Source organism: Anarrhichthys ocellatus, unplaced genomic scaffold, assembly GCF_004355925.1.
Source record: "Anarrhichthys ocellatus isolate YVR2014 unplaced genomic scaffold, GSC_Weel_1.0 scaffold7, whole genome shotgun sequence".
In the NCBI taxonomy this organism is placed as follows: domain Eukaryota; kingdom Metazoa; phylum Chordata; class Actinopteri; order Perciformes; family Anarhichadidae; genus Anarrhichthys; species Anarrhichthys ocellatus.
Window position 1 is genome coordinate 1,852,279 of NW_022280037.1, and position 56,651 is coordinate 1,908,929.

At 42.7% G+C, this 56,651-nt stretch overlaps 7 protein-coding genes across 13 annotated transcripts in view; 4 read left to right on the plus strand and 3 right to left on the minus strand.

The window, feature by feature from the left end:
• The first annotated feature begins 1,970 nt into the window (after positions 1–1,970).
• On the plus strand, positions 1,971–5,316 carry ankrd63 (ankyrin repeat domain 63). The gene has a single exon (XM_031847658.1). The coding sequence runs from the start codon at positions 2,076–2,078 to the stop codon at positions 3,684–3,686; it is 1,611 nt and encodes a 536-aa protein (XP_031703518.1). The 5' UTR covers positions 1,971–2,075; the 3' UTR covers positions 3,687–5,316.
• pak6 (p21 (RAC1) activated kinase 6) lies at positions 3,754–19,989 on the minus strand. Its single transcript, XM_031847657.1, has 9 exons — positions 19,509–19,989; positions 11,682–11,929; positions 9,633–10,298; positions 8,547–9,080; positions 7,618–7,751; positions 6,520–6,646; positions 6,315–6,440; positions 6,047–6,181; positions 3,754–5,713 (listed from the first exon to the last, which is right to left on the minus strand). The coding sequence occupies exons 2-9, from the start codon at positions 11,883–11,885 to the stop codon at positions 5,546–5,548; spliced, it is 2,094 nt and encodes a 697-aa protein (XP_031703517.1). The 5' UTR covers positions 11,886–11,929; positions 19,509–19,989; the 3' UTR covers positions 3,754–5,545.
• Positions 19,990–23,931: 3,942 nt separating this feature from the next.
• bub1bb (BUB1 mitotic checkpoint serine/threonine kinase Bb) lies at positions 23,932–28,045 on the minus strand. The gene is made up of 9 exons (XM_031848170.1): positions 27,686–28,045; positions 26,111–26,278; positions 25,937–25,996; positions 25,701–25,845; positions 25,411–25,607; positions 25,169–25,323; positions 24,891–25,084; positions 24,704–24,804; positions 23,932–24,282 (listed from the first exon to the last, which is right to left on the minus strand). Exons 2-9 carry the CDS (start codon positions 26,251–26,253, stop codon positions 24,003–24,005), a joined length of 1,275 nt encoding a protein of 424 aa, XP_031704030.1. The 5' UTR covers positions 26,254–26,278; positions 27,686–28,045; the 3' UTR covers positions 23,932–24,002.
• Positions 27,751–30,985, plus strand: zfyve19 (zinc finger, FYVE domain containing 19). Its single transcript, XM_031848169.1, has 11 exons — positions 27,751–28,089; positions 28,207–28,328; positions 28,434–28,487; positions 28,572–28,738; positions 28,844–28,986; positions 29,134–29,239; positions 29,402–29,620; positions 29,773–29,849; positions 30,045–30,146; positions 30,242–30,405; positions 30,641–30,985. Exons 1-11 carry the CDS (start codon positions 28,036–28,038, stop codon positions 30,717–30,719), a joined length of 1,287 nt encoding a protein of 428 aa, XP_031704029.1. The 5' UTR covers positions 27,751–28,035; the 3' UTR covers positions 30,720–30,985.
• Positions 30,986–32,445: 1,460 nt separating this feature from the next.
• Positions 32,446–39,016, minus strand: ppp1r14d (protein phosphatase 1 regulatory inhibitor subunit 14D). Its single transcript, XM_031847847.1, has 4 exons — positions 38,595–39,016; positions 33,381–33,461; positions 33,013–33,045; positions 32,446–32,884 (listed from the first exon to the last, which is right to left on the minus strand). Exons 1-4 carry the CDS (start codon positions 38,772–38,774, stop codon positions 32,816–32,818), a joined length of 363 nt encoding a protein of 120 aa, XP_031703707.1. The 5' UTR covers positions 38,775–39,016; the 3' UTR covers positions 32,446–32,815.
• Positions 39,017–41,437: 2,421 nt separating this feature from the next.
• On the plus strand, positions 41,438–48,381 carry spint1a (serine peptidase inhibitor, Kunitz type 1 a). Of its 3 annotated transcripts, XM_031846968.1 has the most exons (10): positions 41,439–42,332; positions 42,766–42,923; positions 43,137–43,278; positions 44,791–44,958; positions 45,152–45,193; positions 45,301–45,429; positions 45,564–45,614; positions 45,778–45,948; positions 47,047–47,097; positions 47,343–48,381. In XM_031846968.1, exons 1-10 carry the CDS (start codon positions 41,927–41,929, stop codon positions 47,525–47,527), a joined length of 1,503 nt encoding a protein of 500 aa, XP_031702828.1. In that variant the 5' UTR covers positions 41,439–41,926; the 3' UTR covers positions 47,528–48,381. The 3 variants fall into 3 exon arrangements, with proteins under 3 accessions (XP_031702829.1, XP_031702828.1, XP_031702830.1); XM_031846969.1 differs by lacking the exon at positions 45,564–45,614 and having other exon boundaries at positions 41,438–42,332; XM_031846970.1 differs by lacking the exons at positions 45,301–45,429; positions 45,564–45,614.
• A 1,600-nt stretch (positions 48,382–49,981) lies between these two features.
• Positions 49,982–56,651, plus strand: part of LOC116383593 (pleckstrin homology domain-containing family G member 3) — a 31,981-nt gene continuing 25,311 nt past the window's right edge. For 3 of the 5 annotated variants that reach the window (XM_031847550.1, XM_031847552.1, XM_031847554.1), the window contains exon 1: positions 49,982–50,174. In XM_031847550.1, coding sequence (XP_031703410.1) covers positions 50,021–50,174 — 154 coding nt within the window. In that variant the 5' untranslated portion in view covers positions 49,982–50,020. The other 2 variants (XM_031847555.1, XM_031847551.1) reach the window with 2 other exon arrangements.

The following is a 56,651-nucleotide window of genomic DNA, read 5'->3' on the forward strand; positions in this document are numbered from 1 at the left end:
CAGAATATGACATTATCGATATGCATCCATGGACCCATCTCTGTGTAAAAGGTACAGCTATAGCGGTGGTAGTGGTTGTACGTTTAGGCATCATTTGAATAGCTCAGCATACATAAAACTTTATTGCTGGGCAATAATAGACCATGACCTTCTATTATCCAGCAGTATAATGCACCAGGTGTCCATCACTGCAAGATTATTCCGAGAACATGAATTTTAGTTCAGTTTACTCTGACAGCTTTCACACAATATTCCAACCCAGGTAAATACCTTTTGGGATGATGAGGAATGAGAGGGTTGCTGCAGAAAAACAGTAGACTGTAAACAAGTGCTATACATATAATAATCGATTTATAAGCCACACAAAGATGGTGCGGCTCTAAGGATGGCGATGTTGGTCTGTTGGTCGGTCGGACCGTTTTCGTCCCGACTGAAATATCTCAACAACTATTAGATGGACTGCCAAGATATTTTGTTTGAACATTCATGATCCTAAGAGGATGAATCCTAATGACTCTAGTGTTTCCTGAATTTTCCTCTGGCGCCACCATGAGGTTCACACTTTTGAGACATGAACATGGATTGCCATGAAATTTGGCACAGGCATTCAGTGCCTTTAGCGTGCTATAACAGGCTGAATGAAGATGGGCAAAGATGGTAAACATTAAGCCATCTTGACACCATGTTAGCATTGTTAATGTCTGACGTTAGCTTTTAGCTCAAAGTGACACTTCACATCAGTCCGGCCTCACAGAGCTGCCAACAGAGCTGTAGACTCTTAATCTTGTTTAATCACAAACAGAGCTTTATGTTCCATTCATCTCATAGGTCTACTTCTATTATTTATTCATTTTTACCATTGTATTATCTGGATTGAGGTACGACTTCCTTCCTATGGATATATATACTGTATATATATATATATATATATGCTTTGAAGGCAGAGAATTAATCCTGAGCACATAACAGCTGTGGATCCAGGCATTGTGAAGCTAAATCTAGAGTGGCATCTCTGGCATTATAAGAATTTAAGCCTATTGTGAAGTAGCCATTATATGACCTTATTATAAAAAGATGTGGCTGAGATATTTCTTTATGATGAAAAAGATATGTCAGTACAGAATAGCCCAGAATAGACTGTAAGACACCCAGGAGGAAGTGTCGTTCTGTTGATGAATATCAGCCATGTTTAGATGACTGAATGACTCTCGGTGCTGCATAAAGGTTGATGAAGCCGGATGGTGAACAGTGTGAAAGGTTGAACCCCGGCAATGTTTCTCTCACCTCTACTGTTTGGCACAGTTTTAGCCCTGCTGAGATTTATATTAGCAATTAAAATGAAATTCTTGTGGAGGAGAAACAGCTGTCAAAAGGGGTCCTTTTTTGCACACAAAGCCTTGGCAAAAGATGCAATAAACAACTTGAATTTGCACTGGATTATGATTTGTGGTTGAAGCAAAATGCAAGCAGAACCACAGGGTGGAGGATGGATGCTGCATTTAATAAGAGGCATATTGGCAAGAAAAAAAATCAAAATGTTAATTTTCCTTCTAACCTTTCGTGAGAGTCCTGATAACAGTATTGTCTTGAAATGGGACTCAACACAATGCCCTGTTCATAGGTTTCCTAAAATGCTGTCATTTTCTATATTGGATTATTATCATTATTACAATCTTAGCAGCAGGAATTTGTTAATTAAGCTAATTTGCATCAAAGAAAAGCAAAAGTGGGGCATCTGAGTTAACCTTTCAGACCTCACAGAAAAGCAAAGGCCATTTTTTCTCTTTGAGTAATTATTCTGTTCAAATAGCATACATGTCTCTCCAGGCAGAGCGTGCTCGGGCTGAATGGATGCTGCCACTGCATAATGGTCCTCAGACATTTGTTTCCTAGGCAACGTGGGGAGGGCATGTGGAGAGGGAGGTATAAAAACACTGGCAGCTCCTCTCTGAGTCTTACTCTGAGGTAAATGCACTCACTGTCAACACGGAGAATCTCTGAGAACTTGCTGCACACTTTCTCTCCAGATTTGTCACCTTCTGTCTTGGCTCAGCTCCGCAAGTAGCTGTTCAAGAATGATGCGGCCGAAAGATTTACGCCAGGGCTCTGGCACCAAGACCTTCCTTGATGCCATGCACGGTGGTAAAGTTCACCTTGCACGCTTCATCCTGGACGCTTTGGACGGACGGATCATCAACTCTAAGACAGAAAACAACCGCACCCCGCTCATGTTCGCGGTTTGCCTGCAAGACCCCGGTACCAGGGCCAAGTTCACCCGGCTTCTACTGGAGAAAGGTGCTGATGTTAACTGCCAGGATGAGGACGGTCGGACTGCCCTGAGCCATGCCTGTGAGATGGGTTACCTGGACATGGTCAAGCTTCTAGTGCAGTTCAATGCTGACCCAGAAGTCTTTGATGCCTGGGGTAACAGCGCTCTGATGTATGCTGCCTTTTCTGGGCACAACCAGGTTCTGGAGTTCCTGGTCCGGGCTTTCAAAAGACTGGGACTGAGGCTGGACAGAACCAATAATGCTGGTCATTCCGCCATCGAGGTGGCCAAATTTTTTGGACACAACCAGTGTGTGCAGATTCTGAACTTTCCTTGCAGGAGGAGTGTTGCCACAGATGATCCACCTGCTGATTCAGGTACCATCGGTGAAGGAGAGTGCCGGCTGCCTAACAGGCTCCCAAGGCATGTTCTGGAGAGGTTCTCCAAGCAGCTGAGTAACAATGAAGACCAACTGCCTGGGGTATTTCAGAGACAGCTGAAGATTGGAGACAGCCGTGGGCTTTGGAACCGCTTCAGATGCCCCAGGAGCCAGTCTCAAGACGACAACCATCGCCACAGCTGGGCTCTGCCTCCTCAGATAGAGAAAAGCAAGATTGAGGAGGATCACAGCAATCTCTTCACTGCCAAACAACTGCAGAACTGCCAGCTTAGAGAGCCAAAACCTAAAACACTGAACTCTCTGCTTGAGCCAAGCCAGAAAGATGTCAGCCGAGACACTGGACTCCAGGAGCAAACACCAGTAAGTTTTCCTCTCTGGGGAAAAGCAAAGTCATTTAACCTGGACCTTCTGAGCAGCAGAAAGCAGTCCTATCAGGGTGATGTATGCGACATCAACCTGTCAGCCAGCAAATTAAAGAGAGGATCGCTACAGGATGAGAGATGCCTGATAGACAAGATGGAATGTCAAGGGAACACCCGGGGCCTGACAAATGATGCTGACAAAAAGGTCTCAGCGCCAAAACCTCTTTTAAACGGCAAGAGTCAGCCCGTGAGAGCACTCGATGAGACTGTCAAATCACAGAGAGAAGAGACTAATGACATAGCTACATCAAGCAGAAGAGAGCAGCAGAAGAGGGGAAGCTTTGGCTCGACCGGCAGACACAACAAATTGCTGTTTGCCAGAGAGGAGATGGAGACCGGGAAGATCCCAAACCGTACGCCGGGGTTCATGGGCCTTGGGACCAGACTGCTGCGTCGATTTACCGCACCAGAGTTCATGAGGTTGGTGATAGACTGTTCGGCTGGCTCCTCAAACGGTCGAGGGCGGATTTCCCGCTCTGAAACTTTCCCTCTCTCTCACACACACCAGCAGGTCAACAGCCAGCCAAGCGTTGACAGCATCAGTGGTGTGAAGTGTGAGTTTGAAAGCTGCTCATCTCAGTCCGCCCTCGATTAGAATAACACAATGTCTGGCTAATAGGGACATTTTTACAGCGCTCAAAAATTCTGACAACACAGTTTGATTGCTTGGTGATATGTTTTATTAATTCAGAGGAAATACTAATCTTTTGCTTATGTTGCAGTTCATTCATTTTTTCAGTGTTTATCAATAAAATCAAGAGGTTTTAAAGCTAAGTGTTCAATTGCATACATACAATTTTGCTAATCTATATTTTAAATAATTTATAAATTAAGAGATCATCAGTCTGTGAGTCACTGAAAATTATTATTTTTGTTTCACATATGTATATATATATGATTTATATTGTCTGGAATTAAATGTATTTGATATTGCTTATGTGTTTATAAGAAATAGTGTATGTATTTTGCTTAAACATATTCACTGATTGTGTACTGTAGGATTCAAGCTGAATACCTAATAAATACTTGAAAACACCAGTGTTCATGCATGCGTATGTATGTGTGTGAGTGAGTGTGAGTGATGGAAAATGCAGGATAATATGAATTCCGAATCAATATGCATCATTTATTGATTTATACAAAATTAAAATGTGTAATTCTCTTTTTCATGTATGATCCACAGAGATAGAAATACATGAAACACGTCAACATGTATCCGTGTCAGAATACAAAGACTATGTGCAAAGTGTCTCTCAGCAGGTGAACGTCCTGCAGCATCACATGCCAGGCCTGTGTGCTTTATCTAGGCAAACAAATGCAAATACAGTCATACACATCTTCTGGAGGAGCAACACACACGTCTTGTGATTTTTAAAAAGTCCGTCACAATACAAAGAGGGTTGTATCAGAAGCAAACACTGAGATGTCCCCTCACACACATCCATGTGCTCATGTGCTCACACACACACATGCACACATACATACAACTGTACACTCACATTTCAGTAAAGAAAAGTAGAATTTTAAATTCATCTCATATAATTTACTGCAGTAGATCAGCAGGTACAATGACCTAATATTCAGTATTTGTATTTACATTATTAATTTATCTGCGTATGTTTCAAGTCCATACTTAATAATGAAACCTTATTTGCAATTCACATCATACAAACAACCCACGACACCTTTTGGAAATAAAGAATAAATATGAAAAAGAGAAATATGGTACTGGTGATGTTCCAATAGCCCAATAGTAGCAGCTGGGCTTTCATCTACCCATTTATTATGCTAATAACGGAGAATTGTCTTTCACGTCCCAGTTTGGTACATATTCAAGCATTCACATCAGGCCAGGTGTGCCTCCATTTGGCCAAGCAAATAGTCTACCGTCAGTGTTTGTAGAGTGTACTGACCAGGTTGTTGTCATGTTTCCACAACAGAGAGTGTGAGTGTGCAGAGGTAACTTCATTCTTCCTTAATAATGTCACAATGAGCTACTGTGGTGTGGAGCCTAACAGCTTCATAAGCTTTACACTGCTAGCAATAATGCCCACTATGAACACTAGAAAGGATCTTTAGAGTAGTGCATGTTCATTACATATAGTTACATGGAATATTGATTTTTGCTCTCAGCTGATATGCACCATGTTGTGTTGCGTTGAATCCCACTGAATGTAACAGTAAGCTAATCAATATTCGGTTGAGAGGTGAGGAACTGCATGCTGCCTTTATCTCACTCCTAAAGTGCTTCTCTCATGCCTGAGACCATGCGGTGTCTGTCAACCAAACTTGCCATCCTGCCACCATCACTCTGGCAGCAACATGCTGTCTGGGTCTACTTTCCCTGGAGCTGATCTCCCGTTGGCTAGGGTGCTAGAGTTGGACCCCGGTGCTGGTCCTCGCCTGTTCAGGTCAGACTGAAGGTGGGTGTTGGGTAGCGGGAGCCCCACGGGGTCAGCAACGGGACATGCGCTTGCGGTACTGCTCCACCAGTGGAACCAGGCACTGAGGTGAGCCGCTCTGCAGCAGGAAGGGGTGCTCCAGCAAGTCAGTGGCGGTGGCCCGCTCAAAGGGGTCCCGAGTCAGCATACGGTCCAGGAAGTCCTTTAGAACGGGGGAGATCTGGACCAGAGAGCAATAGGTACATATACTTCAACACCAATGAATTGCTGCGGTCGTTATTTATTACAATAATTAAACTACTGGCTCTGTGAGACTGTGCTTAGGTACAGCGATATGCTACCATGCTCACAATGAAAATGTGAGCGTCATATCAGATATTGTTGTTGATAATGTTGTATCACGATAATGTTTAGCAGGTCCACAGTCCTAATTTGGTATATCAGCATGCTAACATTTGCTTATTAGCGCTAAACCCAGTGTACAGTGTACAAGCACAGCTGAGGATGACGGGAATATTACTAGTTTTGCAGGTATGTCTGTCTGTTCTTGTACCTGGCTGACATTTCGCACAGTAGGAGCCAGCTCATCCCTCAATCTCTTCATAGCTGCTACAGGGGTTTCACTGAAGTACGGGGGCTCTCCATCCACCATCTCCACCACCATGATACCCATCGACCAAACATCCACCTGGTGCAGGATCACACATGTAAATTATGTTACAGATCTTACAGCAGAGATTGCCTCTCTTGGCATTTACGCCACATGACAGAGATCACCGTTGTTATTCAGCATGAGTGCATTTGAATGTGGGCCTCCTCACCTCAGTGCCATATGGTGATTTGGAGATGACCTCGGGAGCCATCCAATAGGGTGTTCCCACTAAAGATTTCCTTTTAGGGATGTCCTTGCTGATCTGAGCACAGAAGCCAAAGTCTGACAGCTTGACCTGGGGGGAACAAGAGAAAGACCTTACAATCAAGATAGCGAAAAACAGAAAAGAAAGAAAGAGTAACAAAATATCTTACCCTTCCGTCTAATGTGAGTAGTATAGAATCGCTCTTGATGTCTCTGTGGATGACTCCCTGTGAATGCAGATAGGCCAGGGCTTGCAGAACAGCTTCACACACTGTGGCAATCTGCTCTTCACTCAGCCTGCAGGATAACGCACACACAAACAGATTTTACATTAACATTTCACACTTTCCCATTAAGAGTTCAAATCAACAGCTGAGAAAGTTGAAACCCATGAATCACCTTGCATTAAGGGCAACGATAAAGAGGGGAAGGTTCAAAACAACAACTCCCACACAGCAGAATGTCCAACAAAACATGCTCATTCTCAAACGGCAAGCAAGGTCCTGTGCCCACTGAAAACACAAGGTGTGATTTACCTAACAGAGTGCTGTATACTTCCTGCTGTAATTTAAGCAGTAAGTCTTCTTCTTTTATTTAGGGAGACTTTAATGAGTCTAAATAGATAATTTGACACCAGACTGTGTCCAGGAAAAACAGAGGTAAAATACTCCTTATTCTTGATTGTCCTGTCAATATACTGATTATCTTTGACAAACGGTGGCTGTGACAGTTGGCTCATTTTATATGTCATCTTGCTTGAGAGACATTTTTTCATCCCTTTTAAGTCAAGCGATCTAACCCTGCTGTCATCCCATGGAGATCGTGCCAGCCATCTGTTAATAACATAAAATACATTGACGGCACAAAGAAAATCCGGCCTGACAAAATTCTACTCCCTTCTCCTGGTCGATATGTTTTCCTTTTTCTTTGATGCATGCACTACTGGAAAATGTGACGGCATCAAGGAATCAAATCCTCAACCACAATTGACTTTCCACATGGCATCTTAACATGCATGTATTCGATTATGTCATTGAATTATTACTTTTCCTAAGAGGAAAGCAGCAGACATCGGGTGAGAGAGAGGGATGAGTGACAATCTTTTTGAGTCTTGGTGCTGCTAGTATCAACACTGATCACTCAGCAGTCGATACCACACTACCCCCTTGTGGTTGATTTAGTTACCAAAAGATGATATCACAACCAAACAGAAATGCACCAGTGCAGCTTTCTTAAGATGGACCAAGATGATCTCTTGGTGCCTTTACCTAGTTTCAGACACAATGTTGGTCAGTGCTCCACCTTGCAGGTACTCCATGATAACCCACAGCTCCTCCTCCACCAGGGCTGACTTAAACATCTCCACCACATTTCTGTGCTGATAGTCCCTCATGATGACCACCTGCAACAAGAAAAACATTCACTATAGTACCAACATCTTTAGAGACATAGTTAGTGTAGACCTTTTATAAAGTTAGGAGACAAAGCTGGTCAAAAATATCCTGACTTTTACTCTTTAGTATTGATCAGGCTCTAATTCGGTTTGGCAAACACCCACATCTTTCAATTTCTCCGAGCCTAAGCCGAGATATCCCAGATAGCATAATCAGGGGTTATTTTCACAAACGTTAGCTCCCTCCAGAGCCACAGAAGACATTTTACAACTGTACAAGCTAAGCAGTAGACGGGCAAACTAAAGTGTGTAAATGTGTAAAATCAATGGAGTACCCCTCAAAGCATTTATGGAAAAGTCTGGTTTATTTCAACCTGACACACTTCCAATAATGTGGCTATTATGACTCAATGGGTCATGCTAACTGGCACTTGCCATCTGTGTTGTAGAGATTTAGGGGGAGAAAAAGCCAACATCAATGCTCCAGGTGGAGACGAGCATTTCAAAAGTTGAATACTGAAATCATGTTTAATGGAAAAGCTGTAGGAGAATCACACAGCTTGTTTCGAGATATGTTGTTCTTGCAAGTCCTTGTTTACAACGAAGGTGGCGAGTGCGAAGTAAGCATGAGCCATAGAGCCACGCTGAGTTGAAATAAACTTAAATTATCCCTTACATGCTAGACCACAAAGAATAGCAAACCTGAATCCTCAAATGTGTTGCTGTAACCTTGAATGCATTGTTTGTTGGAGATTTGTGCAGTTTGTTTTTGGGAATCACTTTGTACGTATTTGAATATTGTACCTCATTAAAGAGCAACTCTCTCCTCTGCTGCCGCCGCAAGTCCATCATCTTCACCGCCACCTGCCTGCCGCTGTGCTTCTCTGTAGCGATACACACTACCCCAGTTGAGCCCTCCCCAATCTTCACAAAGTTTTCCAGGTAGGACCGTGGATCACCCTTGTCTACCACCATCTGCAGGGCCGCCTTAAACTGTTCATGGGTCACCTTTGGTGGGTCTGGTGGTGGTCTGGGTGAAGGATGTTGTGGGGGCCTGAAAGCAGGGGAGCATGTGCCTGGAGGACTGGTGGCTAGTGAGCCTGTAGGGGAGGGTCGAGGCTGGGAAGGGCTGTCTTGCCGGGGGTAGGGAGGATTGAGGCATCCAGAGTGTCTGAGGAAGGGGTCAGGCCCATTGGGCCTCAGCCCCATGTTAGGAGACAGTCCCAGCGTGTAGCTAGCCGAGGAGCGCACAGTTCGCTGAGGTCTGATGCCGCCGACAAGAGGACTGCTGTTGCCAGTGGGCAGGAAGCCGGAGAGGTACCTCACTGCCGACTCTGCCTGAACGATAAAAGAGAAAAGGGTGAAGAACATTAAGGCAGAGAGCTGAAAGAGAGTTGGCCGCCTGCCTGGGGTTCAAGACCTGCTTTAAAAGTGAATGTAAATCAAGTCCTTCCCTCTCACTCTGCATCCTCTTCACCTGATATGACCCATGTAAAGAGGGTGCTATAGAACCCGAGTGTCCCGCTGAGATCTTGCCAAACACACCATCTCTCAACTTTTATAACCCCACTGCCACTTTAAACCCACATTTCACATTTTAACTCTAGAATCAAATAAAATAGTCAAACCCAGTTTTAATCACCTTTAGTGTAAATCCAATCAATATGCTGCCTCACTAAAGTTTCTACAACCTCAGCTTGAAAATGATTGCTTGACAAAAAAACTAGTATTCAATGGATTCAGAGCTCATGCACAAACTAGTCCTAGTAATATGATGTGCATAACGTTTGCAAAAATATGCATAAATTGTGTATTCTATGAATAATGTATTATCTGTGCACTTACTGGCCACAAAGATGTGCAAAGAAACTGCTGTAATGTCAGACTTACTTTCAGGTCATAAGAGGAGAACGGCCTCCCGGGGCTGTTCTGGGGGTGCATGTACATCGGTACGTTGGGCCGAAACTCCGTGATGACTGTCGCTTGATCGCTATGAGGCTGCTGTACAGTCATAGCTGGGCTGTAAAAACAAGCCATAGGTCTCTGATTTGGTGGCACTCCCCTGGGAAGCTGGAACTCTCTCTTCCATATCACTCTCTCCTGAGGGCTGCCCACCTCACCGCTCATATAAGCTCCGTGACTCAGCACCGGGATGTTCTGCGACGGAACCGGTTGCGAGGGTCCTTCCAGAGAGCTGACGCTGACTTCATATGTAGACTTGGCCTTTGGTAAGATCCCATTTGGATGCAGAGTGATGCTCCTTTTCATGCCCAAGTAGGGGGTGTTGGTTTCACTGTGGATGTTCCTGGCCCTGTCCCTCCACTGGTCTTGACCCGCATCCTCGTAGTCTTCATCATCATCTTGGGTCAGGCCCTCGTACTGGTAAGTGTCTCCCTCGTTCACTTCCCCCAGCCTTCCCAGTGACTGGGCCCTCTTCCTGGCTGAGGGGCTGCTCTTCCTCAAAGAGTTAGAACTGGTCACAGACAGACGGTTCATATCATTGATCATGGCTGCGATGTAGTCTCCGTGACCGATCATGCTCCCCCGCACAATGGTCTGAAAGAGGAGAGGCGTTTATCTTTTATCACATTGCATGTCATGATCACATTATAGAAAGAATTTGGACTGAAAGGAATAATGAGAGTGACATAATCATTGCTCAGAGGCGAGTTAAATTTAGACTTGAGAATCTGTAATCTGACATCTTTGTCATTCTTCAGACACAACGACTAAATCATTTCCCCATTCTGACAATACACTGTTAAATATACCAAGCAGATGTATCGGGCGATGCACTATAAAGTCAGAGCTTCTACAACTGTTCCTATGTTGCAAAATTCAGAACATTGCTATGACCTTTCAGATGGTATGCATAGATAGCAGGCATGTGAAGGCAAACCTGCCCTGACAGAAAAGGATCAGACAAACTTAAGATATTTTGCCAGAGTAGTGAGATTGTAGCAACTGCATGCGAGAGTGTGTGGTAGCTCATCAGTCACTCTCAGGGTAGAGTCATGTTCAGTTCACAGCCAGTCAACAGCCTCTCCTGTTTCCCTGGTTCGGTGCCATTACATCTGCACAGGGGGCAGAGGTCAGATGACATCTCACCGCAGCACCTCTCTGAGAGGAGAGAATGGCAGGTGATAATGGCCCTGGTGAGATATCCTATTCTAGAAGATGTTGTAGTTGAAACAACATAATTTTTCAAATCTCACATCCTCTTTTCCTCAGAGCAATAATCTGTATTTTCATCCAAATGTTTTGTTTTTTGCATTATAAAGTTCTTGTGGGTAACACCACACTCCTCTTGATAACGCTCCTAAAACCACAAATCTGACCTAGATGCTGACATGATGGTTCTCATTGTGAACAGCATTAATCACGTCAGGGCATCAATTAAATTAAAATGTCTATTTATTTTCTGGAGGGTGACAAACAGAATCGAATGTTTGCTACGTGAAGGACAGAAATCCTTCGATTTGCAGGCTCTATCACTGACTGGTATTTCCTTTGCTGTACCTGCACTTTTTCATCCCTTCTGTTCGACATCTGTGGGAAGGCACCATGCACTGTTATAATTGCCTGTGTGGAGTAATAAATCTTATGGCCCCTCTGAGTATTCAACATTGTACTGTCAGTGTACACAGCAGGGTCATCAGCCCAGCCCCATGATAGATATGAAAGCAAAAAGATGCGGAGGGGAGCATGCCTTCCTTCCACGTTGTCATCGGAGGATTGTGGCATTTTCTGAGACATCAGGATTCCTTCGCAGCACCGGTCACTTCTGCCTCAATACAACAGGCAGCATATCTTTATGCATCAGTCTCTCTGAGATTTTAGCTTAATGAGTGCCTGGTTCAATGGTGTGCTAGTTATTAGTGATCAGTTAAAGGTCAGGTCAGAAGAGCAATGAAGAGCTGAGTGGAAGGTGTGGTGTACCTTCTTTGGCCTCAGCTCCACCTCTGTGATCCTAGAAGGGTCCACCATGGGTTTGGGTCTGCGCAGGTTCTCTATCAGGCTCTGCCATTGCGTCGGCAGGCCCACAAAGCAGCCACGCTTGCAGTCAAATGAGGTGTGGACACGGTGCTCAAAGTTCTTGGGCGCTGATATCTCAGGCCTCTTCTTTTTCTTCTTGCGGAACATCCTCAGGTCCTCGAGGGCGACAGCTTGCCTGATTCAAAATGACCCTGTAGGGGAAAAAAATTCACCCTTTAATAAACTGCACTCAATATTACAGACAGCACATGTTCAAGTAACTGTAATCTTGACATTTGAAATTTTGGCAAATCTCTTCTGCCCCAGTGACCAAATCGATGTTGCCACGGAATGAACGCTCTCTCTTATGATCTACTCTCGGACCAAGTGTGTTCAAATACAATCTGACAGCAGAGGATCTTTCCACGTGGGAGAAAATATTCAAATGGTTCATCTAAAAGCTGTTCCATGTCTGGGTTGTGTATGTCCCTGGACTGTCTTGTTGGCTGTCACAAACGTGTGCCTGTGAGAATGGCTCCAAGGAGAGTGGATGGATTTGTAAGCACATGTGTAATGAAGGATATCTGGTCAATCAAGGCTTATTCATTCTTTGTGCCATTTTACTGATGAGCACGCGGCCGAGCTGGCCAGCGCCCACAGGCTTTCAGTGCATTAGCAGGACGAGTACAACACGCAGACACACACACGCTCATGCACATACACAAATACTATGGCAGGCTATCCTTCATAAACCTCTTTCATATCCTGTCCTAATTAGTAGCTTGTGTGCCCTTGATTGCAGGGAGGGTAACCATTTAATCCTTGGACGGATGGCCATGAGTTTGGTGAGCCACTAACTCTGGTTTTGTGTATGTCAAGCATTATTTTTCATTCATGTGTTGGGAAATAATTAAATACATTACATCTAATTTCCTCAGCTGCACAGCTGTACTGGGAGATAATCACTCACATTTAAGTCTCATGATTAGTATTAATACTGTTTCATGTGGCTCTCAGTATGGAGGACGTTCCGGCTAGCCATGCTAGCTGTGTGGCTCTAGGGATGTCAATGCTGGTCTTTTGGTCAGTCTGTCAGTTGCGACTGAAATATATCTCAACTAAACACTATACCTGCTTAACATGAACATGCTAGCATTATCATTGTGAGAATGTTAGCACTGCATGGCTGTGGACTCCTAGTCTTGTTTATTTCAGCACAATCTACAAGGTGCCCCTTGAATATCAGATACAATCTCTCATCATGCACTGGGAAATGGTGGGAGTAGAGGAAATGAGTTTTGCACTCGTCCGCAGCTCAGCAGAAGATCACGCTGGCCGCCGCCCCCTTCTCCACCTCCGCCCTCGGACCAGTGCGGCTCTAATCTGCATCAACTGTATTGGTGACTACTCCACTCGCCCCGTCTCATCACCAGAGGGTAAAAGGAGGTCAGGCCCACTGGTTACATTCAGCCAAACCTGCTTCATTAAAGGAAGGTGGGGTAAGGATAGGGGGGTGTCCCCATCCGAGGATAATTCCATCACAGGGCTAATATGCTAAGTGTTGCATAAGTAAATCACTGTGCCTCCCTATGTACATAATGTGGCGCTGGGAAGGACTTTAATTCCATGTGACAGGGACATTATGTTGTGAGGGCTCTCAGGAGGGGGGGGATAGGATTCGGGGCCAAGATTAGAGTCAGACCTGGATGTATTAGAGAGACAGGGATTTAGTTTCCCTCCTACAGACACAGAAAGGCTTTTAAGCACCAATTGTGGCTGCTTTTTGAATAACGAACGCTTGAGAAAACAAGCTGCAAAACAGGAGATTGCAATCTCTGCTATGTTCTTTTTCCGCTGCACACGAGACTATCTGCTTAGATAGCTGTTCAGCGTGCAGATGTTGGCATTTCCCAAACAAATATTTACACATAGCACTCATGTATCCTTTTACAAGCAGATCGATCAATATTTACTCATGAGTCAAATGCAAACTGCTACAGTACTCCACTGCCAGCTATAATGGGGTGATAATAGCACAAATAGGAAGGCTGCTATAGTGCTTCATCAAGCTTCATCAGTTCAAAGCAGCAGAGAACAGAACATATCACAGCATTCATTATTTATTCTCGTTTTTCTAACCACTGAGATATTAGAGGCAAGCAGAAACACACACATGCACAACACACATGTTGATTCATGCTTGGGCAAAATTAATTAAAAGTTGACGCAATTATTGATTTACATGCTTTAATCACATGCAACTGGCTTTCTATTGAACCCTGTTACCCCGCCAAGCTTGTGACTGTCTTTGTAACAATATTCTATTGATTTGTAAGCTCGTCAGACAGTACGTATGCACAGAGCTGAACTTGCACAGTGCATAATCACGCTTTCTGGTCACATCTCTCTAAACTGTAGGGACTTGACCCTATGCCTCAGTGGCTTGTCTTGAATCTATCAAAGTGCTGAGGCAAAACTCAGCCGGCTGCTGTCAGAGATATGAAGAGCCAAAGAGGATGAGGTCACTCCGAAATTGTGCTACATTAGGTATTTCCATCTCTACAACTGTGTGCTGGAGCAAAAAACTTAAATAGATCCAAATACGCGACCTGAAAATCCACAAATCGGTAAGAACTAAAATCTCACTCAGAAAATCACATGAGGTCTGCTTGTAAAGTCTGACTAAACAAACCCTTAAACCCTTAAAAAAAAAATGAAAAGGATGATGGAGCATGCAGATTGGGTAAAACAATCGAATAGATCCCGTTTTCTCTGCAGAACCACCACTTAATCACAGCCATACATCTCTTTACCAGGCTCAAATGAATCTCAGACTTAACCCCCCCCCCCCCAACTGACAGCGCTTCTTCACCTGACAGAGTGGCCCATGCCTTTCATGCCATGCAGAAATGCAAGCAGGCAATCCATACGTTTCCCACAGACAACATGACAGAAGAGGAGAGGGCATGCTTGCATTCCTCTCATGTTCAAATCACCCCGAGCAGGTTGTGTTGTGGATGAGTGGGAGGGGGTCGAGAGATAAGAGAGGTATTGGATTTGCTCGATGTTAGTGCTCCGAGCTCTGTTGAATGATTACTTTTTTTTTCTATTTGCCCTGATTTCTGCTTGTATCTTCTTCTTTTTTTTTAGTTGGCATGCATGCAGAAATGTAGTGAGTGTGCAGGTGACCGCGCTAGCAGGATTAGTATGGTGTTCAGTCCTTCACTGATCTAATTTTAGGACACATCATGCCTCCCACCACCCCTCCTCCCTATCACCAGACGCGTGTTTATTTTGTACAGGAATTCATGTCAAATAACGAGATGAGGGTGGGAAACGATGGAGAACAGGTAATCCTCTTTTTGTGTTTGTCGTTGCACGTACAAGCATAATCCGGCTATGCTAAATGACAGGGGGCTACATCTATTTCATAGTGGTGAAGATAGCATCAAGGTCTTATGTGCTGTGTTAGACTCTGCAGTGCAGTGTTGGGGGGCTTAGAGATTGCTTCTCTATCAGCTTCATTATGATGACCGTTCTGCCCTTTGAGTGTAATGAGACTGCCTCTCAAGAGGGAGGAAGGGGGTCTTGGTTGGTCATCTCTTCCTTTTCCTTGTGCTTTGTTACACACACACACACGCACGTACATACACACACGCATTTACACACATGCCATCTGAGGGCATGAAAAAGGTACACAAGCGCTGGACGTGACCGGACAGTACAATAGCAGTGTTTATGATTTAAGTTCATGTCTGCTTTCTCTTTGAAGTCACCTCTGCAGACATGGAAGGATTGTCAATAGGAGACGACAAGTTATGTAATGAGCTACACTTAATGACATGGAATAACATGTCGCTTTCATGCATATTTCATGCTAGTGGTCTAACACATCATGCACGACAAAGCACTTGGAATACAAGGAATGTTGGAGGATGACACACATCTGCTGCCTCTGTAAAGTTGCCCATTGTGCAAATCTGGCTATGGCTGTGAGCACAGTTTAGCTTTTTTCTTTTTTTTAGCCGTTGCTAGCGGTTAGAGATGGCAATGTCGGTTGGTTAGTCGGTTCACCACTTTGGTCCAGTCTGAAATAACTCAGCAACTATGGGATGGATTGCCATAAGGTCTACAGAGGATGAATCCCAACGACTTTGGTGATTCACTGACGTTTCCTCTAGCACCACTGTGAGGTCCATGTTTGTTATTTTTAGTAAAATGTCTCAACAATTAGTGGGTGGATTGCCTTGAATTCGCTACACAAACAGCAAAGGATGAAATGCACAACTTTTGATGGTTCGTCCCCCCCCCCGACTTTTCATCAGGTCCAAATTTTCTATCTGTCCTAAACTTAGGCTTATGACCAAATACATGCAGCTGCACTTTTTGTTTTCTGCTAATTAGCAAATGTTCTGAGATGGCGATAATAAACATGATACATGAATAGAATCAGCATGTCAGCATTGTCATTGGGAGCATGTTAGCATGCTTGCTCTGCTGTGCCAATGTATAGCCCCACAGAGCCGCACGAGCATGACTTTTAGACTCTTGGTCGAGGATCTTGACATCGAAGGAGCCATTCAAAAGGGTCAGCAGCCAAGAGAAGATGCAGGTGAAGATGTGGGCCAGGTTTTTCTAAAGCGGTCAAACCACAACTTTCCCTGTCCTCGAAGTATTTCTGATAAAAGCTCCACTCAGGGGTAAGGACATGATGTAGAGCATGCCCGAGCCGAGGGCATGTGAAGTGAAAGTTATAGACTATTTTCAGTATATAGTTTATGAAAAGTGAAGCACGGTTAAAGTGCAGAGTGTGCAAATTATGATTGAAAAAAATGGCATATTTTGCCTTTACATTTCAGTTTGTGAAATTGGTCGTTGAGCAGAGATGACCCATATTCACACAGAGAGTTCATTGATAGTGACATATCTCGGGGTATTTCAAATGTCACATAACTCGCAGCGATGCGTCATGGGTATGGCCTTCACTCAAACCTCTGTATGAAGTAGTTCAAGTCGGAAATGGTTTGAAGTCTCAGAGCACTGCCATTCTGAGAGAGTAAACATTCAAAGAGTGTGTCTGTCATTGTCTTGTGCACTGACTGAGTAAGAAAAAGGCCTCAGGATTGGAAGAGTATAGCAAAATATGTGATGCCCGTGCCCAACAACGTGGGATGTCAGTTTTTCAAGGGCAGACATCTGCGCAGGAGTGCACATTAGTCTTGTGTTAATATTGACAGGAAGAGAAAGAATGAGGGAGGAAAGGAGCGTCTGGACACTCAAGAGATGGAATAGAGAAGAAAGCGAGAGGACAGAAATGAAGAGAATAAAGACGCGGATTAGGATGACTTAGATTTAAAGTGTCGGCGCAGTGAAAATACATCTTCACACGTTTTTTTGTTGTCCAATTTAGTGGCACAGTTTTGTGGATAGCAGCAATCTCCGGTTTGAAGATGTAATGTCTTTTCTCCGTCGTCTTGAGCAGCTTTGTCTGCATTGAACAAGCCACAGTAAAGGGGAATGGAGGACAGAACACTTACTTTCATCAACAGAGCACGTATATCACTCTGTCACCTGACATGTTGGCATTGATTCTCCCGGACCAGAAAATGGACCAGAAAACTAGTTTGTTGTGCCCCCGCAGCGAAGAGTGTGGACGTAAATGCACGATCTCCATCTAATCCAAACACCTCAACATAATGACATTGTAAAAGCAACACTTCTAGTGTCCTGGGGCTTTCATGGGATGCTGACACATCACTAGAAAAACAAACTCTTAACTCAGGAAGTATGCTTCTCCATTCTGTATAACAATGTGCTAAGGGCTAGGCAGGATAGTACGGAAATGCAACACTGACCAACACTCTGTTTAATTAAAGATCCTCTTGGCTCTCACAAGTGCTTTGAACAATTTGACGCTGTGGTGATAGAGACGTATGATCAGCCTGGACCAATGGTACGAGCCCAACTCTACTCTCTTGGGTCTAATTTATTGATGCGCCAGTACTCTGTGCAAGCTTTACTGTACGCGCGTGTGCTTATGAAAGCTTTGATTTATATTTTTTTAGCCCACGCCTCAGCATGTCTCTCCCAGGGAAAAAAGCACCAGCCATATTTAACCTCCGATTCCTTCGTGGCATCAATCTGCACCTACTGGGCTGCACTCCCCTGTCACCCAGCATGGGTGCTGTTTCAGTCCGGAGAGGGGGAATCATGGCATGCTGTCCTAATTTGGACTCTGTCTTAATCCTTAGTGCTTGACGTCTCGCGGCCGGTGGCGACGCTAAGCTGCTAATGCTCGCTGTCCCTTCCTTCGGCTGACATGACCACGACACAAGCATTCCTTAAAACAACCATTAACACAGCAGGGCGCATGACGAGGATGTACCACCTACACCTGCGTGTTGTGTTCAGTCAGTGTCCCGGTACATGCAGTAGAGTCTGTGCTGCTGGTTTTCTGTTGGACTGAGAGCGAAAAAGCAAGATGGGCGACATGAGACGGCCTCCAAAAAACTTCTAAACGACTTCGGAGTGTACACATCGTCCTCAGTGAAGCAGATGTCCAGCTGTATGTGCGTGTGTGTGCATGCTCCAAAGAGACCTTCTCTGTCACCTCCTCTACCCTTTCCCTCCTCCTCCTTGAATATCAATGAGTAACCTGAGACACAAACACATGGTAGTTTAAGAAGTGCAGAGCCTCAGTTACATCATCGTCAGACTTATGAACTGCACTACTAAAAACACAAATACAGAGAGTACAGTTTAGTCCTTTGTGGTGACCCCGTACAGTATATGTCTGCAGTCGCAACTCCTAAGCAAGTGCATGAGTGCAATTCTGTCGATAAGAATGAGTGCAAAGGGGATGCTAAAGCGTCCCACGAAAACTAAAATCTATACACTTCTTTAAAGCACCTTAGCCTTAGATTGATTTTCACTGAGGATTTCTAATAGAGCGACTAAAAGAAAGACTTAACAACCTGTTTTTAACAAGAGCAGATTCCTTGTTTCTTAATGTCTCAAATTCAGAGTCAGTCACAGTTCTCCCACGTCCATGCAAGCTCTCACACAACAGGTTTTCTACATTTCAGTATGAAAGGAAATGCTGTAAACAAAATGTGTCACATCAGTCTCCTCTGGGCCTGCTTTGCCACAGCATCCTGCTACGGCTGTGAGTATACATACAGCTTGAAGCTTGAATCCTTATGCACTGGTAGGACCAGAAAGATCAGCTGAGAACTCAGCCTTCACACTCACACACACACACATGCTAGAATACACAATGGTAAAAAAAACAGGAAGCTTCTGTCCACAGTGCCCATAGCAATGACACAGTCTGTATTTGTCAAGTGTGATCCATCTTGATGAGATTGTTGTATCCTTTTACTTGAAATAGAGGTTGAGGACAGAAGAGGCACGACTCGTAGGGAGAAAGGGGATGTGAGGATTTAGAGGAGGGATGAGCATAAGGTGAAGGCTCTTTTGAGATGCAGTCCATCACTGAATACATCCAGCAACCCTCTCTGTCTTCCCTTTATTTCTCCATTTCCCCTCCACATCAGCACCTGGGCTGCACTGCACTCCGTTCACAGCCTTTCCACCTCCTTCTTCTCTTCCTCCACCAAGGCTGATGCCAACCGACGGCACGCTATAGCCTGCTCTTCATCAATGACGTTAAGCCTCTTTTCCTCCCCCCCCCCCTCTTTACCCCACTGTCCTCACTGTGGAAAGAGGAAACAGGCTCTGAAGGGGATACATCATTGTTAGAGGAGAAAAAAAACAAGGCTTCTCCCTTACCTTGCCGTCTAGTGAAGAGGAGAGCCTCTCTCCTTCAGGAAGGATTGGAAGCGGGAGTGCGCACACACACACTCACATACACTATTATACACTCTCATTCACACGCATACACTCACATGGACATAGATGCCCTCCCTCTCTCTCTCTCTCTCATACAACGACGAGGAGTGCTGGCTTTCAAGCAAGCGCACACTGCAGGCTGCCGCTTGCCTGGGAAAACCTGATGCGTTCCTCCCTCCAGGCAGAAGCACACGCTGCCATCTCAAAGGCTCTTTGTTGGGGCTGATTCATCCCCGGCTCCGTGGCTGAGTGCTGGTCCGTGTGCCAGTGCCTGCTCCTGGGGACACAGGGTGACCGTACAAAGGAGGGACAACGCCATGAAGGGAAAAGGCAGCATCCAGGAGGAGAGACTATCACAGCCCCATACAGCTCCTTCCATCCCCCCCCCCTCTCCCTCTCCGTCTCTGGCTCGCTGTCGCTCTCTTTCTCTCTCTCACTCACACACACACACACACACACACAGACACACTCCCTCCTCCCTTTCCCTCCCTCTCTCTTTATCCCTTCCCTCCTTCTCTACCTCCTTCTCTACCTCCTCCCACTCCCTCATTGGGCCGCAAAGGAATTGATAGCAGCGTGCGCATGTGTGTTTTTAAGCTGGTTTCCAGTGACTGTAAGGAGAGGAGAGCTCCGCTACACCTCATCACCTGGGATAGCTTTCACCCACCTCCCCGCCTTCCGTCTCTCCCTCTGCCTCCTTTGCACGCAACGTGGGTGACACGAGAACACGAGGGTGCCGCTGCGTTCGCCCCAGTGTGCTGCTGTTCAGTCAAATGCATTATCCATTGAATGACAGGGTCAGGGATGGCAGATGGCGGGAGAGGTTGTTGTTTCTGTGTGCGTTAAGTAGGAGGCGGGGGTGTTTCTGTTGAGGGTGCAATCATCATGCTCACAATCTCTTTGGAGTCCATTGTGACACAAAAATCATTGTGTATGAAGAAACTGTAGTTATAACCCTGCCCCAGTCTAGCATCCTCATTATTTGACTGAAGCGTTCCCCTCTCTCTTCACCACAATCGTTTCCTGAATTATTTATACAACCAGACACAAAGCAGGAAAATGTATTAGGGTCAAGTCATGCAGAAATTGCTCGCAGAGTGAGCCAGATTTGGTGCATACATGTTATATACATGAGGTTTTGATATGATGAATTGCTTGCAAAGGCACTATAACAAGCTTAAATGATGATGTTCCTCCTCACACATCAAATGAACTCAAATGAAAAAAGGCTCCACTGAACCAATCTGCATGACAAAGACAGATTTGCCTGTTGGGGGCATAGCAGACACGACCCCTCCCTCTCTTCCACTCTTACTTGTCAGCATTATTGTAACAGATATTTTTTTGCTTGGCTATTTTTTACTGCTTTGCACGACTTATTTTGAGCTCAGAGCTGAGAAGAGCCATCTTGTAATAGGTGTCTTTATGCAGAAAATGGTAGTTATCACAAAAACAGTCCTGTTTGCGCTTACTATATCTGCTTGGTCAGTATGAAGGGAAACTGAATGGGTCAAAAGGTCAATTAATGAAACACATCTGCTTCCATAATCTGGTTTACAGAACCTGACAGTGCAGTAAATGACATTATTCAAAGAGTTAATTTTGTGAAAAAGAAGAACATGTTTTTTGTCCCTCTTGGACTGTTGAACCATTGGCTAAGAAATGTATTTTTGATTTGAAGACAAAAGAAAGTTTGACTTTTGTGCTTTTTCATTTGTTAATCAGGTAGCATAATCTCAAACATGCAAAGGAAGCTTAATGATTAATACATTTATAATTGTTTTGCATGCGCGAGATATGTGAGTTCTATAGTATTTTTTCTCTGTAATTACACATTATTTGATCATTCTTTTGTTTGCACGTCTCGATGGAGAGGCATTCTAATGGTAACTAAGATTTCTGTTGGATTCAAATGTATTTGTCACCTTCACTGTCAGACTTCATGACCTTGCCAAAGGATCTCCTGAAAACAACAGCTTGTGATGCAAAAAAAGGGCTTACAGTGACAAGAGCAGTCTTAAACCACATTGTCATTAAAATGAAAGCCTGGGGGGGTGTATAAGTGATACTGCCTTAATTGTTTGCATTTCAATTTGTTCTATTGTTTAGGATGAATCTGTAAGGACTACACCAGGGGTTATCAGGGTTCATACAGTTAAAGCAAACGTAATTTCTTGTCAAAATCCATTGAGATTTCCAGATGACCTATAAATCCATTTTAATTGTATAAGAGTGAGGCAACTACAGCGTCATTCTCCTGCTTGCTGAAATAGATAAGTCGTAATAGAAGCATAAATGCTCATGGTACTGCAAGTCATAAACAAAACGTCACAATTATGACTTAGGCCTACTAAGTCAAAATTCTGAGATGGTAAATCATGAATTTGAAAAATGTTGATATACTAGGTCAGCATTATGGGTTACTAAGTAAAAATGATGAGCTACTATGAGTTATTTTCATCATGAATAACTTTTTTTCCATTTCCTGGCCTCCATGCTTTTTCTTCAATAAATTGGTCTCATGATTTGCTGCTGCACTTTCAGAGGCTCTCCCGTCTCCATGCCTGGCGAGCCAAGTGCAGTTCATCTTCATGCACAGTGTCTACTCACTCCTAAGTGAGGTACAGTAGAGGCTTAGGCAGACAGCTTCCTGTGAACTGGTGCATGCAAGGGCAAACCGTGCAAATAGGTTAAGAGCTCCGACTGTAAAACATGGCCCATACAGAGCGTGTATGTGGGCCATGAGTGTTCTTGTCTGTCAAAGTAACAGTGCTGGACAAAAGCTCTTCCCCAAAGCGCATTAAGGAAAGGTAGCTTGCTTGTACCATCTGTCCACTGCAGTAAGGGAGAGCTATGGATTTTCTGTCTGAGACGCTATCGGAGTCACTGGCTGCTTGCTTTCATGAGATGAGCTTTTAATAAGTCCTGCCAAATAGCGAACCATAGAGGATGCATTATGATGTGGTTATGCTGTGTTATTATGATGGGAGTGCATCGTGTTGCGTATCATTTATCGCAGAGTTTCAGCTGCTCTCGGTGCGAAGCCAAAATTTAAAGTAGACAGTTTGGGAACTCACCAGTTGAGGGGATCTTGGCTGGCAGTGTCATATTTCCAGAATGAGATTAAAGTCTGTTCCTCCAGTGCTCCATGAGCATGTAAGAGCAGCAACACTCTGCTCCACAGTATATCAGGGTAGTGACCTCCTGGGGATAAGCGAGGCCTGCTCTGTCCACAACTGCAAAGGGTGGATTTCACTTGCTAATGAGCCAACCACCTATCTTCTAGCCATTCATCAAAGTCTGCCCAGCGAGCTGCCTGTGTGTGAAGTACACCCCATCATCGCAGTAGATTAGGTTTACTCCCACCATTTTAGTCAGCGGGCTTCTGGGTAACCTCTCCTGGACAATGATTAACATTTGGTTTGCATGATCTTATGCCTGATGTCGGGATTTCTTAAAAAACACAAGGATACCCTGCAGTGAGGATGTTAAATTAAGTCACTTCATTATAATAAGTAGCAATAATGATGACATTTATGACTATCTTGACGCAGATTGCTTCTGTTTTTATTCATGCCCACCAGTGTTGACTCTTTAAACTGCTGCAATAGATTACAGGAAGCACTAAATTGTTGTTGCTCCCCATTAGTAATCCAAATACCGTTACCAAGAAAACAATTCATGCTTTCCCTTGCATGTCTCCTGCTGACAGTGCATTACTAAACCCCCTCTGTGTAAAAGAAAAACAAACTTCCCTAGACATTTGAACAAGTTTATTGAACACCGATGATACATGGCCGAGAGGGGACATTTCACTGAGACATTAAACCCAGAGGAGTCACCTCACTGAAGCTGTCTTTCGACTGTGTTCAAATTGTAGTGAAACATCTGCTCAAGAAACACTGAACAAGACAGATCAAACGCTGCTCTTAAGAACAAAGTAATTCAGAATAATAGACAAATGGAGTAAGCAGGAAATTAGGGATAAGTGTGACTAGTATGTCTGCAGCAGAGCTGTGGGGAACACATCTCTTTAGTATTTACAAGGAGTAGACGTATAACAATCCAACAAATAATTTTTTTTGTTAAAATTGTGTAAAAGAATATCCGAGCTGTTATCAGTTTTGCAGTTTTTGGTATTTTGTAATGGATTCAATTACATTGAATGAGTGTGTCCCATTATTTGGTCCCGCCGTCATATTCTAATGAATCCAACACAACTAAATGACTGAGCCATCAGTTCAAAGTGTTTCTAAAAAAAACAAAAACAAAAAAACTTGTCTTTTTACTTCTCTGAGTAACTAGATCTCTAGGAACAATATATATATATATATATATATATATATATATATACACACACACACACAACAGGATAAACAATACATAGCATTAACTACATGATAAAAATCCATTAAAAAAAGAGCAGTAAAAATGTCAGTTTGAAGCACTGGCACTAGCTGGATCCTTCTGACCTCCGGCTTCTTGGGTCACCTTTTTAAAGTAGCGTTCAGCGCGCAGCTCCTCTAAGCTGAATTCAGTGGCGCCGCTGAACAGCAGCTCTTTACAGTACATGCTCTGCTCCTGCAGTTTTCCCCATTCTGCTTCCTTCTGTTGCTGATGGTGCTCCTGTAGTCTCTTTAGAGGAGTTTCCTCTCTGCAGGGTTTACGTGCTGACAAAACTGTGTTCACTGCCGGGTTTATCTTACAAGGAGTCCTGAGGTGGGAGAAGGAAGATGCCAAATCATATCAAAGAAATCTTACTCGCATAACCCGAGGAGGGTAAACTCAGATCACTTTAGTTGGAAATAAGTCATGAATAGGGCTTCAACATACAACTTTTTAACTGTTGAATAATCTGTTCATTATTTTTTAACCAATTGTATAGCCTATTAAAAATGTTCTGAACACTTTCTTATAAAAAATTGATGATTTTCAATAACTGAGAGGTTGTAACAGGATGTGCTTTACTTTATGATCAACACTGTTGATTTATTCATTTCAGTGATAGTCATTCATTTTAGGAAAATGTTGCTTCTTATTATCGTGAACCCCAAATGTGTGATGTAAATGAAATGTTCAGCAAAGTAAAGCAACAAATCCAAACTGTAGATAAAAGTTAGATTCTTGTCACTCACATTGTTGGCAGCTGGTCTGACTCCTCAACAAAAGGTTGGAACGCGGGTTTTGGAGGCGGTGGGGCCATAACAGCATGTCCGAATTTGGATTTCTGGGGGATCTGTTGTACAGACACATTAAGTGAACATCAGCGGGTTACACTTCACACATTTAAACCAACTAACAGAACACATGCTTGTCTCGTACCTTGACATCAGACCATTTTTCCGGATTCTGCTCGTTCTCCTTTGCCCTGGAAGTGGGAGGGGCCGCCCAAGACTCCAACTTAGGCTCTGAAGGGCCAGCAATTTGAGTCCTGTTCTCATCAAAGACCACCAACCGACTGTTTGAAGTATTGCCAAGGACAGGGGCACCAATTGACTGCAGGCCTCCAGAAATACCTGTTTACAAAACACACCAGACGTTAAAATGATTTAATTTAAATAAAGACGACGCTGATATTTGCAGTTTATCCACATGCTTACTTCTGATTGAAGACCCAACTCTGTTTATGGGGGCCTTTTTCTTCCCTCTGCGTTTGAGTTCGGCTAGAGAATTTCTCTCCTGTTGTTTCGGCTCATCGCTGTCGTCCTCCTCCACATTCATCATTACCTGTCGGGACACACGTGCCTGCAAAGCCCTGAGAATAACAATACAGAAGACTGTGATTGTGCCGATATACTGCATTTTCTATCTATATCTCAAACTTTACTGGATGCATTCGTACTTATGAAACTGCAGGAGCTTATCATGCGGCTCCGCACACTTCTTGAATCCCTCCTGGTAGACCAGATCTGCTTTGCGACAGTTGCCCTGATTCTCATGTTCTTCAGACCAAGCGATGTAGAGGGATGCCTGTGTCACTCCTATTCCCTGAGCCTGCATGTACCTGTATGTGTCCAAGGGCTCCGGGCAGTTCTCCGCCTAATGGCACACAGTACACACGTATAGCAAAAGTTATTACTGCTGCATCAGTTTGTCAAAGTAGCAAACCTAGTCTTTAAATATTGAACGTACAAATTTGATCCAGAGTTCAACATAGCGAGGGTCTTCGTGATATTTATTTTCCTCTGTGAATCTGGTCACGGCCCGTTCCAATAGCGTGGTGAGGTTGCTCTCCTTTCCTCCCTGAGGGAAGGTTTGCTCTGTCCACTTAATATACCTGTAAAAGACAGAACCATGTGAGGATTAAAAATCTCAGATTTAAGAGCAACGCATGTGAATACACTTTACTGTTTACATATTTGACTTACCGATCCCAAACATCTAGTGGATCATCGCCATCATACATTCGCAGTTCAGACTCAAAGGCCCTGGAGAAACAGAAAGCCAGAAACCTCCATCATCATGAGAAAACTGCTGGGAAAAAGAGTTTAACAGAAATTGCTTTCACCCAATCGGGGCACATTTTAATAGATTATCCATACTGTCTCTGCTGGTTGATGGCAGAGCTCAGTCCATCCTGTTGTTGACTGAGCGCCTGATGTAAGGCTGATATGGCTCTGCCCCGCCGCAGTGGCTGGATGTTTTCTTTGCTTAGCTCCCATTCCACATCTCCTCCTTCTGCCATGGTGGGAATTAAAACAACTGGATGCCTACAGACACAACCGTATCAGTTACTCAAAATGCTATTATTTATTAAAACGTACACCATTGTAGGGCTCAAGTTGGCAGAAAACATGCTTTAACAAAGTTTCTGCAAATCAAGCTGGAGCTTTCAAACCCCCAACCTCCTGATCTGAAGTCAGATGCCTTGTCCATTAGGCAACGTAGTCTCATAAAAAAAATGTTGACGTCTGTCAAATATGCATACTCTATAACTAGGCAGTTAGCCTAAATGGTAGACAGCTGTGAGAGTTAGCAGAATTAATGCCCAAATTCTCCATAATAGTTTTTTCTGCAGAGAATAACACTAATATGTAAATCTCTCTTCTTGCACCTGCTCTGGTTTAGACTGATTATCTTTTTCACTGAAGGTTTATTTGCTCCTACTTACAATTTTGATGAAAGATTTATCATTTAAGCCATTTATCAAGGAAAGATGCTAAACAATCTACGGTTCCAACCTTTCCAATGTAAACATTTACAGTTTTATAGAATTGTAAACTGTATATTTTGGGATTTTGGAATGTTGGTTGGACAAAAAAAGACATTTGAAGAGGTCACCTTGGGCTTTCTATTACTGTTTTCTGCCATTTCCTAATATGAACTAATCAATATAATCTAGAACATAATTTACAGATTAACTGATAAATAACATGATCGTTAGTCACAGCTCTAAATTGTTTTACACATTATCCCATTAGACCTTGTTGTAGCCTCCCAATAGATTCAAAGGCTTATGAAGTATAGCATAACTATTCAAATAGAGTTTTACTAACGTTATTTTTAGAAAATGTATTGTAGTCCTGTCCTTTGACGTGTAGCTCAATTGTGGATATAAACCTGTGTAATACATGTTGATGTCTGAAGTGTCCCATATAAATAGTATGTTATATTATAAATTATTAAGCTCAATATAATAATACTTCTTATCACCATTGAGGGCGTAAGTTGGTACACGAGTGTTCAAACTGATAAAATAATTCAAAACACGTGAATCATATCACAGGAGCGATTGACTACTGCCGTAAAGGAGATGTAAGTAACGTAAATAATATAACAATACGCGACTATGATCCTACATCATACAACGTTATGAATATAATTTGACATCTTAACGTTAACGAGTAGCTAGAGTGCCGTTAGCAAAATGGTATAACTGACATTTCCAGTGCCCTAACGTTAGATAATTTACTCGTTTGTGAGGTTCGTTTTCTAACGTTGAGTGCATGACGAGGGGGGGGGGCACTAACACGTTAGCTGTCGCGCTAACACGTTAGCTGTCTAGCTAACATTAGCTTTAGCTCGATTGTTTTTGTCGTCGTTCGCGCTATCAGCAACATTTACCATTCAAATATAAATGCAAAACATATGATCTACAAAGTAGTGGCTTTTCATACCGATTACAGTCCTCCTCTGTCTCTTTCCAGGTTATATACGTTACAGCTAACGTTATATCGTTGTAACAGGAACACTGGTCAGTCGTTGGTTCTGTGTTTCAAACAAGGACCGCGAGCCACTTTGGAGGAAGCTGATTGGAGGAACCAGAAACCGGAAAATGCAATTCAACGTCACATCACCTCTTCCGGAATTGTTCCTGTTTTGATTACAGCAACGTTGAAAGGTTGCAAATGGGTAGCTAGCTCGGAACGTATTGTTAATAGAGTCCGTTTTCTTCACATATTTACCAGCTAGAGAAATATCAGCCAACTTTAAACAGCCTGTCTCATGATTATCCACACGTGTCGGCATGAACAACCGTTGTTATTGTTGTGCATCAAAGTTCAGTCTATTCAAGAAGGAGGTAAGACATTCCTGGTTTATATTATTAGCATAGCATATTAATACGTATCCATAGTTGTACATCTTAAACATAGTAAGGAAAGTAAACAGTCTAATTTACGTTTCAATATCCTCACAGCTGGGCTGTAAGAGCTGCGGCCGCTCCTTCTGCTCCAGCTGTTTGACTTTCAGTGCTGTGGTGCCTCGCTGTGGCAACACACAGCAGAAGGTCTGTAAACAGTGCCACGGTAATCTGACAAGGTAAAGGTCAAACCGTGCATTATGACATGACTGTGAATATACATATATATATACAATTTAGTATAAGTAAACGCTGTGTCTCATTGTCATGTCTTCAATTTTTAGCGGAGAATCTCCAAACAGTGCAGGAAAATGGTCTCCTCCCGAAAATTACAAAAAGTTAGTAGAGGATCAAATTTAGGAAAGATGCCACTTTGTCAACAGCAGTTTCATGATATTCAAACTTTCCTGTTTCTTCCACAGACGGGTTGCTGCACTTGAGGCCAAACAGCAGGGACAGTCGACACAGCCTCCGGCACAAGGAGGCAGTAGAAACGGTAAAGCAGGCCGTCTACCAACCAAAGGCCTGAATAAAGAAGATCAAGCTATTGCTGAAAGACTTCAAAAGCTGAAGGAGGATACTGCACCAAGTACTGAACATTATTTAAAGCAGCTGCCATTTGGCTTGAATCTAACACATAATAATATCTTTTGTCTTGGTAAAATCCGTTGTAAGGTTTTTACATCTTCTGCAGAGTCCGTCCCCACTGAGAAAGAGCTAGAGTCGCGCCTTGCTGCTCTGAAAACTCCCAGCCGGCCAGTGCCTTCTACAGAAGAGATGGAGGACCGCCTGGCAGTTCTACGGGGTCAGACTCCACCATCCCAAGCTCCTACACCTGTGAGCTAAACTTGTTATTAAAATCTCGGGCCTTACAGTTTGGCTCAAGGACATCTTAAAGTACTGAATGCTATTTGGAGGGACTCGCATGCTGAATAGTTTGCTATGATTGCTTACCAGTAAGTGCTTGTGTGCTCATCTGTACAGGTGCACCAGCCCCCAGATAACAGGACTCAGACTGAACAAGCCAATGATCTGATTACTCAGACGTCAGAGGAAGTTGCCATAGACAACCAGCAATCAACTGAATGCAGTAATTATTCATCTCATCAATTTCTCCCGCTTTCAATAAATAATTAAAGATACAGTCATATAATAGTTTCCCACAGTCATAATAATTATATCACAGCTACATTCTGACACCAAAAGCTGACTTCAGCTACAAATATGCTCAGACCTATTGATCCCCCTGCAGGTGTAGATGGCCGTATGAATGATCTAAACAAGGGGGAGGGGGGAACATTGGATGAGAATTTGGAGGAGAACCAGGAGGGGGACAAGCAGCTGGAGGCCGAGAAGGCTCGAGTCATGGAGGAGGCCATGGAGGAGCTGAGGAAGGAGCGCCATTCCCAGGATCAGATCCTCCACATGGCCAAGAGGATGGCGCAGCTGAAGGGGCAGGACCCAGACAAAGGTACGTCACACGCAAAGGTCTCCGTGTACCACCTTCTTAACCTTATTGGTTATCCTTACTTTCACATCGGAATGTCAAGAGCTGCAACTGTAAACATTGTGGCGATGACAGAAGGGTGTATGTCATCATTGTGTTGTTCATGTCACTTCTAGTTACTATGGAGGACTTTCAGCATCCTGACAGTGAGGAGGAAACTGAGGAAGAAGCTGTGAAGAGAGTGTTAAAACAGGTCTGGGGCTTAAGGCAAACTGTATTCTGTAATGTAGATTATATTACATTTTAGCTGATAAACTTGTTGCTACTGAGTGCATATCATTGATCTGGATCAGTTTGTTTGGCCACAAGGGGCTACTATTATGCCATTTTGATAATTTCTAATGAGAAATGGAGGACATGTTTTGAAATTCCTGTATTTTTGTTCCAGCTCTCCGAAGAGGCTGCATTGGAAGAGGCAAGTGGCTACAACATACCTTTGGAACACAGTGGACCAAAGAACACAGAAATGAAAAAACAGTCAAAGAAACCGGTACTAAGCAACAACCAAAATACAAATTCAGAACATTTTCAAGTTATTCGAGGGAATAACATTTAATCCCTTGTTGACTGATGTCTCTTTTAAAGACCCAGGCTCCAGCACCCAAGAGTAGGATTTTAACCGCTGCTGTTGCACATCAGCCATCAGACAGTGATGAGGAGGAGCTTCCATGGTGCTGCATCTGTGACCATGATGCCACTATTCGCTGTCAGACCTGTGATGGAGACCTATACTGCAACCGCTGCTTCAGGTATAGCTTAACAGACATTCATTATAAGAAGCGCAATAGGAATTCTGGTTTTGGCCTCGTAGTAAAGCTTTGCATGGAAATCTTTGCTCTGATGCCCAAGAAAGATGGCTATGATTTGGAATTTATACCATGACCCAGATATATTCTAGCCAGGCTGTTGCCATATTGTTGAGCAGCATGGATATAAAGTATTTATTGTGATGAATTATCAATCTACTTTCCATTATCTCCCCAGGGAAGGCCATGATAAATATGACAGGAAGGAGCACCGCACCACTAACTACACTGCGCCAAAGAAGAAGAGGAAGACTTGATAGTGAGATGTGCTGTTGGTGTTTGCCATATCAGGCTCTGGTCAGTCATCACTGTTAGACTTGTGCTTTAGACTTAAGTGACCTATTATTGTTAATAAAATAGTATCATAGAAGATTTAAACACTACCTATTATCGAAACAGTCCAGGACCCCTCATTTTAACCTCAACTTGTTTTATCCACCGTGGGTGAGTGGGAGAGCAGGGCCGTCTTTCAATTGAAGGATTGGCGGTTCGATCCCCGGCTCTGCTAGTCGCATGTCGATGTGTCCTTGAGCAAGACACTTAACCCCCAAAAAATTGCTCCCGTAGCTGTGCCTACGGTGTGATAGAATCTGAATTATAAGTCGCTCTGGATAAAAGCGTCTGCTAAATGACTGTAATGTAAATGTAATCTGCCCAAAGTGGCTATAAACATGTGTCTGCGTACACCCCAGGAAAAGCAGCATCTTCTTTCTGTAATTGTTAACAGGGATAGACAAAAACAATGGGTAATATTTATAGCTAAGCAAAGCCTACAAATAGACATACATTTTAAAGTAATGCAATATGTATAATATAAAATAAAAACAGCTCTTTTTTTCTGGTATTTTAGTAAAATTGCACAGCTTCTGCATACAAACTGTTTAAACGAATAAGAAGCTTTTAAGTGTTTTCTATTATCACTTGTTCTACTTTCCAAAGGCAACAAAAGGCTCATCTTAGACGCACTGTGCACACACAGAAAGCAGCCACACCACGAGCTCATCTGGTACGATGTACAACCCCAGACTACCGTCAGCTCTGGACTGATCAAGTACAGAGGAGTCAGTATAAAAGGATTACTGAGCTCTTTGTTTTCTTTGGCAGGCACTGCAGTCACTCATGTAATCTACGTCTGGCTGCAAGTGTGACATGATTGTTGCCTTTCTTGTCCTTGTGTACAATTCCAATATAAAGGATACACAAACGTTTTATTGGTTATGTCACATTTTTGTAGCTACATTTTTAACACCGAATCACTGATATCATCAATTGACAAAAATGTCCCAGGCTGGCAGGCCCTGTTAGAAGTGCAGTCTTACACTATAGATGGCTTCTGTGTCAGAGAAGCAAGAGTGGGGGGGGGAACCAAGCAAATTACTGTAATGGAGCCCTCAGCCGAAAGACCCTCTGCGTATGACCGAGAGAAGGCCGGAGTGCAGTTTCATCAGTGTGCATTACTGTCAAGCTAACTGAGGAGAAACCGTAATTACACTTTTCCTCTGGGGGCTTGCTCCATTAAGGTTTGCATGGAGGCTGTTACTGTGTTTGGCCATGTCATACACGCACCACAGACAGGAAATGGATGAGGATAATGGATGCATACTTAATGGACCTTCCTGCCACTGATTTCACTGTGTTTACTCCTAGATTTGACATGTCAACGTCTCCTTTGTTTCCATCCCTCTGTTGAAAGATTTACGCCAGAAAATGGAAACTTGTGTTCTGGGAATGACATGTTGAAAGCCGCGCTCCCAGTTAAGTCTTACAATTGTCTCTGGACAGGACATAATCATTTCTTTAAAGGCAAATAAGGGTTTTAGAGCAGTAATAAAGAGCAACTACACCAACAGTTTAATTGGTACTTTAAATTGATGGGTGTAATGGACATGTCAATATTTATTTGTATGTGTGGAATGAATAATACCTGATGATACCAGACTTGATCGCTCACTTTGTCAGGATCAGACGTCATCAACAGCCTTCTCTTGAAAATGTTCCATTTTATTTTGACGTACAACGCTGTTATCAGAACAAAAATATTTATGTACATAAATGGGCAACCGAAAATGTACAGTCTTACACAAAAAAAGCAGTCCGTCTGAGTACAACTTTTATCACATGTGCGCTATTGGTATGTTTATGGGAGACAAAATGTTACAGCAGTCGGTCGGTTTAAAGTGAAATAATTTAAAAAATCCATTCAAAAGCCGACTGCTCTGGTGTTAAGACTGTTGCCGCCCCAAGAAGGGGGGGCAGACGGCAGGAAGAGTCCCACTCACATGTTACACTTAATGCATGGGAGATGGGAAGATAAGAGGCTCCACATTGTCTCATTTCTTTATTTGACCTATAATCATTTCTTCAAGGGACCTGACATTTTGCGTAGACCCTTTATCCTGTAGAGCAGCCCGTTGACAAAATCCTAAAGGGAAGATGGAGTAACTATTACAGACTAGACACTGCAACAGTAACAGTAAACAAGCAATACAGTTCTTGTTGAAATCTTTATATGCTTGTGTTTGGTTTTGTGTAAGTTATTTTTTGTCTCACCTCTTTTGGCTTTCCGCATTCGTGCAACAGCTCCTAACAAAGAAAAGAAACATACAGGCTCAGTAACAACATTGGCCATTACTTTTTCAGTGCAAACATTGCAACATTGGGTTTCTGCAAGGGTCAAGTGCTTGTTAAGCTATTACCCCACATTGTAAATAGTTAGGTATGTACCCAGGTATCAAGGTGTTGAAATGTTCAAACTCGTTGGTCTGATTGTTGGATTCCTGGGACTCGGATTGTAGAACTGCAGTTCTAGGTACCATTTCCATGGAGCAATAAATTATTGAATATAGAAATAACTATGGATGCAATGTGAATAGTGGCTAAACATGTCATTGTTTTTACATTCATTTGCACAATCTTACCTGCAGACGGGTTCTCTGTCCCTCGCCTGTCAGCTCCAGGAGCTCGTCGATGTCAATCTCTAACTCTGGAATCTCTTCCTCCTGTGAAAGCAGAGAGAAACAAATGTTAAAGGCAGTATTCCCCTCTCGCTATATTGCCCACACTTGTATTTCTGCATGCTACAAAAGCTCTTGCTAACGCTGTATAATGTGGGCCTCTTGCCATCCTTTCACTGGCAGTGGTAGGACTAACCACACCACTGAGCAGAGTCATCCAGAAGGAAAATAAAGTGTAAGATGTGATGCAACGTGGCAAGGATTTTATATAAGTTGTTGTATTGTCGGTTTTCAAGAGTTGGCACCATACTTTTATAGGAAGAGGATCGCCCAAGTTAATGTTGTCTGTGTTGTTGCAATAGGAATAAACACTTTTCTTCCATAATAATTTCTCATAACAATGATAGGATTGATGATGTGCTGAAGAGCACTGAGGCATGAAGGCAAAAAGGCTCCGGGGGGCTATACTTGCAACATGACACCGCCCGATTTTATGGATGGTTTCCCAGCAAGCATTTATCTCAGCCGTTAGTGAGAGATTATTTCCAGTTTAAATGTTCTCCAAAAGAATATATTAATTTCAGCTAGGTTGTCACACAGTGTGAGTTAAAATACCAACCGATGGGCAGCGTACACTGTAATGTATTAACTTGAGGTCTAACTAAATCCATTCAAACCCCTTTTTCTAAAATGTTAGCCTTAACTAAACAATGGTTGGCAGCACAGAGAAAGATCAATGCCAACCTCATGGAGAGATTGTTAAAAAAAAAGGGCACAAAGTCACCAGTTATGAAAAGCAAATATAGCAAAGTAATCACATTTTATCACAAGCTCTTATCCTCACCGTTTAACTACATTTTCAGAGGGAAAGAACAGTGCTCACTGGAGGAATCGTGAACGCCAAGATATCTAGAGTCAGCAGGTGGACACTCAATTTTGACAAGTGGGGCCTACTTTTAAGAGGGATATTTTCCGGTTGGAGAGTTTTCATGGCTTGTGAGGATGGGGCTCGTACAGCTTTCTGGATGAGGAGAGAGCTAATCAATGTGGAAGTGCTGAGTAGAGGAATAGATGGGCCCACCTTCAGAATCCCCTGTGCCCCGCTCTAATTGATACATGCTTCCAGTTTGGACCCTGTGTGATTCTGCTGATGTCTGCATGACACACGCAGGCCTGGATGCTTTTTTTTTTTTTTGTCCATGCTGTACATTTCTGTATTGTTTGGGCTTTGCTTTACCAGGTTTACTGTGTTAGGCTGGGGATGTTTGTGATGGTAAGGCCAAACACTTAAACAGTTTGGTAAATGTAAATAAAATAGTTCAGATTTCTTTTCATCATTGCCTTGTCTCTGCTCATGTTGTATGGGTCCGATTTTTTCAGCAATCCAATGTTTTAGTTTTTTCCTTAACTTGCAGCTTTAGCTTGACATCTACACTCTGGTAGTCCGGAGCTAACATGACGCTAGAGCAGCCCATATAATGAATGTTGTTTTTATTCAGTATAATTAGGTATATTCTCTATCCGTGTTAGGGATAACCAAATTTGTTATAATAGATGTTAGTTTTGATTGATTTTTAGAAGTACTTATTTGCACTGAACAAGGATTAATAATATATTCACATTAATTGCTTTAAATGACTATCTTGAGTCAAGGATTAATGTGAAAATGAAACCTACCAAAGTAAAGCGCAAGCGATGAATGTATATACCATATATAATTCTGAACTGGTCCTTTTTGACTGCAGGGCCATGAGCACCACTGAATACCAGTAAGAGGAACATGTGCATTTATCATGATGAAATACCATGACCCTTCTACTAACTTTTCACAATTTCATATTGTGTACGCAGTCGCATTCTTTAGCTTGTTGAGAGTTACCTTCACAGTCGGAGGAAAATTGCATTTTAATGAGGCCTCTGGGCAGAAATCTCTCAGTAGCACTTTTTTAAGGTTAAAAGCAATGGACTGAAGCTAAAGTAAATGTTGGCACTAATATTGGAATTTATGAACATGAAAATGGTTCCCGTGGGATTGCAGTTTCAGAAGGGCAATACAGATGCATTCTGGATAAGCAGTTGGATTTTGTGGAGATAAGATGACCTCCACTAGAATTTAGGATTCAGAATCAGGAATGTTTCATCATTATCATGAGGTCACCTGGTTTTTCCTGTCATGACTTCTTTGGTTTGGAACTCAAATTTCAGTGGCATATAGCAAGCATGATCATTTCAATGTTTTTATCCTTTTTTGTCCCGAAGTGATCGTGGTGACACGTTCATCTTCACTCTATCACTTCCAGCTGACCACATTTCCACTTTGGAAGACAACTGAACATGCTCTAAGCTAAGCGAACCAGCTGGATGTAGCTTCATATTCAACGGACAGATATGAGAGTCTGTGATGTTCTCTCAAAATTTTCATCCAGAGAGCGAATGAATGAATTTCTCAAAATATTGAACTATTTGTTTAAATGTTGTTTACAGCTAGAGTCCTGTAGTTTTCTACATGTTCATTACATGGCAGTGTTATGAAAGGATATGCACTGACCTATGGCGTTGGAAAACACTAAAAAAAAAAAAACATCTGTGGTTCCATTACACAAACATCTGTGTTTGGGATGATAATGTTAAGGAAACCATGCCCAGGAAATCTAGCTGTTTTGGAGAAGATGCCTGTGCATGTTTAACTTATCAGACCCTTCCTTTTTCCGGGCAGAGCCACGAGCTGCACACAGATCAAAATATCCATTAACCTCACAGACTGAGTCATGACACAGGAAAACACTGATCTGGGTTACAAAAACACACACACAAGCACAAACATTGCTCAACATTTTCAAGTCTAAGTGAGAGCTGTTTGTCACACCTCTTTTTTAGTTTATTATTTCTCAAAAGGTGTGAAGTTAGAAAACGAAGGGGGCCACTCCAGACCGAGGCAGCACTTGTGTGAATTAGAGATGCGGCTAAATTATTTAGGTTGTGACACAGGGGACTGATGGTAAATGCTTCCACGCGGAAGACTCTGAGGAGCAACAGAGTTACCTTCCCCTGAGCCCATGCAAAATTCATGACACTAGCCAGCGCACATGGACGAGCCACAACTGATTCCATTCAAGTGGCTTATGCAAATATCCAGTCTATCTAACTACAAGGCAAAGCACTCATCTACGTATAGCGAGGATGTAGACTATAATTGGGGAAAGTTGTATAGAAGAGGAACTTCTCTTTACTCAAATTCAAGACGTCAACCACTATCATGATGGAATCAAAGGCATTTGTATCTTTCATTGTCTCATCAATCACACTGAGATCCAATCATTCAGCTGATTAGGGCACATGCACTATCTGTGCGGAGCATTTATCCTTATATTAGATTATGTTAGAACCAGAACATGAAAGGCCAATTACTGCAAATCATGTGAAATAATTAAAGTCTGTTTCTGGGACAAGATCAAAAGAGTACACGAAGAAAGACTTCAGACCTGTTTTCACATGTCCTGGTTTCAACTAATGTAATTTATTCCACCCTCTGCTTTACAAGCATATTATCATATATTACCACAGGGAAGAAGGCTTGGGATGTAATTGGGATAAAGCTCATGAAGTAAGTTTTGGGATGAGAAATATTGTTGCACAATATTTAAACATGCCTAGCAGTCAGATGCAAATAAAGTGTATTCAAATTTGCCCAGCCAGGCTTAACCTTTATAATCTACTGGTCTAGAAAAAGAGATAACTGGAGAGGATGATTGTCTATCACATAGATTTGCCGTAAACTTCCATGTCAGCCAGCCAGTCAGATGGATGTGGATGCAGGGTCACATTCTGCAGCATTCGTATTATGCTATATGCAAAGGTCTCCAGTGTAAAGGGATGCCAGCAGAGAGGTGGCTACAGATCATCGTCTGCAGCCAAGGGGGTCTCTGTGTGGTTCAAGAATCAAACAAGAAACAGTTTGTCTCTGTCGTCTCTGGCATGAAACGGAGGCAGTTTTGTCATCAGATCTGCATTGTCATGAGGAAGCTCATGCTCCTCAAGAGACACCCCTAATTCCACCATGCTATGCTGCCTCATGTGGGCGATGAGACATCTGTTGCCATGGTTTCCCCTTAGAGGATGCCAAGCAAATCAATATGGAGCCTCTGACATAATTGGATTGCATCCCACCGTACAGGAGCAGTTCTGAAGGTTGCTGTGTGTGTGTGTGTGTGAGAGAGAGCTGGCTGATGTCGCCACATAATCCCCTGCAAATATTCAACACCATCTATGCAATGAGGCCATTGATTAAGCACACTACTGAAATAATGAGCACACATTTCCACATTAAATATGTTGTTTTTACATAACACATGCACTGTCTTAATATAAGCTGCATATCTTGAATGCTTTTGGGGAAAAAAAGCCTGCAAAGTGTCCCCAATGTCTAATCATTGTCATCATTAATCATCATCCATATAGGGCCGATTCATGTATGTAGTTTCTATCGTGCATATAGCTATTGAAAATGTGTCTACAAACAGAGACAGGACATACACAGACACTAAAATGATGACATAATGTCCTGGATCTCACCATAATAGCAGAACATAAAAACTGCAACATTTGGAGTGCATTTCAAAATACAAATACCCTTGGCTTTAATTTTTGTATGCATGCTTTCTGCGGCACTTTATTATTACTTTATCACAGAGTCACAGGGATATTGTTGTGGTGCTTTTACTCTGTTGCTCCTCAATATTGTTTGCTTCTGATGTCACTGATCCTTTAATCTATTCTACTTCACACTGTGGAAAAAGCAACTTCTGAACATCTAAATCACAAATATATGGCAACCATGTTTAAAGTGATCTAGGTGTTGCATTGTCAAGGTTGACATATATTGGAATAAAAATCTTATCGCTATGGTAGAAGAGCGCAGAGCACACCGCACAGCTGATACAGCAGTCAGGTTGATGGCACATGAGGGTTTGAGTGCCAAAAATTGCCGCTATTAAGCAAAGCTAATGCCTCCCACTCCTTTTTTAGGTGGCTGTAATCTCTCATACATGATGGATAGCCCACCACAGGCCCTCATGAGCAGCTCAGTGCCCCCCTTGCTCATTTCCCTCACCTTATCCTCAAGCACCCAACACGATGTGCGCCCTGAGTGTGTGTCTGTGTGAGCCAGCCCTACCCTACCTCACAGTCAAACAGCAGGTGCAGCTGCCCGTCGATCCACTCCTCGATATCCAGCCTCCTCTGCAGGTCCTTGCGGTTGTATTTGACTGTCAGCTTGCCCAGCTTGCGGTGCGCCGGCTCCTCTGTTTTGTCCGCTGCCTGGAACATCACCCTGGACTGGGTGCTGGGCTCTGACGCCATGGCTGCCACGGCCTCAGGGAAACCGTGGAAACACAAGCTCACACACACACACACACACACACCCACACACACACACACAGATACAGACCCACAGGCTCGGACTTCCTTTTACACACCCTGCTCTGTCTCTATCCAGTGTGTTGTCGTTCCCACACGTATCTCCTATTATCTTGTTGAGTGTTTGTGCTCTCCCTCTCTATAACGCTGGCTCTGGCTCTCTGCCTGTCCTCGTCCTCTCTCTCCCTCTCTGAGGCTCGCTGTCTTGCTTTCCTTCCCTCCTCCTCTTGCAACACCCACTGGCTGCACTATCAGGAGGATGGTAATGAGATATGCTTCGGTGTGCGTGCGTGTGTGAGTCTGTGCATGCATTTGTGTGTGTGCACATGCACTTTATAAGGTGTGTGTTTGCTTTTTGCTCTCTTTCCCAGTGTTGTGGCAGGTGAGAGAGCACAGTTCAATTGCAGCAATATAAACTGGAGAAAGGGTGAGAGGGCATCCACAACTTTCAATTTAGGAGTGTTACTCTGGCTGATATGCCGCAAGTGTTACTGACATCACAAAAATATAGAAATAGGTCTTTTTATTTTATCTCCGATCATATGATTTGTAGATATATATATTTGTCTCCCCACAAAGTCAAAAGGGTTTGGTCATTTGCTCTTGTGTTTGCAAACACTTCCAACAAAAGCTGGGTCCCCCTGACAGGTGAGCCAGGGTTCCTCTAGTGCGATAGCTGCCTTGCCCTTTAAAACAGACATCATCAGGTGTACGTTTAATAAGCCTTGAAGCCAATTTGGCATCCTTGGTTACGCACCCATAAATAATTAATGAGTAGGAAAGCACTATTTATGGCTGTCTAGAAGTCAAATGTCCAGAAAAAAAAGTCCTGAAACCATCATCGTTTGCGAAGTCAAATATCAGCAGCAGCACATGAACCCACGGTCAAAAATTCATAGTTGTACCTTCAGGTGACACATTGTTACAGTTGGGACCACGGAGACAATGGGCTGCAGAGTTTCCACAGATCCTATTACGATATGAATAATGGGGTTCAGTTTTTTGTTTTGGCAGGGACTATCAATCAGCCGTAGCATGCGCGTGTTCACCCACTGATGCACCGTCTGTTACAAACACTGAATTATTGAGTGCTTCTATAGCAGCTCACCTTTCCAGACAAACAAATTCATTCATCTCTTCTTATGCTGCTTGGCTCTGCACGGTCGGGTTGTCTAAAAAAACAGAGGGGAGGGGGGGGGGGACATGCACCAGAAAGACCTGCAGGCCTTCTCACTCTGTACCTGGCCAGGTGACGCTTTCTATGTGGGAGAGACGGAAAGCAGGGCCAGTAAATGAGCTTGACCTTTTGTGTTGTATCTTCACTGTTTGATGAAGATGTAAGATATCATTGGCAGGAAGTTGTAGACTTCATGGATGCTACAGTTTTTTTTTTTGTTTTTTTTCAAAAATCCATTATCCTGCTGCTAAATATGCCTGAAGCTATGTTTGAGTCCCAATCACTCAGCTGCATTTCCTAATTTGAACAACCATTTCCTGCTTCCTGTAGTCTAAATTGTTGACTTCATGACTCATCACATACTGTAATTGGGTGACTCACTGCATGAATCATCAGTACCAATTGCGAAAAGGTGACTGGGGGGGTCTATAGTTTGAATCATAAGATGTGTTAATGATTGTACTGTAAGTGGGAAATCTGCCAGAAAGCATGTTTCACAATGTTTGGAGAAAAAAACATTTTGAAGTGTTCACCTTCAGCTGCTTCTTCAGCTGTAGATGGGATCATACTGCCACCTTCTGGAATAAAGCGTGAGAATTTGACAGATGAAGTCAAGGACACAGAAAGAGGGGACTTTTTACAAGACTCACTTTCTTGTCTGACCACTGGACATATTTGTTTGTATGAAGCAGCTCATATAACCACCAGGTTTTACGCTTCTCTTGTTGCTGTTCTGTAATTTGTGTGCATTCGATTGTTGTTGTTTTTTACCTTATTGATGGTTTTATGTTTTTTTTATGATGTAACTTGTGATTGTATTTAATTTCTGTCACACATAGAATAATTTATTTTATTTTTAAACATTAAAAAGGGTTATGATATAAAGAGAATGTATACTAATACTAAAGTAAATAACCATTTACATAATTCAACATGATCATATTGTATTTAGTGAGCTTATTGTAGGCCTACTCTATGTTTACACTATAGTGGGTAAAATATTCCCATTGCCCTCTAGCAGCTGCATGACTGCTGCTGGTGTCATTTGTAGTGTTTCCTCAGGATTTTGAAGGATTACTTTTTCATGGGGGAATTCCATTATGACAAAATCAAAATTAGACGAGTTCGTTGCTCATTGTAGAACTTCGTAAATTACCAGTGCACTCCCTAACAAGATGAAAGTTGTCCCAGTTTTTGGGGTACACTAATAAAAAGTTTATCAACAATTAAAAAAACACAAAACCTGGGCTCTCGAGTGCGTCACAGTTACAAGTTAAAGAAATGTAAGTTCCTACCAGAGAAAAACGTCATCAAAAAGCACCCATGTTCTGAATTCATATCAGTGAAAAGATAAGGAAGAACAAGCTGAACAAGAAGAGTGTGTGCGAGCAGTTCAATCTCTATAAAAGGCCATACCCCCCTGTGACAATATGAAACAATCCTAATGTGGTAAATGACTTCATGTGTTAACAGCACAGTGCTTTACATTCACACTCACACAAAGCGCTGTCCTTGTTTTGTTTTGTTTGGCGATCATTTCACAGCCAGAAGGGAGTGGCATCTCGCGAGTGGAATTTCACTTCCTGTATGTCTCAGGTGAGTCACCTGGGCAATGTCGTCGATCGCTCAGGGTTTTTTTTTTTGTCGACATCAAACGTGTGAGTTTGAGAGTAGGAAAGGATCAAATCTGCCTGGAGAGCGTTTGTGGAAGCTTTGAAGCGTTTTCTGGATGCATAGCAGGAGCTGAAGCTTGATTTGAGAGAAGAAGCAAAGTGTTTTGCTACTTTGCGGCCTAACAATTAATTGAAGAAAAAAAAACTGCCTTTGTTGGTGTTTTTATTCGCTACTGTCGTAACAGGCGATCTCTGGATTTTTTATTTATTTTTATCTGTGTGGAAATCTTCACAGGGCCTATAAAATGACTTTACCCCTTAGAGGGCAGTGGGGCGCGTGTGCGCTCCTGCTCCTGGTGCTACTTGACTCCACTTGCGGGCAGCTTGGTGAGACGTGCATAGCCCGATTCAAGAAGGGTCAGGAGGATTTTGTCCTCGATGTCGACGACTCCGTGAAAGACGGAGCGACGTTCATTTCGTCGCCTAATCTGCATCGATCCAAGGACTGCGTGGCCTCCTGCTGCAAAGAGCCGAAGTGCAATGTCGCATTCATGGAGAGAGGAGCCGAGGAAGGCAGAGTCAACTCCTGCTTTCTATTTGATTGTCTGTACAAGAAGAAATACGCCTGCCGCTTTGTCAGGAAGACGGGATACATCAATTACATCCTGGACTCCGTTTATGAGAGCCATCTTGCAGTGGATGTTTCCCAAAGTAAGACGAAAACTCTTTTTTTTTTTTTTTTTTTAAATAAAAAATATCCATGTAGAGATGCATGTTACGGTTTGGGCCCCTTACATTATGAAAGGGATCGTACAGTGTGATGAATATAGTCATTATGTCCTACATTCCTCCTTTGGGCTTACATCTACAAAGAGAAACAGCTGTAACGTGTAAATTGACCTCTATAGGGCTCATTTTCAGGGGGTCGGATCATTTCTTAAAAACTTTTTTAAAAACACACTTTGTAATGTGGATTTGTGAGTCCACAGGCACATGGCAGAAACCCTCAGTATGCATGTTCACACACGCCAGGTCGTTATGGCCCTGAGTATAGAGTATTTAGGTTTCCTGTCAGTCCAGGTGTGACTCTTAACTGTATTTGGATCTGTAATATTTGCTCACCTATCCCATGGTCTCTCTCCAGATGAAGGCGACCAACCCCCGGTGGCCGATGGAGGCCAGGATCTTGTAGTCCAGCCTCAGGACACCGTGACATTGAACGGCTTTCAGAGCAAAGATGACCAGGGGATTGTATCTTTCAAGTGGCAAATGCTCACCAGTTATCCTTATGCTGTCATTGAGGTGAGTAAACACAGTAAAGCAAACATGATCTCGCCTAAGTTCTTTGTAAGAGTTTGACATACTCTTGAACTGTTAGTAATCCTGCTTCTGTGTGTCTGATATTCCTTTTAAATGTCCAGTGTAATGCTATTTATTTGTGTCGGTCGCTAAATTGAAAGTCAACTGATCATATTTGTGGATAATAAGAAAACCCTGTCTATTCATGGCGTGTAGAAAACCACCTATGACGACCAGTTTAGCGTGTCCAATCTGACATCTGGGGTGTACAAGTTCCAGCTAACGGTCACAGACGCCATCGGCCAGGCAGACTCAACCAAGGTCACCGTGCTGGTCCTGACTCCTGAGCAATCTGACCGTGAGTATCTAGACTGAGCCTCAGCACGATCTGAACATATTCATTCATAAAGGACATCTCTTTTAGTCATAGTTTTCTACGGTTAAGAGAGGATGGTTCTTGGATTTTTGAATTGCATTGTTAAATTCCATAAACCTTTACATTTTAGTCAAATTATTGATATGGTGTTATTTACACAATCAAATCAAATCTAAAAAAAACGGTTGTCACTGGTGTTATGTCATTGCTGAGTGTTTTAGTTTGTTTGCGGTTTGGTTGGTATTTGCTGATCAAACATGTCACAGCATGCTCACCTAATTCCTATGGAACCAAATGACGAAACAGCGTGAAGATGGAGCGATAAAAGCTCATGTTATTTGAAGATTAGACCAGATTAGTCTCCTGTAAGGGTGAAACTGTTGGTAGGAAAATACAGAATAAAGTCATCCATGATGTGGCAAGACATTTTAGTAAAAGTAATCTGTTTTTATAACATCAAGTATCGGTGTCGCTTCCCTTTAAAGACAACAAAGACAGCCGCGGTGAAGCTCTCTTGGCACATTTTGTTTCTCCTGTAAACGGAAGTGAGTAGTGCAGTTGGCTTTTACTGCTTCCCTGGTACTGTCCCACTCTCTCCACCCCCGACTCATCAAAACCTGTCTGTCTGGTTTCAGCTCGTGTTACACAAACAACATTTCAACCACCTCTGTAATCCTTCTCCGTATCGACGACAAGATTTCTCATTCAAGAGTTCTTTAGACTCATTAGCTGTATATGTTGCAGCTTGTTGGTTGATCGACTGAAGGACAAGAAAACACTTTTAACCTTTCAGTGGCTCAGTTACTGATTAACAGCCTGTGTCCTGAATAGTGAGTAATTGTGCTTTGGTGGATTATGCATGGGCATAGGCAGAGACTACATGTCAATGCTGCCACATTTACACCACAATAATGAATGAATGAATGAATGGATTGAATACCAACTAAACCCATTCATGAAGGACAATCAGACATGAGACCTTGGTGATGAAGGTGTAACTTACAGTTCCTGGTTTAATTCTGCAGTCGGCATGTAATGTCTTGAAATGACTGTAATGCACGTGAGCACTCTGGTTAGACTTCGACTATGTGTCATGACATAGACCACATGCAGACAACTTGCGTCGCCTTATGTAACCTCAGTGTCTATAGGAAACACTGCAACTCTTTCTCTGCCTTCCTCTATCAAAGACGGCTGCACATGTAATTATGTGTCTGTCTGCTCATGAGACTGACACCGAAAGTAGGAAGTGGTGGCGGCGGCTATGAGATGATCACAAGTGTTACATTGTTATGAGTCTCATGAAGTCGTCTTATACATTAAATCTGTTCTCTCCAGCCTTTGGGGCGATTACTGTGCTGGACTACATAAGACAACTTTGATCATTTATAACTATATTTCGATTATATCATTAACTCTCAAACTTCTTACTTACTCAAGTGACTATTATGAACTGTGAATCCAACCTAATCCTTTTATTTTGTTCCCCTCCAGACCACTGTATGGCTCCGAAGAAGGTCGGGTGGTGTCGTGGTGCCTACCCTCGCTGGCATTACAATGCCGCCTCTGAACAGTGTGAGGAGTTCACATTTGGGGGCTGCAACGAGAATTTAAACAACTATGTCACCAAGGAGGAGTGCATCAACGCCTGCTCCGGCTTAGGTATCTGTGCTATGAGCTTTTATACTTGAAGTATCTTGGTTCAATCTGAACAAAACAAAATACCTTTTTACTTTTTTTGGGGGGGGGTTATGTACGAGACCCCCTCTTCGCTAGGCCAGTAACTTCCTTGAGTCTTCAATTCATTTTCAACAAGTGACTGAATTTTAATCTAATTTGGTTGTTTTTCTTTCAGAAAAAGATGGTAAATCCGGCAGAGGTTTGCCGATTCCTGAAGGTAGGTGAACTCTGCCAAGTATTTTACCTTCTGACACAATTTCCTCTACTCCATTAAACGGTTGATATTGCAAAGGGGACAATTCCCTCTGTGTTTGTGGGCCACAGGAGAAAAATGCGGTGCTACATGTGCAGAAGGGGAATTCACCTGTGCAAACGGCTGCTGTTTGCCGGGTCTGGAATGTGACTCGGCTCCACAGTGTAGCGACGGCTCAGATAAGCAGACATGCGAGCAATGTGAGCAGTGACTATTCAAACTAGGTGTCATTTTCATACAGGCTCATGCAAATATAAATGCAGCAATGATTTAAAAAAAAACAAGTTTCCATGAAAGATATTCTAATTTAAATTATGTCCTGTGTGCTTATTAGTGAGCAACGGTTTTAGGATTCTGCAGACGATTCCAGTGAATGAACAAAAAGGTTATTTTTTTTTAAATTCTTTTTTTGTTGTTTATGCTTTCCAAACCTTTGGGCATGATGATTTTTGTCACTTAGAATTTGTTGTTATTGTATGCTCTTGCCATCTGTTAATACTCGACTACCTAGAGTCTCACCTCACCTGTCCATTTATTGTTGTTCACAGTGCATTGCACAGAGCTTCCTGACACCGGAAACTGCCGGGACAGTCTCACCAGGTGGTACTACGACGCCCTCCAAAAGAGCTGCTTCCGCTTCAACTACGGTGGCTGCCACGGAAATGACAACAGATTTGACTCTAAGGACTCCTGTGTTAAATATTGCTATGGGGTAACAGGTGGGTTGTTACTAACATTAAGATTTTTACAGATATTTGCGTACTGGTAGAATAACATCCTTTTTGTACAACTAAGATATACATTGTACAAAATCACAGAATACTGCACATCCCTAATATCTTTCACACAGTCACTAGCCAATCTCTTTTACTGCTGTCTCACTGGTTTCCAGCACCTTCCACTGCCTCAGCCTCAGATTGTTGGGAACAAATATAAATGAGAACTTTGAATTTTTCATTTGTCAGAAAGTTCTGCTACTTCTGTTAATGTCCAAAACTGAAATGAAACTACTACAACATTTTAAAATGTGATAGTTACTCGCACGTTTTCTTGCACTTACTATTATTATTTGTGAATAAATGTTTTCAATTTGAATAATGAATACTGCTGGACATAGTAGACTAAGCTTTTAAATGACATTTTAGTGACAAATAATTAAAAAAACGATTTTAGAGACCCCCGTATAACTTAGCTGTTTAGGCTTTCAGGGGGTCTCAAGTCTCAATCAAGAGTTCTCGGGGGGTCCAAGCCCCCTTGTATTTTGCACACTGCTTAAATTTCAATAAATGGGGGGAAAAATGACTACACGTAATAGGAAACCGGATTTTACTGTTTGATTTAATCTCACCGCTCTCATTGGCATCATGTTCAGTCCCAGTAGGCAGCTGGGAGCGTTTAGCTGCTAAAGAGCCAGAAAACACACCTCAACGAACTCTCTGCGGTCACTTTGCATTGTGGTTAAAGTAGGTGCCAGGTTTTGCCAAGGAAGAACAATAAAATACTTTTAAAAAAGGAATAAATTACTAGCTGCCTCAATTTTCATAATTCATCTTTTATTGTTATTTTTACTGTCCATTGTGAGTTCTACAATGTTTTAGAGTATAATGCGAAAACACTGGAGTACTCTTTAAAAGTAAGGCAGTGTTCATGGCCTGTTTCCGCTGCCTTCAAGTGGCCATAAATATTATTACATGTATTATTTCCCCTCATTGCAAGAGTCCAGATTTCTGTTTAATTAAGAAACTTTTTTCAGGTTTTGTTTGTCACATACAACATAAGAAGTCTAAAACCATATCCTATCTTTATCTTTATTTCAGAAAAGGACATGTTTGCAAGAGCTGATAAAAGAGTGACCGAAGGCCATACAGGTATGTTCTCCTTTTATTGTTTCATTCTAGACTAAAAAAGAAGTTTAAATAATACCTCCCTATAAAAACTATGCCACTCCATCAGCTTTGACTTCCTTTTTCTTGCTATTCAGCGGTATTGTCAAAGCTCCAGAGCACTTTTCCAGTTCACCGAGTTGCTGAGAGCACCATTTTCTTTTGTGACGCAGCCTTTCACGTAGTGTTCTCAATTGCCTTTTTAAAATGTGTTTTAATTTATTTAACAGGTATTGTAGCTATAGCTGTCCTCTTGGGTGTCGCTATCTTCGTTTTACTATGCCTCCTGGTGTACTGCCTCATGAAGGGAAAGAAGAAGTCTTCACAGCACCAGCGTGTGCCCGTCAACACTGTGCCGGTCAGCTTGGAGGACAGAGAGCGCCTAGTCTACAACAGCACCACCAAGCCCATATGATTCTCCAGTCCTCACCTTTGACCACCATTTTGGTTGTGAGTTACACTGGTTGTTAGAGACAGTTGTTGTACACTGAACAAACAATGTCCACTGACTGAGTTTGAATGCTGAAGGGGATGTGTTTTTATTTCGTAAGGGTGATGTACATAGAAGGCAGAACGTCTTCAGTGATGATGAAATGTGACGGGTTATATTTTGACTTTTAGCTTGTTTTTAATGCAGTGGCCTGTTAAAATGAATGGTTGGATAACAGTTAGAATTGAAGGATTGTCATTAGTTTGAATGTAGATTGTCACTGGATGTCATTGGATCAGGTTAAAATCCTAAATATTTTCTACTTTTGTTTTATCTGCATCTGATTGTTCTTAGTGAACAGCTCTTTATGAAATAAAGTCATTTCAAAAGTTAGATCCCGAGTTGTCACTCGGTTCACATTGGTCCGTTACTTAAAAGTAAGAGTCTAGCTTCCCATGCGTCCCTTTAAAGAGCTGTGGGGATGTTTGTGGATATGTAATGGTATAAGGAGAACCCTTCAACTTCCTAAAATCCTGCCCTGCCAGCTTCTTCACTCTGTCAAATGTATTTTTATCCTGTTTATAAACCATTGTTACGTTGGATTACACATACACGCGTAATGTTGTACATAATCTTAGAATTTTGAGAAAGTAATATTTTACTTGAGAAAGTTATTTTGTCACTGATTTTTCAGAACGAGCACAATGCCTTCATTAAATAATACTCATTAATACCTTTAGAAATACTCCTTGCTGTGTGTTTGTACATGACATTATATAGGTTTCTGTAACTTTAGCAGTATCATATTGTTTATACTAAATAAATATATGAAATCAAAATATACTTGGGAGTGGGGTTTTTTCTGACTTTTTAACCAACCTCCATTTCTTTCTGTAACACAGGTACTGTCCAATCTCCTCATAGGCCAGATAATACGCCGGTTGTATTTTTAATTTCAGGTTAAGCTTTTACAGAATATTTTATTATATACATTAATATTATTGAAAATTTTGTACCTAGAATAATAATTCTCTCCAGCAAAAACCTAGTCTGTTGCCATAATTAACTTAATAAACTGCAGCCTCTGAGGACACAACAATGGCGTCTAAGAGCCATTTAGTGACTATAATCGCTGTGATCTTGTATTATGACGTTCTCCAATATACAACATATTACGCCTATACCTGTAATAGAGTGCATCTCTGAATAACAAATTATCATGCACTGTAAAATCCTTAAAGTTTTGAAAATACAGTTGCAGACATTTTCCAAATGCCATTCTTTCTAGATGTATAATCCAGTGATACCTACACACTGGGCAGAGACATTGCTCTTTATTACCAGCAGGTGGCGACATTGGTTTATTATATATTCAACTCGGCAGCACTGTGCAGATACATCAGTTTAATATGGGCTACACAAATTATTTCTTTGATTTTGAAATCATTTTCTGAATTAGAATCATTGGGATAGCGCAGCTTTGAGGGAATAAAGCTGCACATTGTAGGCCTACTGGAGCGAGTTCATTTTATAAGACTGTAGCCTATCTGTGACAATAGGAGCTGCATTTTCACATTGTGTTGACTCTTTCAGTGAAGTCGTCCAGCATATTGCTTTCTTCACAGCCTTTATGGGGTCAGAGAGGGGGTTGTGCAAAGCAAACGCGCCCCTCTCTATTTAATCATCCACACATAAATTAGCAACCACCCAATTGATTCACTGAAGCATCCTTTGTGAGACCCCCAGTCGACTGACCTGACCGTCATAAATGTAATTGGCGGAGTTACAATTGGTTATGTCCTTTCACACGCCTGTCATTGGATTGGAAACATATTCGTCCACGAGTGGAAGTAAAGAAACCTTAAAGAGAAAACAATCTGGTTGTTTAAGTCATTTTGAAACTGTCTAATACCGAACGAAATGACCAAACTATGCAGGCCAGATGTTAAGATGTGTGGGAATACCTCTGACACTAACCAAACAGACACTGGCCTGTCAAAAACAGGCGGGCCTTTGTTACATTCAAGAACTCCTCGTAAATTACAGACTCTTAAGACAGGTGGCCTTTCATTGATAGTTTTCTTGCTCATCTTAAAACAAGCCTTCTCAAAAATAAACAACTACATATATACGACTATATGGTATATACAAAGTGTTTTAGAAGTGTTAATTCTGTGCACTTTTGTTTATTTTGTTGGGAAGTGACAACTGTGAACCAAACAACAAAATGCATCCTATAGCAACAGCAGTTTTAATGTGACCAATATTTTTAATTCACTTGGAGGCTCACATGGGGCAATAACATGCATTTTGTTATCACCTGCAGCTGACATGAGCGAGAACCAGAGGATATTCTCATTGGTGTTGCGGTGTAGCGGACTAATTGCAATATTTCCGACGGGTCCTGAACGCAGCATCCGTTTTTCGCAGTTGTGCAGAGATGCAGCAGTGTTTGGGAGTTGGACGCAGTACAAGCTGATGACCTGCGCTGGGACGTGTGTGTCTGAGCGGATTTTAACATGTGAGAAAACAACAACTATCAGAGCAACTTCAAGATTTACACCAAGGAAGTGCACAGAAAAGTTTTTACCGGGGACAAAAGTCGTCGGGAGGAAAGAAGTTGGCGAATTCGGTACGTGAACTGCTTTGGACAACTTTACCAAATGTTAGCAAACTCAACTGTAGCTGTGACGCCAGTTAAGCTACACGTGACAAGAATGCATCTTCTGTGTTTATCATGTTGATATTGATAGTTTGTTTTTAAGGGCTGTTTAGAAACACTGGGCATTTTGTTCGCCTTGTCAGGCGCGTGTTGATCTGCCGTAAGAAAAAGGAACAAGGGTTTGAGTTGACCAACTTATACCAGCAATAACATTGCTCCATTTCAGCGGAACGAACCAATAAAACAGCCACACAGAGAGTGTCAACTACAAAACATCTGTGTGTGTGTGTAATCGGGCTTATGAGTTCAGCCAAGAGACCGTTTTGAGTTCAACATAAATACAACACTTCAACACATTCCTGATGATGAACTCCTCTGCCTTTGGACGTTGCATTACCTGGAGGTGTTGCATACCGATTTTAGGTACATTTCACAACCTGCAAGATATACTGCGAGCCCTGAAGTGGGCAGGAGTTTCAGTCAGATAAGTAGTGTTTGTCTTTGAAACAGAACACTCTCTGTTGAGTGAACTTTGATCAGCTGCTGGTGACTCTGTTTTTTTTAAAGATTTTTTTCCACTGAAGCATCGATGTCAGATTTAACTTGCGAGACTGAATAACCTCCATGCTGCCGTTGAATCATTTGTCATTTCCTCTTTCTCTGCATCCCATTGCCCTCCTCCTATGCCCTCCTCCTATGGTGCCCCATGCAATCCTAATTGTTTTTTTTCTAATGAGCACCCCAGTGAGACACAGTGAGGTTTCAAATGCAGGCTGTTCATAGGTCAATGACTTCCCCCACCAGCTGTTGGAGAAGAATGGGACAGAATCAATCAGTTACCAGTGAAAAGTTCCATCTTCCACTCCTTTGACCTCACTTGACCTTTTAGACAATAACGTCTCAACATAATTTGAGATAAATGTTGCCTCAATGCGATGAACGGCGCTCTCTTCCAGGTGGTCCAGACAGGAAACTGCCTAAGTGTGTCTTGGATCTCAGAGCTGGCACTTTCTTCCTTCTTTCCGAGTCTTGGTATGCTGAAGCTGTGTGAATGCAGACCTGGTTTCATCGATGGAGATCTTATGACTTTTTAAAAACCTGCTCTTGAGCTTTTCATTAGTCACCTCCTTTGTCATTTTGTGGTTGAGAGCTTATTGAGAAGTTAGATTTACATCTCATGGGACCATACAGTTCCAGCTAGTTACAGCTAGGATTATGTTGTGAGAGTTAAATAACAACTTTGTGTTTGTTTGAAAGTGATGAGTTTGTGCCATAATTGATTTAACATTCCAGACGCTCAAGGAAGGCCAGACACTATGTTTTTGTTATTACCATCTTGACAAGCCCCCACAAAGGCACAAGGGAGCCGTTTGCTTGCAGATGTGGTGTCATGCACCTTTAAATGGGTATACACTCCAATTCTATTTGAAGACTTGCTGTCTTATTTTACCCAGCAGCCCTCTACTCTCCCCTCCAAACACTGCAGGACATTATGGAGGACTACGTACCCTCTGGTTGTCTACCATTTATAATTGCGAAGAGCTGGAAGTCTTCACTTGTCATTTGTCACTTAAGATGGCACTTTCCAACCTTATTTGCCAGGTATGCATTCTGTGTGTTTATACGTCATTGACTGGAAGGTGAAAATGGCTTTTTCTCCTTTTTCAGCACAGCGGGGAATGATTATTCCTCCATTAAGGGCTATTTTGGCCGGTTTCTACGTGCACCATATGGGCAAAACTGCCCTCTGGGTGTTCATTTGGATGTATCGCTTATCGCCACATCTCAGCAGCATGCTCAAAAACGCAGCGCACTAAAATGAGAGGCTCATATGTTGTGTGTCTGGGGGAAGTCACGCGTTAGGACAGCTCTTTTGTGGAAGCTGTGGATTTGATTGAGGTGAAGAGAGACCGTAAGGGTTTATTGTTGTCCCCCAGTGAATGAAAAGCTGTTGGTCTCTTGAGGCCTGTGTGTCAGGGGGACAAACTGCAGGAGTAATGTGGGAAAGAGGGCAACAACAGAAAGGCTGTTTGTCAGGGGATATTTTCTGCCGGGGTGAGAGAGAGAGAGAGAGGTCTTGCATAGCACCAGAGCTGAAATAATGAAAAAGTCTATTTCAATCAGCCTGTAGGACCTTGAAACGTCTGCCTGCCGTGCCAGGTTGAGTCTTATTTGTTCTGAGCGTAAACATCCGTCCTGAGTGATGGCGTCTTGAAGAAACCCGCACCACTATGTCTGACTGATGACACCCCAGGGGGCTTATGTCATACTTCCAGATTCCCGTGGGCCTAGTCGGGGCAGACGGTGAATGCAACGTGATCCGGTAGGTCTCCGACTGTGAGAGCGAAGCGCAGCCAGAATACTCTGGACTATTTTTAGCTTCTCCTCCCATTAACTTGCTCCGCATGAGGAGACATCAATCTGAGCTGTTAACTGTTGCACAGACGGCTGATTAATTTCCTTTTTTTTTTGGATTCAGACGCTGGATCAAAACGGCCTGCTATCAGTTGTGAGCATCAACAGTTGACAATAGGGCAGCTGGTGGATGGGAGGTTGGTTTTTTTAAGATTTAAATGTAAATGCAGTCCATATATTTGCCTTCAATAAAGCTTTTATTTGGTTAAATATGTCACAATCCTCACTGACTTGTCTGTGCCCCCTATAATCCTTCCTGAAGAGACAGAGAAAGTGGCATGTCTCCCTCAGAGCATAAGTCTGGTTTCGTCTTTGCTTCAGTGGTTTCACTTCTCTCGTAACCATGACAGGCTGCCAATGGTGAAAAATACTCCAGATAGTCATCATCCCCCCCAAGGACTCTTCTCCTTTAACATGTTAGGCCTAAGGTCTTGGTTCAAGGTATGTTTCTCTGTGTGTATTATCCCAGCGTGAGGATTTTAACACATTTGTGGAGATGACTCGGTATAAACGTTCTCCTTTTTTTTTTTTTGGTATGAGTGCTGTATCTTGACCAGCAACTTAATTATCACTTTGCTGTGTTTTAAAGAAAGGAATTCAGGCTTTGACTGCCTGGATCAGTGTCAAAGCCTGGCGATTAGAGGAACAAGGATGTTTATCAGCCCATCTGAAGAAGTGATCCATTGCAGGTCTTGCTTTTAATAACCATCAGATTGGCTCTTAGCATCTGTCTTCAATTAAGGGGAGAATTGCAGATTCCCATGCGGCCAGTTCATGCCGCGGGTAACGCAGTCGTCAGCTGTGGGAGCCAAATGCTCTCCATTTGAGTGAAATGGCTGCTATTTCAAGGACAGGTGGTCAGCTTGGCATGAATGTTAGCCTGTAGGTAGTGTTTGCTTTAGGATTTGAAATCTGGCTGTACCCCCTCCCTAGAAAAACAAGGATTTGGAATTGCCATATGTCAGCAAACAGGAGGTGAAAGGTAATGAGTTACGATTGTTGAATTCTGTCCAGATGTGTTAATATTGTGGGTTACACTGCTAGACATTTTCACTCTCTCCACCCGTCTAGGTTTTGAGCCCATTATAGGCTTGCCTCTCATTGACCAGAGACAGATTCGTTTTGGTCTGGTCATAGAGTGGGGTTAGCTCATAAACTCATAGTAGTTGGGATTAACAGAGGATTTTTTTTTTAGTTCGCTGTTCACTGAAACAAGTTCAGAGCCTGACCCTCGACATGAACACTACTCCTGCAGGCTTCACAAACTAGCTCACCACTTGAAAATCAATTGGTCAACGGCTGTTTGAGGAGGCTTCATTCTACTGGAATGTTGTTGTAGCAGTGCTGCATTGACTGAGCATAAATCTGTGCATCTTACACCATTTGTTTGCTCTCAAATATAGATGTCAGTCAGATCCACGTTGAAGGCAAAACAGATCAAAATGTCGGGTAGTTAGGGTAATTCTTTCACCAACTGTAAATATCATGAAACTATAGAAATGAATGATGACTTATGAGTCCAAAGAAGAACCTGCATTCATTTTGTGGATAAGATTTTCTTTGCGACGAACAAAATAATAATAATATTTCTATGGCTGCTGACTTTCTTGTCCAGTAAACAAGCTGTACTTGAGTCCAGGCTAGAGCTGCAGGGACCCTACAGTGAAGCAGTGATCTTAATGTGTGGATCCAGCTTTGTGACTTTCCTCCTTGCATTCCTGCACATCTTAATTGGCGAACCTCCTGGCAGTGGTCTTAGCTCGGCCTCGGCTTGCCCGGCTGTCAGCTCGGCACAGTGGCCAGCAAGCGTGCTATGAACAATGCCCATCCTAATCCCTGAAGAATTCCTGCTCCTCTGATCTAGCTGGCTGGAGAATGTAATGTTTAAAAGGCCGGGGGCTCACTAGGAATCACAGGGAGAGAAGTTCTCATGCGCAGTCTTTCATGTTAATTTGTTGTAAGGAGCCAGAGAGGCAGTGATGTGAGAAACTGGCAGCACAGTGACTCTGAGGGGACATGCCGCATCATTAACGGCACCGCAGCCTGGCATGAGGGATTAAAAAATACTTGCCACCCGGGGTGAACCTGTACTCTCACCGGACCGTCGCATCGATGACGAGAGACTTGTTTTGATGCGACATGGATTTATTTGTAACACTTATGAAAACAAATGTATAAAAGCAAGTTTTTATGAAATGTACTTGTTTTTGTTGGGCTCCTCTGTTTCATTTGTCAGTAATTTTATGCAGCGGACATTCATATTTATTGTAGTGGCTTTTCATAAATCAATTTGTAATGCTGTTTTTGAGAAACACATCAATTAAAGATGCATCATTGATGTGTATATAGCTCAATAGGCAGGTTCTTAAATGTCAAATCTTTACCATGTTAAGTTAGACTGTTGTCTAACCCTCCGGCCCTTTCTCTACGGATTAGTATGAGCTCATGTCGCTGTTGCCTCCACTTTGCATACATACTTCAGCCCCAGCTTTGTGGAAAGCGATTATGGCGATCACGGTTACAATGATCGACCGCTTATGGTAACCAATTAGTCCGCTTACAATGTTCAGTGTACTCAGGCGTAGTAGCCAATTTGCACTATTGATGGGAAAAAACAGGCAAAATACTGTTTCAGGCTATAGCCTCATTATAATTTTAACTTCAGTAAACTATATTTTATATACAGTACAGTACTCATTGTACTATGGTGTTAATCTGTGCAGTAATTTGCGAAAGCGTTTGAAACAGCTCTACTGTATTTTAAAACAATCGATACAATTCAAACTATAAATATAAGAAAGTCACTTAGATTATAATCTGCACGAGACCTGAAGAAAAACACAAAAATGTTTATAATAATCATCTTCTTATAGTGTTCAGTTTGACCCAGACAGACGTGATCACTATAAAAGTTTTCCACTGTATTGAGCCAATGCAGAGCAGGGCTCACTTGACAAAAGAACTGAAAACTCAGGAAGACTAACATAAAGTAAAGAAACATTAGGCGTTCTTCAATAAGAACCCACCAAGAAAGAAAAACATTGCCACGTGATATGTACTGTAAGCCCGGGCATGAAGTGCCTGAATCCTGTTTGACCCTTCATGGTTTGTTTTGTCAGCTCCAGAGGCCTGAGTGCCATGCCAGAGGGGTCCCATTCTGCTCTCCACCAGGACCCAATGGGGGAAGGTGAGATCAATGCAATTACATTGAGTATGACCCATGCTCCTGTAATTGCCGCTCATGAATTGACAGGTCTTATAACATGGAGTTTTAATAAGTCGGGTTATTCCTAATGGTATATCGGTGTACTAACATAACACAGAAGTACAGCAGAGGTAAACAGACGAAATGCTGGGACTGGAGGAATAGAGGAAATGTAGAGGCTTGAGCTGAGAGAGCAGTGAACTCCCCTCCTACAGTCCAGACTGGCAGAGAGGCTCTTTGTGTGGCGGTGGAGCTCGGCCAACCCCTTCCATACAGCTGAAACCCCCGAGCACTTGCACATCAACCCAGAATGTGTCAGAATCCCCGACAGCCTGGTCGGTCGAGCCAGCGGTGCTGACCTTGTATGCTGGGGACCACTCGAGTTACATATTATTTTAGTGTTGATTATCTTCAGTCACAGAGCCACTGCATTGACACAGGGCCTCTTTGTATCTGGTTGCCTGCTCTGTCCCTCAACCCCCCCTTCTCTACTGAACACATTTTGCGCTGGGCCTCCACTTTGGCTGAAGAATACCAGTGTGTCAATGGTTCCCTTTTTCCTCCTCGCCTGTCCCTTTGGTTGAGCTTTGGCCAGAGGAGGCTTTTGGCTGGGGGAGACGTTTGCCGCCCTCGTGTGTCTCTATTTCCTCAAAAGGCCACTCTGCACCGACTGCACGTTCTCACAGCTCACTTTGCGGCTCAGATATCCTGTAAGAAATCATTTTGGCATGACAGAACTCCAACCTGCAGTTTAAACATTTTCAGACTGATTTTATTTGAGTTAAAGTGTGACTGACACCAGGGGGGGTTGAGGGACAGAGCACCAG

What these genes read in the sequence shown, in the direction of transcription:
- ankrd63 (XM_031847658.1), top strand. Translation starts at nt 2,076, where the DNA reads ATGATGCGGCCGAAAGATTTACGCCAGGGCTCTGGCACCAAGACCTTC.
- pak6 (XM_031847657.1), bottom strand. Translation starts at nt 11,885, where the DNA reads ATGTTCCGCAAGAAGAAAAAGAAGAGGCCTGAGATATCAGCGCCCAAG. An exon ending in GAGAGTTGCTCTTTAATGAG is followed by an intron (nt 7,752 to 8,546) that starts GTACAATATTCA and finishes TTCTTGTTGCAG; the next exon opens with GTGGTCATCATGAGGGACTA. An exon ending in AACATTGTGTCTGAAACTAG is followed by an intron (nt 6,647 to 7,617) that starts GTAAAGGCACCA and finishes GTTATCCTGCAG; the next exon opens with GCTGAGTGAAGAGCAGATTG.
- bub1bb (XM_031848170.1), bottom strand. Translation starts at nt 26,253, where the DNA reads ATGGCAGAAGGAGGAGATGTGGAATGGGAGCTAAGCAAAGAAAACATC. An exon ending in AAGCTCCTGCAGTTTCATAA is followed by an intron (nt 25,324 to 25,410) that starts GTACGAATGCAT and finishes TGTTATTCTCAG; the next exon opens with GGCTTTGCAGGCACGTGTGT. An exon ending in TCAGACCAGCTGCCAACAAT is followed by an intron (nt 24,283 to 24,703) that starts GTGAGTGACAAG and finishes CTCCCACCTCAG; the next exon opens with GACTCCTTGTAAGATAAACC.
- zfyve19 (XM_031848169.1), top strand. Translation starts at nt 28,036, where the DNA reads ATGAACAACCGTTGTTATTGTTGTGCATCAAAGTTCAGTCTATTCAAG. An exon ending in TCAGTCTATTCAAGAAGGAG is followed by an intron (nt 28,090 to 28,206) that starts GTAAGACATTCC and finishes ATATCCTCACAG; the next exon opens with CTGGGCTGTAAGAGCTGCGG. An exon ending in CCTCCCGAAAATTACAAAAA is followed by an intron (nt 28,488 to 28,571) that starts GTTAGTAGAGGA and finishes TTTCTTCCACAG; the next exon opens with ACGGGTTGCTGCACTTGAGG.
- ppp1r14d (XM_031847847.1), bottom strand. Translation starts at nt 38,774, where the DNA reads ATGGCGTCAGAGCCCAGCACCCAGTCCAGGGTGATGTTCCAGGCAGCG. An exon ending in ACCTGCTGTTTGACTGTGAG is followed by an intron (nt 33,462 to 38,594) that starts GTAGGGTAGGGC and finishes CTGCTTTCACAG; the next exon opens with GAGGAAGAGATTCCAGAGTT. An exon ending in GACAGAGAACCCGTCTGCAG is followed by an intron (nt 33,046 to 33,380) that starts GTAAGATTGTGC and finishes TTTCTTTGTTAG; the next exon opens with GAGCTGTTGCACGAATGCGG.
- spint1a (XM_031846968.1), top strand. Translation starts at nt 41,927, where the DNA reads ATGACTTTACCCCTTAGAGGGCAGTGGGGCGCGTGTGCGCTCCTGCTC. An exon ending in TCCAGTGAATGAACAAAAAG is followed by an intron (nt 45,615 to 45,777) that starts GTTATTTTTTTT and finishes TGTTGTTCACAG; the next exon opens with TGCATTGCACAGAGCTTCCT. An exon ending in AGTGACCGAAGGCCATACAG is followed by an intron (nt 47,098 to 47,342) that starts GTATGTTCTCCT and finishes TTTATTTAACAG; the next exon opens with GTATTGTAGCTATAGCTGTC.